A 72,089-nucleotide genomic window follows, 5' to 3' on the forward strand; every position below is an offset into this window, starting at 1 on the left:
AATATATTTGTTTTTTATTTCAAGTCCGATTTTGATGAGTTTTTTTACATTAAATTCCTGATAAAAAGCCATGCCTGCCGGGCATTTTTCACATTGCACGTTCCGCAAAGTACCACTGAATTGGTCTGAGGAATTGGTATTTAACGGAATCGAACGGAAACAGACATCTACAAATGTAATAAAATCAGTATGATAAAAAAAGGCTGACACTTCTTTTTTTGAATGAGTGGTAATTGTTTTCTATAGCATTCTCGACCTGATCATTAATAAATAATTTAACACAAATGCAGGTTACACAAAATCCATCCATTCCTTATTATATTTTAAAATTTTCGGGAAAAAAAATAATGAAATGGGCAAAAAAAAGTTGTCGTTATTTATTAAAGTTCGGAATGAGTTGCTACATTTGTATGTCTAAAGTAATGTTGATCCTCTTGGAATTCATTTGAATGTAAGTTTTAAATTGTGCTAATGAATATCATGCATGTGTATTTAAGTTAAAAAAAAATGAAAAAAATGTCTTGAATAAAAACAAAGCTTCGTCAATTATACCCGGCGTCATTACAGTGGTTACAAATGAAAATATCAAAATCAACCTTTTATTAAATTAGAAGTCCGCAACTTTGACAATATACAGTGCGAATGACATAAGCTTTTGATGTAGAAATACAAGTGTACTTAAACTAAGACAGTGTCAATTTTTTAATTACTGTAACGGTTATTGGGTTCGGGATTGTGTACTTGTTTTTATGTTGTTCGTTCTATAAATAAAGTTTGAGTACTGCAGACGTCTTTTTGTCACAGCCAAGCTTTTTGTAGATCTCTGCTATTTGTGGTGCCAAATAGGACCCACGTTGCTTGAGAAATGTTTCAGGCATCACACTGGTGTCAGAAGTGTCGACTATTGTGAATTTATTCGACTGAGAAGTTTGGAAATTCATCGGAAAGTTGCCAGTTTGGAAAACCACGTGAGTCGACGATTGGGCGATCCAGAAGCGGATCCCCGTCAATCACAACCCAAACATAATTATTCCGGTGAGATCGTATGATTTTTATACTTAAAATACTGAAAATTGTTTTAATTTTACAAAAAATTTAGCTGACGAAAATTTGCATTTGAAAAAAAATAATTCCGGTGGCTCCGACCTCGTCACCAAATTACCGGACATACAAAAACATTTTTATTTTTTAATTTTAATTTTATTTTAGTCAAGATTTGCATTTTGTATCATAATAATTTGCATATTTTTAGACTGTTTCATGTAATACGTGTTTTTTTAAGTATTACAGATCGAATTTAGAAAATAATGGACTTATGAGTGAAATTGTTCTACACGTGACTATCTCAGTTCTATTCCACTCGTCATCACACAACAGACAAAATATTAATTTTCACCTGCTAAGAGACGGGCTTCATCCTAAAAGAATATTGGCACAAAAGTGGTTTAGAAGATTACCACTTGACATATGCCAAGAGTATTGGTTAGATAGGGAATCATTTTCAGTACACGTCGATCCACAGGATTGAAAATTACAATCTTTTATAAATTGCAATTTAATAATAAACATGAATGACGATACAGTAGTAGAGACGGGTTCTGATCGAAAAGTCAGTGAAGATTCCCCGCCAAATGGTGATCAGTTGGGCATAAAAATGCTTAACGTGTTAGAAAGAATGGGGAACGACATTGGAACCTTGGCTGACACCATGCCATATGTTTAGAAAACAGGATGAGGTTTCTGCCAATACAATGCAGCTACTCTACCAACAAAGTAGAAGTATAGAAGAATTGAACAATACGTTTTTGCAGAACCGGGAGACATCAAAATCCGACATTAAGAGCACAGGAACTAATACTTCCGGTTACACAGTTGACGATTTTTCTGGGTCTTCTATTTGTCCAAAGTATGGATTATATGATGGAAATAATGAACACCTAGACCCTAAGTTAGGCGAAAACAAACCAGTTGACAGTTTTCAGGTTGGCCAAGAGAACAGTCACAGACAATCTCTGTTCGGTCAAGATAGCAAGCCGAAATCGGATTTACAGTTCAGTCGTGGGAACAGTCCCAGACCACCTTCATTTAGTTTAGATAATCAACCAATAGAATATTTGCAGTTCGGTCGAGGGAACAGTCCCAGGCCATCGTCCCAGAATACAGATGATGACATACAGACCGGAAGTTTGCAGTTTGGTCGCGGAAACAGTCCCAGACCAAATGCAAATTCACACACACTATTGTCATCAACACAAAGGGATACAACAACACAGAATTTAGATGATGACAGACAGAACGGGATTTTGCAGTTTGGTCGCGGGAACAGTCCCAGACCAAATGCTAATTCACACACACCAATGTCATCAACACCAAGGGATACCACAACACTCCCCCCTTTTAAACCGTTGTTAAGCACTATAGAAAGATGGGAGTCTAGGTCGAGTTCTATGAACACAAATAATAGACAAGATTTGATAAGAAACATACAACCTTCGTTTTCCAGTGATATTGAAGCTATGCACAGTAGTAACAATACACAGCAGACAAGACAAAAAGTACCAAATAGTGACGTTCCCCACCAAAAACTTCCAACATTCGACGGGAAGGATGATTATGAGGGATTTATTATCCCATTCAACAGGGCAGCTAGGAGAAACGAATGGACAGAGGAGGAAAAGTTAGATAGGTACATTGAATGCCTGCGAGGACAGGCGAGTAAATTTATGACCGCAATTCCTCGACAGGAAAGAGATAGTTTTGAATCCATTTCGCGTCACATGGAAAACAGGTTCAACCGAAAAGAGCCCCCATCCACTGCACGAAAAAAACTATCTGATTTAAGACAACACAATGAAAAGAATGAAGAGTTTGCTGAAGAAGTAAGACGATTAGTTTCAAGAGCATACCCAACAAGTAGTATCGAGTTACAAGAGGAACTTGCAGCGGAACACTTTTTGAAGGGCCACAAGAACGCCAAAATAGCATATGAAGCTTTAAACAACCAACCTAAGACTGTATCTTCAGCACTAGATATTGTTGTACAACTACAACACAATTATCATGCTACGTTGGGCAGGGATGTTGATTATAATACAAAACAAAGGACCAGACGCGTTACGTGGAAAGATGAAGAGGAAAAGAGTACTGACCAATATGAAGGGATGGACAGCGTTAGGCAGTTGGTAAATTCATTTCGGAAACCAGATAATCAAACATTACAGAATGAAATCAAAGCACTAAGAGATCTTTTAGAAAGGGCCATGCTGCATGATTCAAAACCAGCTAACTTGACAGCACAGTCAACGGGATGTTATTTTTGTGGCGATAAAAGCCATTTCAAACGTGATTGTCCAAAAAGATCACGATCCCCCAGCCCTATGAGAAGACAAGATACTGGTGCTGATTGTGAAAGGAGATATATTATCAAATTGGCAGAGGACAAGATTTACTCATTCCAATTCAAGTCAATGGCAATAAGGTCGATGCTATTGTTGATACAGGAGCAGATGTAACGGTACTTTCAAGATCCTTTGCAAATTGTATTGGTTTGAGCGGTACTACCGGTATAAAAGCTTGCTTATTGAATGCAGAAAATGGGAAAGAAATGGAGGCTGACATGAATATTGTTGCAAAGCTTCAACTGGGTAAAAAGGAGATAATTTGGAAAGTATGTATTGCCCCCATAAGAGATGATATTTTGATTGGAATAGACTTACTGAAAGAAGTAGATGGTATCATAATGGCCAAACAAGGTGATCTGCTGATAAATAATGAGCTGATATTAGGACGGTATCGAACAGAAAATGATTGCCAAATATCAAGAGTGACGGCTGAAATGGAACCCACTTTAGATACTTTAAAGCCCATGGACGAGACAGATGTATATGGAGGAGTTGAAAGTCTAAAAGAAAGTATTGTTGATGTTTTAGACCCAGCTTCCTTACAAGACAATAACAACACTGGGTCGGTTTTGGTGGAAACTCGCCTACAGGATAATCTTGAAAAAGATAATGTTTCAGACATGGACGAGGTAAGTGCGATTGGTTCAAATGTGCCACATGAGCCGAGGACACAGGCTCCAGACTCAGGTGGGTTTGAGAACAAGAATATTAAGCTATCGCAAGAATTTGTTGTCGAAATTTCAGATGCTTATGATGCGGCTAACGACGATAAATCTGATAGTTCAAAGAAAGAGAATTCACTATTTGAAGACTATATCATATGTTCATTAGAACAGACGATACAAAGTTTAGATTCGGGCAAGAATTCAACCAAACAAGATGATGAATCAGAACAGAAGGAGATTATATCACGTGATTCGGGGACACTGAGTCCAGTCTCAAGTGGTAGTAAGACCCATGCAAACGTAACCAAGAAGATAGGGTCTCTCAATGATGCCTTAAATCCAAAGATTTCACCCAAGATGGATGACAGTTCAGATTCCAGTGAGTCGAGGACACAGGCTCCAGACTTACCTGGGAATCATCAGATGACAAAAGAAAAGCACCCACCTAAAATCAGTCGATATGGACGCAAAATAAACCAACCCTTACGTTTCAAAGATTGACAAAAACATTTGTGCAAAAAAATAAGAGATATTCTTATTGAGAACTGTCTGTTTATAAAGAAAAGGGGGGATAGTGTAACGGTTATTAGGTTCGGGATTGTGTACTTGTTTTTATGTTGTTCGTTCTATAAATAAAGTTTGAGAACTGCAGACGTCTCTTTGTCACAGCCAAGCTTTTTGTAGATCTCTGCTATTTGTGGTGCCAAATAGGACCCACGTTGCTTGAGAAGTGTTTCAGGCATCACATTACATTGTGTAAAACTCGCACGTCAATCTTTTGTCTGTCAAGTTTTGATCACTGTTTCTAATCATCTTCGGAAGGCCCCTTTTTTAATTTATAATTACCAATGGAAGTAGAAAGACCTTTTGTCTAACCTGTTTTTGTGTTATTTTTTATACGTCCGTCAATTTTGACGGGACGTATTATGGTATACAAATGTCCAGTGTCCGTCCGTCCGTCCGTCCGCCCGTCTGTCCGTCTGTCCGGTGTAAACATGTCGCACCGTAACTTGAGAACGACTTATCCAAATTTCATGAAACTTAACATAGTTGTTTCTTATGATGTGCAAATGATCTGTATACTTTTTTGTGAAAATAAGATTACAACTTTTTGAGTTACGGCACTTTGTAACTAAATCAGGGGTGTGTTTTTTTTCACATGTCGCACCGTATCTCAAAAACGATTCTTGATTATGGCTTAAAACTTTAAATACTTCTTAGTTATATTAATCTTAATATCTGTATACTTTTTGGTGATGATTCAAAATTTAATTTTTGAGTTATTGAGTATTTTGTAAAAAAGGGGGAGGGTTTTTTGTGAAAATAAGATTACAACTTTTTGAGTTACGGCACTTTGTAACTAAAACAGGGGTGTGTTTTTTTCACATGTCGCACCATATCTCAAAAACGATTTATGATTATTACTTAAAACTTTACACATGTCTTTGTTATATTAATCTTAAGATCTGTATACGTTTTGGTGATGATTCAAAATTTCATTTTTGAGTTATTGAGTATTTTGTAAAAAAAAAAAGGGGGGGTTTACATGTCGCACCATATCTCAAAAACGATTTATGATTATTGCTTAAAACTTTACACATGTCTTTGTTATATTAATCTTAAGATCTGTATACGTTTTGGTTATGATTCAAAATTTCATTTTTGAGTAATGGAGTATTTTGTAAAAAAAAAAAAAGGGAGGGTTTACATGTCGCACCATATCTCAAAAACGATTTATGATTATTGCTTAAAACTTTAAACACTTCTTTGTTATATTAATCTTAAGATCTGTATACTTTTTGGTGATGATTCATTTTTATATTTTCGAGTTATTGAGTTTTTTGTAAAAAAAAAAGAGGTTTTTTTTCACATGTTGCGCTGTATCTCTATTGCTTAAAACTTAACAGGCTAATGTTGCGTCGGGTTTCCAAATACATCTTGTAAAATCTTCCTATTGAGCGGGAATAAGGAAGGAGTCAGGATATACTAAGCATGACATCCTGTACAACCCTGTGTTATTCAAAAAAGATTTCTGTTTTTTCACAAGACGACGGGCGTATCATGCGCTCATGGCGCAGCTGTTTATTTAAATATTGATCAAGTCGAAATGCTATCTAAAACACTTACCACTCATTCAAAAAAGAAGGGTCTGACTTGTTTTTATCATACTGCTTTTATTACATTATAGATGTCGGTTTCCGTTCGATTCCGTTAAATACCAATTCCTCAGAGCAATTGGTACTTTGCGGAACGGAACGGAACGGAATAATAAATTAAAAAGTTTAAATCAGATTCAACTTGATTACTGTTTCTAATCCTCGTCGGCACGAGAGGTGGAATGCCTCTTTTAAAAAATATAATTACCAATGGAAGGAGTAAGATTTTTTGTTTTTGTCTAAGCTGCCTTTGTTTTAAATTCTTAATTATTTATCTGGTCGGGAATGCTATCTAAAACACTTATTTCTTCTGCAAAAAGGGGTGTCAGACACATTTTTTTTTTATCATACTGCTTTTATTACATTATAAATGTCTGGTTCCGTTCGATTCCGTTAAATACCAATTCCTCAGAGCAATTGGTACTTTGCGGAACGGAACGGAACGGAATAATAAATTAAAAAGTTTAAATCAGATTCAACTTGATTACTGTTTCTAATCCTCGTCGGCACGAGAGGTGGAAGGCCTCTTTTAAAAAATATAATTACCAATGGAAGGAGTAAGACTTTTCGTCTAAGCTGCCTTTGTTTTAAATTCTTAATTATTTATCAGGTCGGGAATGCTATCTAAAACACTTATTTCTCGTGCAAAAAGGGGTGTCAGACACATTTTCTTTTATCATACTGCTTTTATTTATACATTATAAATGTCTGGTTCCGTTCGATTCCGTTAAATACCAATTCCTCAGAGCAATTGGTACTTTGCGGAACGGAAAGGAACGGAATAATAAATAAAAAAGTTTAAATCAGATTCAACTTGATTACTGTTTCTAATCCTCGTCGGCACGAGAGGTGGAAGGCCTCTTTTAAAAAATATAATTACCAATGGAAGGAGTAAGATTTTTTGTTTTTGTCTAAGCTGCCTTTGTTTAAAATTCTTAATTATTTATCTGGTCGGGAATGCTATCTAAAACACTTATTTATTCTGCAAAAAGGGGTGTCAGACACATTTTTTTTTATCATACTGCTTTTATTACATTATAAATGTCTGGTTCCGTTCGATTCCGTTAAATACCAATTCCTCAGAGCAATTGGTACTTTGCGGAACGGAACGGAACGGAATAATAAATTAAAAAGTTTAAATCAGATTCAACTTGATTACTGTTTCTAATCCTCGTCGGCACGAGAGGTGGAAGGCCTCTTTTAAAAAATATAATTACCAATGGAAGGAGTAAGATTTTTTGTTTTTGTCTAAGCTGCCTTTGTTTAAAATTCTTAATTATTTATCTGGTCGGGAATGCTATCTAAAACACTTATTTCTTCTGCAAAAAGGGGTGTCAGACACATTTTTTTTTATCATACTGCTTTTATTACATTATAAATGTCTGGTTCCGTTCGATTCCGTTAAATACCAATTCCTCAGAGCAATAGACCACTTTCGAGTTCATCCGTCACCGGCAAAAACTCGTCAATTATGCACGCCTTTATGACGTCATTTACCAGATAGAGGGGCTCGCCTGTATCCCTGCACTATTTACGTTCATCAAGCGTCTTAGTGATTGTTTTTGTGCAGGATAAACTAGAAATAATGGTTGCTCTGTAGGTACTTACTGACAATTCCCTAATGACAGCAGTGTTGATTGTCTATTTTTAGAATTCAATTTGCCGAATAATTCGTACAATATAGAATTATAATTTTCCAACCACTCGCTCAACCTTGTAAGGAAGTGACGACGCCCCTAAACGCACAGATGACTGCGATAAAGGCGCGTATAATTGACGAGTTTTTTCCGGTGACGGATGAACTCGAAAGTTGTCTATTGGTACTTTGCGGAACGGAACGGAACGGAATAATAAATTAAAAAGTTTAAATCAGATTCAACTTGATTACTGTTTCTAATCCTCGTCGGCACGAGAGGTGGAAGGCCTCTTTTAAAAAATATAATTACCAATGGAAGGAGTAAGACTTTTTGTCTAAGCTGCCTTTGTTTTAAATTCTTAATTATTTATCAGGTCGGGAATGCTATCTGAAACACTTATTTCTCGTGCAAAAAGGGGTGTCAGACACATTTTTTTTATCATACTGCTTTTATTACATTATAAATGTCTGGTTCCGTTCGATTCCGTTAAATACCAATTCCTCAGAGCAATTGGTACTTTGCGGAACGGAACGGAACGGAATAATAAATTAAAAAGTTTAAATCAGATTCAACTTGATTACTGTTTCTAATCCTCGTCGGCACGAGAGGTGGAAGGCCTCTTTTTAAAAAATATAATTACCAATGGAAGGAGTAAGACTTTTTGTCTAAGCTGCCTTTGTTTTAAATTCTTAATTATTTATCAGGTCGGGAATGCTATCTAAAACACTTATTTCTCGTGCAAAAAGGGGTGTCAGACACATTTTTTTTGATCATTCTGCTTTTATTACATTATAAATGTCTGGTTCCGTTCGATTCCGTTAAATACCAATTCCTCAGAGCAATTGGTACTTTGCGGAACGGAACGGAACGGAATAATAAATTAAAAAGTTTAAATCAGATTCAACTTGATTACTGTTTCTAATCCTCGTCGGCACGAGAGGTGGAAGGCCTCTTTTAAAAAATATAATTACCAATGGAAGGAGTAAGATTTTTTGTCTAAGCTGCCTTTGTTTTAAATTCTTAATTATTTATCAGGTCGGGAATGCTATCTGAAACACTTATTTCTCGTGCAAAAAGGGGTGTCAGACACATTTTTTTTGATCATTCTGCTTTTATTACATTATAAATGTCTGGTTCCGTTCGATTCCGTTAAATACCAATTCCTCAGAGCAATTGGTACTTTGCGGAACGGAACGGAACGGAATAATAAATTAAAAAGTTTAAATCAGATTCAACTTGATTACTGTTTCTAATCCTCGTCGGCACGAGAGGTGGAAGGCCTCTTTTAAAAAATATAATTACCAATGGAAGGAGTAAGATTTTTTGTTTTTGTCTAAGCTGCCTTTGTTTTAAATTCTTAATTATTTATCAGGTCGGGAATGCTATCTAAAACACTTATTTCTCGTGCAAAAAGGGGTGTCAGACACATTTTTTTTATCATACTGCTTTTATTACATTATAAATGTCTGGTTCCGTTCGATTCCGTTAAATACCAATTCCTCAGAGCAATTGGTACTTTGCGGAACGGAACGGAACGGAATAATAAATTAAAAAGTTTAAATCAGATTCAACTTGATTACTGTTTCTAATCCTCGTCGGCACGAGAGGTGGAAGGCCTCTTTTAAAAAATATAATTACCAATGGAAGGAGTAAGATTTTTTGTTTTTGTCTAAGCTGCCTTTGTTTTAAATTCTTAATTATTTATCAGGTCGGGAATGCTATCTAAAACACTTATTTCTCGTGCAAAAAGGGGTGTCAGACACATTTTTTTTTATCATACTGCTTTTATTACATTATAAATGTCTGGTTCCGTTCGATTCCGTTAAATACCAATTCCTCAGAGCAATTGGTACTTTGCGGAACGGAACGGAACGGAATAATAAATTAAAAAGTTTAAATCAGATTCAACTTGATTACTGTTTCTAATCCTCGTCGGCACGAGAGGTGGAAGGCCTCTTTTAAAAAATATAATTACCAATGGAAGGAGTAAGATTTTTTGTTTTTGTCTAAGCTGCCTTTGTTTTAAATTCTTAATTATTTATCTGGTCGGGAATGCTATCTAAAACACTTATTTCTTCTGCAAAAAGGGGTGTCAGACACATTTTTTTTTTATCATACTGCTTTTATTACATTATAAATGTCTGGTTCCGTTCGATTCCGTTAAATACCAATTCCTCAGAGCAATTGGTACTTTGCGGAACGGAACGGAACGGAATAATAAATTAAAAAGTTTAAATCAGATTCAACTTGATTACTGTTTCTAATCCTCGTCGGCACGAGAGGTGGAAGGCCTCTTTTAAAAAATATAATTACCAATGGAAGGAGTAAGATTTTTTGTTTTTGTCTAAGCTGCCTTTGTTTTAAATTCTTAATTATTTATCTGGTCGGGAATGCTATCTAAAACACTTATTTCTTCTGCAAAAAGGGGTGTCAGACACATTTTTTTTTTATCATACTGCTTTTATTACATTATAAATGTCTGGTTCCGTTCGATTCCGTTAAATACCAATTCCTCAGAGCAATTGGTACTTTGCGGAACGGAACGGAACGGAATAATAAATTTAAAAAGTTAAAATCAGAACCAATGTTTCTAATCATCGTCGGAAAGGACGACGTGAGGTCAGTCTAGATATCATAATGCATGACTTGCAAATGCGTTAATTTCATGATAATTTATCAGGACAATCCGACATATTCATCTACAGAATAGTTCCCGATGTTATACATTATTGCACATTTCACCTGTGAAGATGAGATTAAGTATACTTTGTGTTATTTGTATATGGAAAACCGTAAAACACAGAAATTTCAAAGTTTGTTTTGTTTTAAAGATTTTTCGAAATTTTGATAAATGCCCCTTTTGGATACCTTAAATGAAATTCTGTTCCGTTCCGTTCCGTTCCGTAAAGTACCAATAGCCGTCATTATCAGGCAGAAGCAGAAGCAGAAACCAGAAATTCATAGGAAAGCCCGACAAGAAAACGTGACATCATAATCGACTTTTGACCAATGAATAACTGAGAACAAACGAACCACACGTTGATTAAATAAAAATAAACAATAATTCATCGAATTGTTTAACACTTTTCATTTCAGGGCCTTTAATTGATGACTTTGTGGTATGAGCTAAGCAATTATTGTTGAAGGCCGTAAGCTGACCTATTGTTGTTGATTGCCAATGAGACAACTATCAACCTCGCTAAAGTTTTTGTTTATTTGTTATATTTTTTCTGGCCAGACTTTGGAACTAAGTCACAAATATTTGTAAATGCCATTGGGGAATTTGACCTATTTTGAAATTATGTCCAGTTATTTAGACGATTGACCTTTTCAAAATAGTGTATCCTTTAAAATGTTAAAGTTAAAAAACCCCACCAAAAACAATTTAGTATATTTTCTTTATTTTTGAATATGATGATCATCTTAGTTAGGATTCATTTATAAACAGCCTCTTCATTGTAATGTCTCTATATAGTTTTAGCTCACCTGGCCCAAAGGGCCAAGTGAGCTTTTCCCATCACTTGGCGTCCGGCGTCCGTCGTCGTCGTGAGCTTTTAGAAAAATCTTCTCCTCTGAAACTACTGAGCCAAATTAAACCAAACTTGGCAACAATCATCATTGGGGTATCTAGTTTAAAAATGTGTGGCGTGACCCGGTCAACCATCTAAGATGGCCGCCACGGCTAAAAATAGAACAAAGGGGTAAAATGCAGTTTTTGGCTTATAACTCAAAAACCAAAGCATTTAGAGCAAATCTGACATGGGGTAAAATTGTTTTTAAGGTCAAGATCTATCTGCCCCGAAATTTTCAGACGAATCAAACAATCCGTTGTTGGGTTGCTGCCCCTGAATTTGTAATTTTAAGGAAATTTTTATGTTTTTGGTTATTATCTTGAATATTATTGTAGATAGAGATAAACTGTAAACAGCAATATTGTTCAGCAAAGTAAGATTTACAAATAAGTCAACATGTCCAAAATGGTCAGTTGACCCCTTCAGGAGTTATTGCCCTTTATAGTCAATTTTAATCTATTTTTCGTAAATCTTATTTATCTTTTACAAAAATCTTCTCCTCTGAAACTACTGGGCCAAATTAAACCAAACTTAGCCACAATCATCATTGGGGTATCTAGTTTAAAAAATGTGTGGTGTGACCCAGTCAACCAACCAAGATGGCCGCCATGGCTAAAAATAGAACATAGGGGTAAAATGCAGTTTTCGGCTTATAACTCAAAAACCAAAGCATTTAGAGCAAATCTGTCGAAGGGTAAAATTGTTCATAAGGTAAGGATCAATCTGTCCTGAAATTTTCAGATGAATCAAACAACTCGTTGTTGGGTTGCTGCCCCTGAATTTGTAATTTTAAGGAAATTTTGATGTTTTTGGTTATTATCTTGAATATTATTATAGATAGAGATAAACTGTAAACAGCAATTATAATGTTCATCAAAGTAAGATTTACAAATAAGTCGACATGACCGAAATGGTCAGTTGCCTCCTTCAGGAGTTATTGCCCTTAAATTGTTTATCAGATGAAGATCTATCTGCCCTGAATTTTTCAGACAAATCAGACAACCTGTTGTTGGGTTGCTGCCCCTAAATTGGTAATTTTAAGGAAATTTTGCTGTTTTTGGTTATTTTGAATATTATTATAGATAAAGATAATCTTTAAACAGCAAAAATGTTCAGCAAAGTAAGATTTACAAATAAGTCAACATGAACGAAATGGTCAATTGACCCCCTAAGGAGTTATTGTCCTTTATAGTCAATTTTTAACAATTTTCATAAAATTTGTAAATTTTTATTAACATATTCCACTGAAACTACTGGGCCAAGTTCATAATAGATAGAGATAATTGTAAGCAGCAAGACTGTTAAGTAAAGTAAAATGTACAAACACATCACCATCACCAAAACACAATTTTGTCATGAATCCATCTGCTTCCTTGTTTAATATTCACATAGACCAAGGTGAGCGACACAGGCTCTTTAGAGCCTCTATTTTTTTTAGATTGTACCTTTTATATAATACTGATATGTAAATCCATCTTTCATTGCTTTATAACATTGACAGTATTAATTTTATCTGCACCAGATGCGTATTTTGAAAATAAATAATGTTAATTAATGTTAAGTACGTAAGCAAAACGAAATGTTTACCTTGATGTCGAAATTTAAAATTATTATATTTACCAGATGAAAATTGAAACAGAAATGTTATTGATATTTTAGTCTTCAATACATTTTACAAATTTTGACTAAGATGGAGAGTTGTCTCATTGGTATTCATTATGACTCATACCACATCTTCTTATATTTATGAACGTTTTATTAGTTGTTTTGGGTTTAATGCCTTTATAGTGACTGTTAGTACTCTCAAATCTGCACTGTGTTTCTTTTGTGTTTTTCTTTGTTGTTTTGTGTTTTGTATCTATTTGACGAGCAAAGCCTCTTTCAATTGGTTTTTTTTTAGTTTGTTCTTTTGTGGTTCTGTTACACCACTGTCCCAAGTTAGCCAGCAAATATTTTCAACCCACCACAGTTTTATTTTTCTCGTTTTTAAACACTTACGCATTTGTCATTTTGGGGCCTTTAACATCTGGACGTATGCGGTATTGGTTTTGTTCATTGTCGAAGACCCCGGTCAGCGGTTAACTATAACAGTTACTGTTATCTTCTACGTTATTTGGTCTCCGGTGGACGGTTGACTCAATTATTTTTAAACAAAGATATTTTTTTGTCTTTGCAGTGATGTAATCTCCTTATTACACACAAATAATTAAACGATTTATTGTTTGTCGTTAATCGTTAATTGAGGGAAAAGGGGGTGGGGTTGGGGTGGCGACTGTATCCTCTGCATGGACGGGCAATGTCAAGGACTAGTACTGTTGCTGTATTAAAACGGCTGAGGAACAAATTTTGCAATGACTATTTGTTCCACGACAGTTTTAGGTTGCAATGAATTAAATTTTTGTTAATCTATGTTTTTCGTTAGTTTTTTTTCCGGGTTTCCTGTCTATTTGTATTACACTATTAACATATCAAAAGTTAGCATTTTTTTTTAAAGAAATGAATAGCTAACTATCCATATCCGTATACTGAACTTCTCCATCATATGATTTATTTCTGGCTAGGAATGAAGTAAAACTACACAATGCAATTGTAATTGTAACATTAAGATTAAATTTCACTGAATTTCAAGTTACCAGACAACAGTTAAACAAACACCAGGCTGAAGTACGTCCATTATTCATAGTTCATTATTCAATAATGAATAATGGAAAAGTTCATTATTCACTATTCAATATTAAAAAATGAATAATGAATAATGAAATGGTTTATGTTTCATTATTCAAAACGAAGCGGTGAATAGTGAAAGAAATATAAAAAAAATTGATCGTGACACTATAGCTATATTTTGATTCGCAATGACCATAAGAGGGTTTACGGAGGACCTAAATGCCACAATATGCATAAAAAATGAGGAAATATAAAAAAGAAGATGTGGTATTATTGCCAATGAGACAAACATCCACAAAAGACCAAAATGACTCAGACATCAACAACTATAGCTCACCATACAGCCTACAACAATGAGCAAAGCCCATACGGCATAGTAAGCTATAAAAGGCCCAAATAAGACAATGTAAACCAATTTAACTAAGACAACTATCGGCCTTATTTATTTAAAAAATGAACGAAAAACAAATACGTAACACATATACAAAAGACAACCACTAAATTACAGACTCCTGACTTAGGACAGACACATACATAAATAATGTGACGGGGTTAAACATGTTAGCCAATTTTGAATAATGAAATGGATATTTTGAATAATGGAATAAATTGCTGCGACCCTTTAGCCCATAATTATAGATAAACCTTATACCTCATTCGAAAGCTAATTACGGGAGGAACAAAATGTATATAGGCAACATGTTCCGCAACGCATATTAGAGGACTTAAATGTCAAAATACGCTTGAAAGTTAAGAAATAGCCAATTTTTAATAATGAAATGGATATTTTGAATAATGGAATGGACTGCTGCGACCCATGGGAGTTCTCCTTGTTGTTAGGGGACGACCATTTGATATTCTGGGGGGGGGGGGGGGGGGGGGAGACAGGAGGATTTTGAAAATAAATAACTCAGCCTTGATAATCACAAAAATAAATGGTTTGTTCTTTGGTAGTTTGAAAATAAATTACCTGACTTGCAATGTATTGAAAATAAATAACTCAGCAGGCATATAGCTTCTTGGGCCTTCAGCTGTTCCAAAACCCTTCAAATTTTTTTCGCTCCGCTCAGCGAATATGTTTGACAAAACTTTTGAAAGAGGCTAGGTAAAACCAAACTTTAATAGTACTATGTATGTATGTATGCAATACATGTACATATGTATATTGGTTGGTAATATATATGATTCATTTCGTGAAGAAAAGTATAAACTACTTTATCTAATTATACCAATTGTCTTTTATAATATACTATGTATTTGTGTTTCGTTTGTCCTGTCTTGCTATGTATTATCTTAATATGATTGTATATATATTGTCCTCTTTACACAAGTATGTGTCGGAGGTTATGAATAAAATTTTGAATCTTAAAATTTCTTCAGGGGATAATGATTAGTTCTGATTAAATGGTACACAATAACTTGACTATACATGTACATGTATTATTCATAATTAACAAATATTTTAAAAATTGTATGTTTTCGAATATCATAAAAATGAAAAATCTTGCTTCAATAGTGCAAAAAATGAATAATCTGTCCTCTCAGTTTGCATAAATAAATAACCGATCAAAAACAAATCATCCTGCCCCCTCCCCCCTCCCCCGTCCCCTTATGTTCATTATGTTGCATTTGTCTGGGTGGAAAGACATGAGCCAGTCTTTCTCCCATTGTATGGCGGTTTCTAGATCTTCTTGAAGCTTGAGGCAGTCGTTTTGAAAATTAATTTGCCTGTAAATTATACTGTTATCTGCGAAGAGTCTGATTTGGCTATGTTTGATGTTTTCTAGAAGGTCATGTATGTAAATAAGGGAGAGTATAGGTCCTAGCACTGCACCCTGTGGCATACCTGAAGTGATTGATTTGTTTGAAGATGACATGTTTTCTAAAAGTACTTTTTGAGTTCTGTTTGAAAGAAAGGATTCGACCAAGTTTATGATTTGATCTAATATGCCAAAGTATTTCATTTTATAGTAATCTTTTGTGTGGTACCTTGTCAAAAGCTTAAGCAAAATCCACAATTATGAGATCTGTTTGTATGTTTTTGTCATTGTCTTCGAATAATTCATGCATCAGTGAGATTACTTGAGACTCACATGATCGCTTAGCCCTAAATCCATGTTGTAAATCATACAGTGTGTTATTGGTTTAGAGATGTTGCATCATGCTGCTTGCAAAGATGTGTTCCAGTAATTTTCAAGCTATGCATGTTAAGAACATAGGTCTGTAGTTACTAGTACCTGGGTTATGTTTATCTCCTTTTTTTAATACAGGTGTGACGTTTGCTTGGTTCCAATCAAATGGTACTCTTCCTGTTTCTTAAGATATGGTGAATGTTAATGTGAGGATGTCTGTACATATCTCAATGTTTTGTTTGAGTATACTTTGCCTGCGATGGTATCAGGACCAGTGGCTTTATTAGGGTTTATGTTTTTGATAAGTTTATAAATTCCTAGATATTGTTATGGTTGTCATTTTAGGATGAATAATATGACCTTTATCAGGAATGTCAGTATTTGCTTCAGATGTAAAAGCTGACTGAAATTGTTCGTTTTCTCAGATGGATTTGAGTGCAGTGTACCTTCACTTCTCAGAGGATTTTCATTTTCTGGCTTTTAATATAAAAATATAGCTTTTTGGTGTATTTTAGAAGCATTGTTGGTCTGGTTCCTTTATTTCATATCAAAGATCATATTTTTTATTTAATCATTTTTTTCAGTTCGTTATTTACCTAAGGTAGTTTTGATTTATCACTATTGAATGCTTTTTGAGGAATATTCTTTAAAATATCAATAGACTTTTGGATGTTTGTCTTGAAAATATTCCATAGTTCATCGAGACTCATGTTATTTTGATCTTGTTTTAGCTGATTGTATGTTTCAGTGAGGTCTGTTTCTATTTGGTCCCAATTTGTAGTTTAACATTTTGTGAGCCTGTTGTTTATTTTGCGGCAGTGTTAAATTTATTTCACTGTAAACGATGTCATGGTCGCTCGCACCAATTGGTGGTAATGTTTCGACTCGATTGACAAATGATAGGTTGGTCATACACAGCAGGTCTAGTATTGTGTCGTTTCTGGTGTTCTTGTTTACTACTGTGTTAAGTTGTTGTCATTTACTATGCCAAGGAGTTGTTGGTGTAGAGAAGCGTCAGGTTTACAAGGTATGCCTGCTGGTGTCTTCCAGTCTATGTGGCCAATATTGAAATCGCCACTTACCCAGATATTTGGGTTCGTTTTCTTGCATAAGACTCTATTTAGTGAGATACCATGTTGGTCTAAGGATTCTTCTCTATCTGATGGTGGTCGATAGTAGGAACATAGGTATAGTGATTTGTTTCCTTCATATGATATTTTCGCCCACACATTTTCACAATTTGTATCGTGGTCTAGGTCGATACTCGTATTTGTGATTTGTGTAGATGTGAGCTGGTTTGAGATAGCCACTTAGACTCTCCCACAGCCATCTGTTCTGTTTGTTTGTATATATGTTGTATTTGGAGGCTGGAATATATTCATACGAAGAGGTGTCATTGGAGATCCATGTTTCAGTTCCAAATATGATGCTTGGTTTACAAGAGTCTTCAGGTTTTTGTTTTTTATTGATAATTTATAGTAAGTACTCTTAGTGGTTCTGAGTTTTTGGCTATACGATTTCCTTTTTTCTTTTTGATTTGATTTTTATGGATTGATGATGAAGAATGTGTTGGTAATCCAATATCAATAATTTCATTGTCAGAATCAATGCTTGTTTCTAATTCTAAGTAAGTATTTGACAATTCAGGTAAAGTACTATTGAAGAATGTGGTGGAGAAGTTTCGTATACCACAGTTTAAACATTCCCATGATAAATTGCTTTTGTCAAGTATTTTGTACATTTTATTGTCGATATCTTGACAATTTATATGGTACCATTGATCACAGCTGTCACAGCATACAGCTTTATGTTTCCAAGTGCATGCTTTATTGCATGATCTACATGGGTATTTTGGTGGGCCAGGGTTTGGCTCTGGTGCATACGAGTTAGTTAGGAGAATGTTACATAGATATGTCAATACCAGTCTATCATATCTGATGGTCTTAGTTTTTCTTGTAAGTACAGTCATAGATGTTGTGTATATGTTACAGTAAATAGGTGAAATTAGGAATTACATGTAATTACTAAAATTCAGGAATTACATGTAATCCCCAATGCACTTAGTAAATACAAGTAATTCCTGAAACGGCCCAGTTATTACCAGTAATTACTAATTTTAAAATGAATTTTTACACCTATTTACTAACTGTTAAAACAATGTTGTAATATGGTCAGCTGATCAAAAGTTATGGAAATACCAACTATAGAACATCAGTGAGTACTTTCATTAAACAGTGATTAGCCTAAAATGTACCTTTTTGTTATAGGAGCATTAGCTACGAGATATATACAAAAAAATAAGATATGATTTTTATTTTGTTAAATAATTAATGAAAATGATATAGTGAAATAATATTTTAGCAGTCAATCTGGTACTGGTGCACTTGCAAGTGAATAAGTGGACCTAAATGAATACATAAGCATGTGACCTCAAATTCAACCCGTAGCTGGAGATATATTACTGATGTATTCAGATTTAAAATTGTAAGGTTTCGCGGAACCAATATCTTGCCTACTTCAGCTGTTAGTTGCAGGCTCAACAAAAATGGGAAAAAAAATTTCCTCCAGAAACTATCTTTTAACAAGTACTGTAAGAAACTTCTGTCCAAATTTGGTTAAAATCCAGGATGGTTTATGAAATCTTATAAATGTTTAAAAAAAACCTGCAGAGTGTATATTAACTGGGGAAAACGAAGTACATTTATAAGAAATATATGAAAAAGGATTTTTTTTTACTTATGGGTATTATCTTATGATCATATACAGCTTCTGTCCAAGCTTGGTAGAAATCCAGGATAGTTTGAGAAATTATTAAAATTTTAAAAGCTTTAACCACAGTGTGAATGTAATGTTCACTGACATAAAAACTGGGTCCATTTATAAGTAAAATACGGAAAAATAAATTTTACTTTTACAAAATTTACTTCTTGAAAATTATCTTCGGATCATAAACAAGCTTCTGTTCAGGTTAAGTAGAACTTTAACCACATAGTGAATATGTGTGGACGCTACTGACGACAGAATTGTTTGCTATGTCTCGTTTTTGCGACAATAGTCGCAGTTTCGACAATAAGAAACAGAAAGACAACATTGAAAGTAAAACAAAAGGGATGAACAAGTTAGTTGATTTATACATTCCACAAAAAGATGATTCTTAAACAAGTTAAAACGATGATAAAATTTTGTTGCAGGTTTATAAGCTTAAGTTTGGAGGTCTTGAAAAACTCATAAAAAAGAGAAACACAGAAATATGAAATGTGACTCTTAACACCATCAAAGTGTATAAATTTGTTTGTGAAGAATGCCAGCTTTATCGCAACAGTCTGACAAAAGAAGTCTTAAATAAACCTATTTTGTAAAGGAATTTAACTTGTGTCATTGGGCAAGTATGCCTGATGGAGATTTTGATTTAAAGAAATTCTGAGAATTTAAAAGAACTGTCTGGAGTATTCAACAAAATTTGGCATTATGGAATATGGAGGTTACAAAGTTGCCTATAAAATTCTCACAATTTAATGCATTTCTTAATAGTGGATTGATATCATTGTCTTGCATGTTGAAAATGAATTTTAGGGAGTTACAAAACTGTTAAAACAACCATTTTCCAGTTTCAGTTCACAAACACTAAATAGTATACACTTTTGATGTGTGTTATATTCCTTAACCCTTAATTAAGTAAGCCCTAAAATACCTACCCTTTTACTTTATTATTTGGTTTCTTGAATTATATCTTTAATTTTATAACAAATATATCAAGTTAGTAAATAGCTGTAAAAATGACAAAAACAATCAGTGAATACCAGTAATCACTGAGACAACCAGTAAATACATGTAATTACTAAATTGGCTAGTAATTACAGGTATTTACTGAAATGTTTAGTAATTACGTGTAATTCCTAATTTCACCTATTTACTGTAACATATATATTAGACTTGCATGTCTCTTGGTTTGATATTGTTATTGACCAAGATTTATCTGGTGCTTTCTTATTTGTATCAAAGATACACAAAAAGGCATATAGACAAAGTTCATTAGCAAAAATGAAAGACAAATGTACAAAATGTTTTGCAATAGCACACTATTGAATCACACAATGCCAGGATGTGTAAGCACAGAGCCACGTCATATGTATCAAAGAATAACATAAAGGCATATAGACAAAGCACACTAGCAAAAACGAAAAACAAGAGTGAAAAATGTTTTAGATTTACTAGTTTAGTACAATAACACAATGTCGGGATGAATTAGTGCAGAGCCACGTTACATGTATCAAAGAAACACAAAAAGGCATATACAGACAGAGAACATTAGCAAAAATGAAAGACAAGGATACCAAACTTATCACAGAACAATAACACAATGACAGGTTGTATAAGTACACAGTCACGTCATATGTATCAAACAGACTAAACAGTAAAAGTAATATTCATAAAAAAACAAATAAAGGAATACTATAACACGTTATTACGATGATAAACAACGCCAGAAACTAGTCTATACTAGAAGACCATCGTGTATCATTTATGAAGTTGATACGGATTATTTATGAACAAGGTCTTGTTACCTTCCGATTGACTTTTATTTAAAAAGGACGAGACGTTCCTTGGCTTACCCCTGGTTATCTGTTTACAAAATTTTAAATTTTTGAAAGACTAAGGTTTTTCTACCTCAGGCATAGATTACCTTAGCTGTATTTGGCAAAACTTGTAGGAATTTTGGTCCTCAATGCTCTTCAACTTCGTACTTTGTTTGGCCTTTTTAACTTTTTTTCGATTCGAGCGTCACTGATGAGTCTTTTGTAGACGAAACGCGCGTCTGGCGTATATACAAAATTTAGTCCTGGTATCTATGATGAGTATATTTATCAACTTTCTGCCCTGACACTGGTGACGTCTTGCAAAGTCTGAGTAGGAGATGCAAGCTCTTGAAAACTGAAGAAGTTGGAAATGTATATCTCATATGCAGGTGAAGTTGGTATATTACTTCTTAGGTGGGGGAAATTGATAATTTCAAAATTGAAATCGTCTTGTTTGTCATAGATCTTTTTACTGAGATGACCGTTAAAATCTACTGACGATTTTTGCTAAATCTACGTATTTGTAGATCTTCACTTGCTGATCCTTGTTGCTATTTAAAATGTCTTTGGCCTATTTTAAATAATTTCAAGATATTGGCAAATACAGTTTTAATCAGAAGGTGAGCTACATACATTAAAAAGATGTGGTATGATTGCTAATAAGGTTTATGTCCCCTTCTGTAACCATGTGAAATACGTAATTTTCAGACTGCAATTGTATCAAAGCATTAATTTTCAGACTGCAATTGTATCAAAACAATAAAGATAATGAATAATAGTGATGCGCCATTTTGTACATATACCAAGTGCAAACTTCCTGCAAAGCGTTAGCATTCATTGTTTCATTCCATTTAATACAAAAATGGGATTTTGTGGCAAATAAAACCAAGATTTTTGTAGAGTATATCCACATACTGAAAAAACAGGGAATTTAATTATAAAATTGAAAACAAAGATTACCATTTGTTTTTCTATGATGTGCTAGCGTTTATTGTTTGCAAAAAATCTAAACAATCTTTAAATTCCAAAACCTCGTGCTGAGTCATGAAAGTCGAGCGCACCCATAAGGTGTACTTTAATTGGTTCATATTTATATTTGTTTTCACCTATAACTAAATTTATAAACTTATTTAAAGGAAATCATTGCAAGCACTACATGCAATAAGCCTCTATCTATCAAGCATCGAATTGCCAAACACTAGAGTACAAATTAGAAGCATATCTGCCAGATTAGAAAGAAATTATATATCTTAGGGCCAACTTAAACCCTTCGTAAACCTACTCCATTGTCTTTGCCTCATCAAAAAATTTTGCTTTCTTATTTGATATAGATAATCATTAATAAAGCAAATAAAATAAATGCTATATCTTTTTATTGGATATTGTCTCTGGTTTGTCGCTACGCATTCTACCCATTGCTATAGATATGTCTTCAGCTCTACTTCCTCTTTCAATTCATCTCTCACTTTGGTCAATGCTTTTCCAAGTAAATTTTGCCCTTTCCATGTTTTGCAATCCCATGCGAAGGGGTCATTTTCTTCCAGTCCAATACCTAAAATTGAGTCGTATGGACTTGCTTGTACAATAGTTTTGGGATAGGTTTCCAGAATTGTTGCCTTAAGGCTTTCATCTTGAGAAAACTAAAAATAAAAATAGGATGGAATATAAAATGTATTTTTAGTAATTCGCTGATTTATTTGTTTAAAGCATACACTATCTTTTTAGGCTAAACGATTGAATAAAGTGGCACATTACATTAGAGGTTTCCAGATTTGCTACGTATCAGGTACGGTTGGTACGTAACACAACCGTTGGTGCTGTTTGGGAGGTTTCATTTAATGCATGATATTATTGTATGTATCATGATAAAAATAGAGAAACAAAATTGCATATCAGTGATAAAAACCGTTATCTTTTATTTTATTACGATTTCACTGCTTCAAGAAAACTTTGCACGTGATATTATAAGATAAAATTTATTTTGTGCACAAGAGAATGAATCAAACAGTCCTTACTGGAACTGAGTTGCCTCGACCTTTATATTCTAAATATAGATTTGCGTTTCTGTATGGCTATATTTCTGTTTTTTGTATATTAAGAAAAGGATTAGAATAAAGAATGTTTTCTAATACTTAAATATCAATTGGAATAATTAGAAATTACTTATTAATAATATCTTACTTGTACCTTACTGGTGTCGTTAATGACTACATAGACGGATCCAGGGGAAGGGGGGCTTGGGGACCGCCCCCCCCCCCCCTTTTTCGTGGCAAAAATTTGGTTGATTATATAGGGAATCACTGAAGCATGGATGGAGCGCCCCCCTCTTTATGAAAAGTTCTGGATGCGTCACTGAGCTAGTACACGTGCTAATGGCAAAAATTAGTTCAAAATTGTATTGATTTCTCATTTAATAAATTTTTATTAATTAAGCTATCTTTTCGATCATTTGAGCAACATTTTTTCATAAAACGCAACACACATTGGAAAACTATCGATCTATCTCTTTCCTTATATTTTGTCACTGAACTTTTAATAAAATTGTTGTTTATTTTAATTACTTAAAGAATGAATAAAAATTTTATGACACTAACGAAAACCAATTTTTGGGTAGAAATATTTATCATCACGATGTTACTTCATCGTGTTAGCTTATTATTGTTATGTCACTAGATATTGTTATTACATTAATATTTGTAAATATTGTCGCGAGTAAAATTGCACATGCCTGCGAGTAGTATAATACAATCTACGAGGGGTAATATTAAACCAATATCCATCCATTAATCCTTTTGTCGTACAGCATTGCCAGAAAAACTTCATACAACATGTAGCGTATTTTGTTCACTGATAACGGTAATAATTTGACGCTATATTTACACTTAGTCTAATGCAATATGAATATGTCTTTCTAACTCTTCGTAATGTTCTACGGAAAATACTGTGTTGCTATATAATGTCTTTTGCACCATTTACAACTGATTTATGGACTCAAAATTAAGGATAATTTTCATCGGTTGGTAAATGATTCTTTGTAATTTGGTTCAGGTTTGTTTTGTACTAGTATCATGAAAACGATATTACTTAAAATAGTTTAACTCCAGTTTTTCTGAGTTTTCTCTCTCGGCTTACTGCGAAAAAGATATTAAAAAAAGGCATGTTTCTAAAATTTATAGAGCATATTGATATTATGAGGGTTTTTTTTATAAAGAAAAACTTTAAGCCCGACGGTAAAGATAATTGTCCAAAAAGGAAGAATGCCAAGTAAATACGATATCAGCCATATCTCTATGCATAATTGGTCAAATTGAAGATGTAAACGACCTTGTATTTTTTATAACTTCATTCCGGATGTCTTTTTTTTTTCTTATCTTTATTCAATTTTTCAACATATATATACAACAGATATATTACCTATTACACAAAATTATCACAAGGTAATGTTATTAAGTAAAATGACATACTTAATTCAGTACAGTAATCAGAAATCACGTGTTTAGACACCTTCGGTTTCTTGTAACAGAGAATTAATTTTTAAAAGGTATGTTTGATGATGTCGCCCTGGACTTTTTTTTTTTATCTTATTAACAAGTGTAATAGACCTATCGCGCACTGGATAAAAAAATTTGGTTTTATATTAATTTTGTCATTTTTCTTTTGTTATTAAGGTCAATTAATTTTGTTCAACTACATTTTATTTGATCATGTTTTCTAAAAACTAACCAAAATAAATACAAAACTTTAACATTTTATTATGATACATAAAGTCATTACAAACAAAATTCATAAAGTTTTAAATTTGTTTTGTAATTTAGCTTCTTTGTATCTATGTAGTTTCACGGGGAAATAACTCTTAACTATAAACCTTTCGTACCGACGGTTAATTGCAACGGTTGCTTGAAAGCATAATCGAGTGCACACACTATTGTTTTCTACGAATACAAGAAGAAACCACATGAAATTAGTCCCAAATTACAGCTAAAAATTCTCTAAACAGTTATGCATATGATTCCTAAAACATTTGTTGATATAAAGTGTATACATCAATAATGTTCAAAAGTTAAATGACGGCTCCCACTTCGTACTACGGTTGGTACGGTGGCAAATCTGGAAACCTCTATTAGTGCGGATTGCCATTGCTTATTCGACTAAAAATCGAATATGTTTTGCTTTTGATTCGTTTTGCGCGTATCAATTTACACGTAAAACTAGATAACACATATACAATTTTTCTACCCCTTAGGTAAGTCCGTGCTCACCAATGAGGAGATGGAGTTTAGCTATACATATTCAGTAAAATAAGAAAACAATGCTATATTCACTCTTCAATATTTGCAAGTTACATTTATGACTTTAAACGCTTACTGGATTTCTCATGAGTCAATGTTGTTTGTTTTTAGATTTTACCAGTGTGACCTGTAAAATGAATGCGCGCGAATGCAATGAAAAAAGTTGCACGAAAACGTACTTAATTAATCCCCAAATACGCATACAAATAATGCATAATACCAATAAACAACAACAACATATGAAAACATATTGCGATGTGTCGTACTAAATCGTTTTATGTTAATTGAAAAAGAAAAGACAAACAATTCAAATGAGTAATGCATTAACCAGAGAAACTGGATTGAAATATATATTCTTTAAATTCCAATAGAATTTTCACGTAAAGTTACCTTTTTTTTGATTCCACGTTCAACAATTGGTAAAACATTTGCATCCCATAACTCTTGATCGAAGTTTCTTGCAAGCCTCCCGAATTTCTTTTGTTCGAGAGGATCAAGTTCCACTAGTACTTCATACGCAATATCTTCATCTTCAAATAGCACTGCAAAAAGAAATGCAACATTGTCTTTAGTTATCAAAGGTACCAGGATTATAATTTAGTACGCCAGACGCGCGATTCGTCTACATAAGACTCATCAGTGACGCTCATATCAAAATATTTAATAAGCCAAATAAGTAAAAAGTTGAAGAGCATTGAGGATCCAAAATTCCAAAAAGTTGTGCCAAATACGGCTAAGGTAATCTATGCCTGGGATAAGAAAATCCTTAGTTTTTCGAACAATTCAAAGTTTTGTAAACAGGAAATTTGTAAAAATGACCACATTATTGATATTCATGTCAACACCGAAGTGTTGACTACTGGGCTGGTGATACCCTCGGGGACGAAACGTCCACCAGCAGTGGCATCGACCCAGTGGTGTAAATAGTTATCAAAGGTACCAGGATTATAATTTAGTACGCCAGACGCGCGATTCGTCTACATAAGACTCATCAGTGACGCTCATATCAAAATATTTAATAAGCCAAATAAGTAAAAAGTTGAAGAGCATTGAGGATCCAAAATTCCAAAAAGTTGTGCCAAATACGGCTAAGGTAATCTATGCCTGGGATAAGAAAATCCTTAGTTTTTCGAACAATTCAAAGTTTTGTAAACAGGAAATTTGTAAAAATGACCACATTATTGATATTCATGTCAACACCGAAGTGTTGACTACTGGGCTGGTGATACCCTCGGGGACGAAACGTCCACCAGCAGTGGCATCGACCCAGTGGTGTAAATAGTTATCAAAGGTACCAGGATTATAATTTAGTACGCCAGACGCGCGATTCGTCTACATAAGACTCATCAGTGACGCTCATATCAAAATATTTAATAAGCCAAATAAGTAAAAAGTTGAAGAGCATTGAGGATCCAAAATTCCAAAAAGTTGTGCCAAATACGGCTAAGGTAATCTATGCCTGGGATAAGAAAATCCTTAGTTTTTCGAACAATTCAAAGTTTTGTAAACAGGAAATTTGTAAAAATGACCACATTATTGATATTCATGTCAACACCGAAGTGTTGACTACTGGGCTGGTGATACCCTCGGGGACGAAACGTCCACCAGCAGTGGCATCGACCCAGTGGTGTAAATAGTTATCAAAGGTACCAGGATTATAATTTAGTACGCCAGACGCGCGATTCGTCTACATAAGACTCATCAGTGACGCTCATATCAAAATATTTAATAAGCCAAATAAGTAAAAAGTTGAAGAGCATTGAGGATCCAAAATTCCAAAAAGTTGTGCCAAATACGGCTAAGGTAATCTATGCCTGGGATAAGAAAATCCTTAGTTTTTCGAACAATTCAAAGTTTTGTAAACAGGAAATTTGTAAAAATGACCACATTATTGATATTCATGTCAACACCGAAGTGTTGACTACTGGGCTGGTGATACCCTCGGGGACGAAACGTCCACCAGCAGTGGCATCGACCCAGTGGTGTAAATAGTTATCAAAGGTACCAGGATTATAATTTAGTACGCCAGACGCGCGATTCGTCTACATAAGACTCATCAGTGACGCTCATATCAAAATATTTAATAAGCCAAATAAGTAAAAAGTTGAAGAGCATTGAGGATCCAAAATTCCAAAAAGTTGTGCCAAATACGGCTAAGGTAATCTATGCCTGGGATAAGAAAATCCTTAGTTTTTCGAACAATTCAAAGTTTTGTAAACAGGAAATTTGTAAAAATGACCACATTATTGATATTCATGTCAACACCGAAGTGTTGACTACTGGGCTGGTGATACCCTCGGGGACGAAACGTCCACCAGCAGTGGCATCGACCCAGTGGTGTAAATAGTTATCAAAGGTACCAGGATTATAATTTAGTACGCCAGACGCGCGATTCGTCTACATAAGACTCATCAGTGACGCTCATATCAAAATATTTAATAAGCCAAATAAGTAAAAAGTTGAAGAGCATTGAGGATCCAAAATTCCAAAAAGTTGTGCCAAATACGGCTAAGGTAATCTATGCCTGGGATAAGAAAATCCTTAGTTTTTCGAACAATTCAAAGTTTTGTAAACAGGAAATTTGTAAAAATGACCACATTATTGATATTCATGTCAACACCGAAGTGTTGACTACTGGGCTGGTGATACCCTCGGGGACGAAACGTCCACCAGCAGTGGCATCGACCCAGTGGTGTAAATAGTTATCAAAGGTACCAGGATTATAATTTAGTACGCCAGACGCGCGATTCGTCTACATAAGACTCATCAGTGACGCTCATATCAAAATATTTAATAAGCCAAATAAGTAAAAAGTTGAAGAGCATTGAGGATCCAAAATTCCAAAAAGTTGTGCCAAATACGGCTAAGGTAATCTATGCCTGGGATAAGAAAATCCTTAGTTTTTCGAACAATTCAAAGTTTTGTAAACAGGAAATTTGTAAAAATGACCACATTATTGATATTCATGTCAACACCGAAGTGTTGACTACTGGGCTAGTGATACCCTCGGGGACGAAACGTCCACCAGCAGTGGCATCGACCCAGTGGTGTAAATAGTTATCAAAGGTACCAGGATTATAATTTAGTACGCCAGACGCGCGATTCGTTTACATAAGACTCATCAGTGACGCTCATATCAAAATATTTAATAAGCCAAATAAGTAAAAAGTTGAAGAGCATTGAGGATCCAAAATTCCAAAAAGTTGTGCCAAATACGGCTAAGGTAATCTATGCCTGGGATAAGAAAATCCTTAGTTTTTCGAACAATTCAAAGTTTTGTAAACAGGAAATTTGTAAAAATGACCACATTATTGATATTCATGTCAACACCGAAGTGTTGACTACTGGGCTGGTGATACCCTCGGGGACGAAACGTCCACCAGCAGTGGCATCGACCCAGTGGTGTAAATAGTTATCAAAGGTACCAGGATTATAATTTAGTACGCCAGACGCGCGTTTCGTCTACATAAGACACATCAGTGACGCTCATATCAAAATATTTAATAAGCCAAATAAGTAAAAAGTTGAAGAGCATCGAGGATCCAAAATTTTAAAAAGTTGTGCCAAATACGGCTAAGGTAATCTATGCCTGGGATAAGAAAATCCTTAGTTTTTCGAACAATTCAAAGTTTTGTAAACAGAAAATTTGTAAAAATGACCACATTATTGATATTCATGTCAACATTGTTTATATCTGATACGTACATGGAGAATACAACATGGTAAAATTCGTATCAACGTGATTCAGGGAATGACACCGAGTTCTTGATTTTTCATCTTTATCAAATATTCGAATTCGCAGTAAATATGTACTGAATATATAATATATGATATATCTTGACTTACTTGCTTTGCTGTACATGACGAACTGTTCTGCACAATTAAATGTGAGCCCATCAACAGTGAACTCGCTTAAGTATAACTGACTGTAAGGAGAATCTGGTTTCGAAAAGAATACAAATTGTTCTAAAGCCTTTTGCTTTAATTCGTGACAATTGTTCTCTGATAAAACGTTGTTGTCATCCACCTGTACAAAGTCATTATTCGAAACATTCTCTTTAAATCTATTTCTTCTGTCTATCATAGGATTTAAGACATTATAGTCATCCATCTGTACAAAGTCATTCGAAGCATTCTCTTTAAATCTATTTCTTCTGTCTATCATAGGATTTAACACATTATAGTCATCCACCTGTACAAAGTCATTATTCGAGGCATTCTTTTTAAATCTATTTCTTCTGTCTATTTTAGGTTTGTTGTTTTTGTCATCTACTTTATGTTTCCCTGACAAGTCATTGTGATCTTTTTCTGATAAACTTGAATCATCCATGGATCAGAAGTTGTCTCCTTTTTAATCTATTTTTTCTATGTTCTATATATGTTTCAATCCCTCTGTTGTTATCTGATAAAGATAATGTTTTATCAATGTTTAAACAATAAGGAAGTAGTTTATGAACTGCAAATAATATATGTACATATTAAGTATTCTGCCCTAAGTCAGGAACCGAATGTTCAGTGGTTGTAGATAGTTGATGTGATTCATAAGTGTTTCTCGTTTTTTTATATATAGGTTAGACCGTTGGTTTTTCTGTTTTAATGGTTTTACTTTTGGGCACCTGGCCTTTATAGCATGCTGTACGGTGTTAGCAAAGACTCCGCGAAGAAGACCGTCATTTGACCTATAATGGGTTTTATGCATATATTTTCTTACTGGCATACTATTATACAAGAACCGGACATCTGCTTAAACGTATTATCCCTATCGTAAAATATTAGAGACAAAAGGCCGATAAAAGTATTTGTTTTCAGATAAAGTTAACTTACAGCCCAGAGACTTACAGTTTGCATGTGTTCTCAGGATCAAGGAAGTAAATCGTCGAATACAAAACTTATCTACCAAACAAAATCTTCGAACCTGCATAACAATGGAAAGGAAAGAAACGAAATTTGCCAAAACGAAATGAAACAAAACTAGATATAACAAGAAGAAAGGGAATGAACAAATCATAAAAAGTAAACATAATAAAAAAATAATCACGAGGCTAAATTGTTAGTTCGTCATAGTGGAGCGGCAAATGTTGAAAAAGTCGCTTGGTTAACGATTTTATATTACCTAAATACCTCCTGGAATTTTAAGGTCTTGAATTGTCTATCGATTATTCAGCTTTAGCAAAATGTTTGTCGTAAATATCAAATGATGTGGTACAAATGACGTTAAAAATAGCCTAACTGACGTTACATAATTTGCATCGAGTACCCCACTGCTGATTTGCATTTGGTAGACAAATTTCATAACAAACTCGTCCTAAAAAGAATTTGAGAACGAAATTGGTAATTACAGTTATCCTTGAACTTCATACAATATAAGGGCATTTCCAAAAATTCCTAAATGTAAAGCACAATGCATCTGAAAATGGTTGAAAATAACACTGAAAAATCGTCGTTTTCACCTAGCATTATTTGCACGTGCAGTGTATGTGTATTTTCAAGGCACAACAGTAAAGCCGCCTTATAATACGTCAAACGACCCGATTTACTTTTTGAAGTTAATTCCTAAAAAGATAGATATTTTGCCAAATATCTGCTTTTTATCCATATTTCAAGTCCGAATATTTGTCACAGATTTACCGACACTTTTGTGGTTTGTAGTACAGGTCGGTCATCTAAAAACGTACCAACCGTATCGTTTACGTTGGCGTATCCGCATCTGCAGATTTATCAAAAAGCAGTATGTGATCTCGAGCTTTAATTTTTAATAATCCAAATGAGCAACTGATTAATTTCTAATGCAAAAAATAACAAAACAATCAGGAAATATCGAGTTTTTGTGGAACATGTAATCCGACTTTAAAGATACTCCGGATAGTTGGGACAGTTTACAGGCATGATAGGAGTGACTACGGTAAACTCGTTTATTTGTGTGCTAACTTGTGCTCACGTAGAAACAAATTGTTATTTGACATATAGAGTGACACTCAGTACTGTTTTATTAAATGTACATTAAGTAGTAAATTTGTTTTTTTGTGTGTGTTTATTCATGTAAGATCTTGAAATATTATTTAACTAGATTATTAAAGGATTGTATACGATATTCGTGTACCTGCCTTACATTGACTCCCTTTTAAGGGCATGTAAAAGTATAATAATAATAATATTATTATGTTTACAAAAGACTAACGTAAAGTGTTCTTAAGCTCGGTATCACATAATATTTTTTGATAAATCTGCAGATGCGGCGTCAACGTATACGATACGGTTGATACGTTTTCAAATGACCGACCTCTAGTTTAATATAGTCCCTTATTCAGCGATTTAGTGAAGGTCATGTGTAGTCATTTTCAAGCATATTTCTTGCTCATTTTATAATTTCCGAAGCCTTGTGATTAATTTATGTTGTTTGGTATTGTTGTTTATTCGTTTTTGTTGAATTGAACTGTTCGATTTGTTTTAATCAAATGGACAATTTAACAGTCTCGTTGAAACTGGCCCCGCCAGATGCCAAAACAAAGAGAGTGAATGTTGGTATTATCTGCGATTCTGTTAAAGAAATTTTAATTAAATCAACAGAATCTGGAAATAAAAGTATGATAAATGCTGCAACAAAGAGACTTGATCATTTTTTTTTCTCGGTTACTTGAATGATTCCTGCAATGAAACAGCAAGCGAATTACCCGTATTTAGGTTTCATAGGTCATGTTATAAAAGCTACACAAGTAAGCAGAATTTAAAATCAGGATCATGTTTTTCAGCTGAAAAGGAAACACCAGATATAAATTCCGATTTATCTAATTATTTGGTGTCTGAAAATATTGATCACAATACATCAAAGTGTATTATTTGCCAAAAAAAATGTCTCTTAAAAGGGGGAAAAAAATACATACAATTTCATCTGCTGAAAGGTTAGTCAATCTTAAAGATGACGCTGTTAGAGCATGCGACGCTGAAATGATTAATCGAATAGAGCAAGATAATTTGCTCAATAATGCAGTGTATCATGCAGCATGTCTGACCACATACTTGGCATATAGACCAAAATACACTGATAAATCTGCGTATTTGGCATTTACAAGAGTAGTTGAAATTATAGACAGAGACCTTATTCGTGACAAAAAGTCTCTTGTATTGTCATCACTTTTTACCTTTTTTTATCTGATAAAGTAAATTAGACATACTGTAATTCCTCTAAACTTAAGGCTTAATTTGAGAAGCACTACAGGGATGCCATTGTATTTTTTGCTCAATAAGGACAAGGTAAATCTAGCATTGTATTTGCTAGCGATATGTCCATTGGAGACGCTGTTAAAGGAGTGAATAACATCTAAGCAGAATTAGAAATGCTTGAGACAAAAGCCTACTTTAAAAGTACATGTATAGCTCCACCAAAACCAACGAACGAACATATATACATGTACTTTATGAAGCAACCTCAATATTAAGCTAAAAAATGAAAAATCTTCATATATCTTATTATTATCCTGCAAATGAGGAAGTATATTAACGGTTGTAAATGTCAGAAGCAATGGTACCACCCTGTTTGATAAGTTTTGTTACTTGGCTTCTTGACAAAAAGTCTTTTGAAACATTTTCTTCAGTATCAATGGATATTTCGCATGAAATTCGAAGAAAATGTGCTGCTCTCGCAGAGTGCCTGGTGTCAAATTGTAATTACATAATTACTCCATTTAGTCTAATTTTGCAGTACAGTTGTATCATGAGTTCGGATCGCGATCTTTGATTGAAAATGAAATGCACATGGTTTCTGTGTCAAGTATCACGAGGTTCGGAGGTTTTTGACTAGTGTAGCGAATGCTGAAATAACAAAAATACAAGGTGGTTGTCATGTCCCATTCGGTAAAGCTAACTGTGGTTCCTTAAACCAAGAAGGTGTGGACAATATTGACATTAATACAGAAACGATTGACGGTAAAACACATTTCACTCGATGGCGCGTGCTATATTCCGAAATTCAGTTCTACATGGAACACTCGTATTTAGTATCATGAATTGTCTAGTTATTGTACCGAATAACTTGTTCCATTTTGACTAATTTAGACAACCCAAAATAATATAGCTCCCCATGTGCTTTTGGTTGGAAAACTGCGCAAAATGACAAGTTAAAGTCAGTTTTCTTTGAGGGACAAATTTCATCAGACTTTCTACAACATCTAATTTGTTCGTGTAAGGGTGAAAAAGCATGTCAGGCAGCATGTGTTTGCAAGGACCAGGGCCTTCCTTGTACTGATTTATGTTTTTGTTAAAATTTAGGTAGTTGTAACATTGACCAGGCAGAATCAGCTGACATAGCTGATGACACAGATGAAATAACATGAAAATAGTTCTTGTTGTAATAATTGGTAACTTTATTTATATTTTCTATATTTTATTCGACATTTCATTTGGTATGAAACTAAACTCATCATGATACCAAAACGGTCATGTCGCAATTTTGACTTTGTTCTTCGGCACGCTTGCACACATTGAGTAATATATCACTCCAATAACTATATTATATGAAAAGGTATCTTGTATTGAGATAGTTGGAATTCATTTTAAGAAATCTCAGTGACATGTCGAATCCTTGAAAACTGAAAGGAAATTTAACATGACTGCACAATGTCATTTTGTTTGATTTATCAACTATGCATTTCAGATACTCTTTGGAAAATTTTATAATAAAGTATTCAAGAAATGCTATTTGTCAAGATCAAATATCAAGGTTATTCTGTTACTGTTTTTTTATTAGGCTTTATAATTTGTATAACACGGACTACCTTAAAAAAAGTTAAATAAAACGTTGTTTTGACGTCATGTGCAAATAATACTACTCATATAATTTTTTTGAATTAATATATATTAATGGTAATGGTTCTCCAGATGAAATTAGGAATTTTCTAAGTGATGACTTTTGACCTTGATTTTCGGTATAATTGTACCAGATTTTATATTTACGACACATATTTTCAAAATCTACACGATCTGATCTTTCCAATGAGCTATTAAAATCCCATGAGGTATTTAGGTAATTTAAATTCCAAAATTGTCCTCTTCGCCGCTCCACTATCAGAGAGGGGGGGAGGGGACAGAAATATTAGGTCCGAGACCACAATTGTCGTCCCTTATGGATATAGTCCCTAGTGTTGACAGTTGGGTACTTGCCATTAATTTTTATACCCCTTCTTAATTTATTTCTCCATGTTTAAATGCCTCAAATTGCATATCAGAGAGGGGGGGAGGGGACAGAAATATTAGGTCCGAGACCACAATTGTCGTCCCTTATGGATATAGTCCCTAGTGTTGACAGTGGGGTACTTGCCATTAATTTTTATACCCCTTCTTAATTTATTTCTCCATGTTTAAATGCCTCAAATTGCAAGTAGGGGGAGGGGGGGGGGGGAGGGCTGTGAAATTACACTTTAAAAAAATTTTGGTCCAGAATTTTAAAGGAAAGTAGTGATTTGGTCCAGCTGAAAAAGGTTAAAAATTAGCACTTCGGAAGCTGTCAAAAGATTTCAAGACGCACTTAACATAAAATTGTCTACATTTTGAGTTAGAGCCGATGAAGTTTTCTATAATTTTGAAATAGTTTGTCCCAAAAGTAGTACAACACACTGTAAAAATTTCATTGAGAAAGCGAAGGTGGGATTTTTTTTAAATTTTCCTTTATCTTCTAAAACAAATGCACTACGAAATAATTGTGGTCTCGGACCATATTTCTTTCAATCTGAAAATCGATTATGACACACTTTGAGTATCTAAATTAATCATATGCGTCAAAAATGAAAATAAGGATACAAGATATTCGCTTTCAGTATGAGGGGATAGTTCAGTTTTAGTTATTTGACTTTAAATTTGTGGGCATAACACGAAAATTATCTATAAAGAAAAGGCAAATCATAAATTAGATAACTCGACATGATAAAAAAGAGAAATCGAATGAATATACCATGCCATCTCATTGTAAGGGCATACGACGCACTCGAGGCACGCATTATTTTTACTTAAAGCTACAAATTGTTGGTCTAATTTTCTTATGCTGCATTGATAGCGGTTGGTCAATCTGAAGCAGATTCCAATATCAAGTGATTTGATCTAACGAATGGAATCCCATAACTCCAACATTCGAGGCGAACAGAACATTGCGGTGCCATTGCTTCAGTTTTTCACCTACCAACCAATGCTTACACTTGCAACTAACAATAAAAGGCAATAAATGATCGTCATACAATCGATAAAAGACTAAATTGATTGTTTAAATGTACGGTTAGAAAATTCTATTTGCCGACATGATTCAGATACTGTAATTTTTTAACCTGTACATACAGGTTATAAATGCATATATTCACGAAAAGACCACAGTTCTTGAGTGTACATGTGACACGAGAAGACCGATGTGGTCGATAACATAGGTGTAAAAAAATAAGCATACGTTTGGAAATTGTAACATGCTTAGCACTTATTTTAACACTCAGAAAATTGATGACCCGAAAGAGCTTTTGATTTTGTATGTTCATGATACTTCCAATTTTTAAAATTAATAAAGATTAATAATAAAGATTGGGAGTTTTTAAATGTCAGTTGCACAGGTATCTACAGCATTTATCTCGATAAATACTGATAAAAAACATCGTGTATTTTCATGTTTATTTCTAATAACACATTTTAACCAAAAAAAGTTACAATCATTATTTTTAGAAATAGTTTTTGATCAGTATCGTCACCGGTATTGTTTTATTATTGATTTTTTCGACTCTTTCATAAGAAGAGTGAATTTTCCTGCGTGTTAGTTCACTGGATATCCCACTGATGTTATGTTCGGTATTTATACCATTCTCTGTTTTCTATAAAGTCTGAAAAAGCAAGATTTTGAATTTGATTAACAATTCACTTGTAACGACCATTTCAATTATTTTATATTTTTGCAACACAGGAACAGCATACCATGTACGTGAGATAAAATGTAAAGCAATCGTTATCATATATTAGTTCAAATTGATTTTCTCATCTGGCAGCTAATAACTAGCTGAACATATAGACAAAAGTTGCATAATATTCACGTTTTGTTTGTATTATACTCTGAAACATTTAAAAGTTAAAAGAATAAATGCTTTTATACTTGTTTTGGATTTCCTTAATTTGAATTGAAATAAAAAAATTATTCGGTCACCAATTTTTGATATGTTTACCTATTGTGTCTGTTTGTTCTATTCATACATCATGGTCAATAAAATGAAATGTTTAGACTGTCATACAAGTGAGTGGTTTAGCTAGATATAAAATTAGGTTTAAACACTATTATCTACATAACAAAATGGTGTACCAAGTCAGGGATTTGACAGTTGTTATTTATTCGTTTACTGTGTCTGAGCTTTTGATTTTGCCATTTGATAACGGAATTCTCGTTTTGAATTTTCCTCGGAGTCCGGAATGATTGATATTTTACTTTTCCCAGAAACTTGACAGTGATTTTCCTTACGCGTATTAGCAATATATACCAAAAGTTCTAATACCTGCTCTTGGTGTATCTTCGAAGAAAGAAGCCAATGATGACAATTAAAAATGTCAAGGAACTAGTTACTGCTACAACTATAACTGCAGGATTTATCGGTCGTTCTGTAAACAAAACCATACTCATAGTTAAGACAAGAACTGAAAATTGAACTTCAAACTTACTTTTTACTTTTCTAGGAAATTAAAATACTGTGACAGTATCTATGATGAGTTTATTTAAAACCAAAGAAAAGATACGTTGCATAAAGGTTCAAACAAGACACAAACAATCTGGGTACTATTAATTAACGTAGGTAAAATACTGAGGTACCAAAACAAAGATTTCAAATTTAAGTTTTTTCTTATGCCCAGTCTTTTTTTATGTTGTGTTTTTTTATACTCTTGGTCATTTTTTCTTTTTTGACATGGAGTTGTCAGTTTATTTTTGACAGGTGAGTTTGAATGTCTTTTTGATATCTTCCACTACTAAATACCATATGGCAAAACGTACCGTTTCAATGACGATTGAACTGAAAGCTAATATTTAAATTACCACTAAACTATATCTAGGGTTATAAGTAGTATTAACAACCACTTGAAAATAAATGTATGAAATTCAATCGGGTTGTTATTTTATATGTTTAAAGTCTTTACAATACCGTTTTAGTAACACAACTTATAAAACAACGATTTGACAGCCATAGACAACATATAGACGTAACACTTGGTGTCTACTCACAATTTGGAAATTTCGCAAGAAAGCCCCCACCAAAAAATTCCGCCGTTAATTTCTTCCCTTTGTTTATGTAAATATACTGAACGGCTTTAAAAACGCAACACTCATTTTGTTGATTTATTTTACCAAATCTTGTTTGATTCTTTAACAACTACTTTTTATGCTTATCATACTTCTTTCTCTTTACCAAAAGTAAAATCTGACTAACCTGTGGTTATTGAACATACCGAATTTTTGAAGTCGCACGAATTTTTTAAATTTTGGACCCATGAATGATTGTTTAAGTTTTTGCTTTGTGAAACAATTCGTTCAATCCTTTGCCTCACTTTAATCAGTTAAAAAATGTTGCATCTTCATATTGCCAAGATTGAGAAATAAAAAAAAACTGAATTAGCCCTTAAGAATACTGCACAGATGAAACATACACGTGCTGCAACCATATTGAAAGACTTCAGAAACTCGTCTTACTGTCCTTCCGACAACGATACAAGTAGACAAGATTTGTTGCTGGCCAGCAATATCCAGTGTAGTGGCAAGGAAACGTCAACAGAATTACGCAACGTCATTTGCCAGACATGTTTACGGCCACAACGTCAACTGCTTATCAAATTGCAGAGTGCCATTGCGTACATATTCATGCCATAAATGTTTCCCATTAACTGATTTGCCAAAGAATCGATTGAAAGGAAACATTTAAAGCCCTCAAATTCCAACCGCATAATTGCCAAAACCAATTAATATGTTGAACAAACGCAAAATCAGAAGGTGTAAAACAAAACACAAAATATGTTGACCTTTCTGACAATCATTTTGGCGTTTGTTACCGACATTCATCACCTTTGACGGTGACACATTCATTCAAAATTAACAGAAAAATAATCTATTGTTGCGTTTCTAAAGTCGGTCAGTATATGTTTAGCAGTATTTCCTATATAAAAAGTTGTCTATTGCAAAGAGTTTAACCTGGTTAACTCTTTTAATTTGGTAACAGTATTTGTTAATACTTTAATATAACCAAACATTATCTTCGTTATTGGTGTTTTCTCAAAAGATAAAAACTCAAAACCATATACCAGACTCAATCATTTGTACGCAAGAAATGCGTTTTGTCTACAATAGTCTTATCAGTTACGCTAAAAGAAAATGTAGCCAAAATAAGGAACGAAGTAGAATATCAATAAGCACTCAAAATACCGAATAATTTCAAATTGCTTTTTTTGCCTAGTAATATCAATTACCAGATAGAAAATTGTCATTTAATCATGAAAACTTAGAAGCCCATACAAAACTAGCCTGTGAATTCGACTCTCGAGAATCATATATGATTGCGATTAATAAAATAAATAACTTGAAGTTGCCGTTAAAGAATTTCGCTGCACATTTAATATCATAGATACCACCAATTAGTTTGCATTAACAATAACAAACAGCTGACTCCTGGTTCAACTATTTTTGACGTAATGAAGTCGTTATTACCTTTTGTTTTTTTCGTTGTTAGCGTCGTTTGAGAAATATTTCGATGAACTGAAATAGTTGATAAATTTTCTGTTGTGACCAAACTTGTCTCTTTCGTTGTAGCCGGAACAAGCAAGGATGTTTTTATCTCTTTTGTTGTCCTCTTTACATCAGTTGCGTGGGGTGCTTTCTTGGTGTTGTCTGAGTTTATTGACGTTTCTACAGATGTAAATGTCACTGCATCAAATGTAGACTTTTTAGTTGTAATGATTGATTCAGTAGAAAAAAACTCTGATGGTGAAATATTTTCGCTCGAAACTTTGACCTTTATTCCTGTTGTAGCTAAAGAAATAAAAAAAAGAAGAACATAAAAGAACCATTTCAATAAGTTTGAGTTTAATTTCATATGATTAAATATCTATGACAATAAACACAAATAGATTTTTACGAAAGCGAAGGTGCCCTTTATCTAAAGTAGCCAATATAGCATATTACTCTAAGTTCGAACCGTATTAGTGGCGAAGTTTGTTCGACTCTGTTCACAAGAAATTACAGTTTAGCTTACGAATGTCAGACGTTCTCTGCAGGAACCTCGCTTCCTCCATCAATACCACTGGCATCCATGTTATCAAATATAACCGCTGAACATACTGATAATACACAAAATACGAAAACCAACATGCTTCTTTTTGTTTTTTTCGAACTTTATTCGGAATATTTTGTCGTATGGGTTCGTGCAGATTCGTATGAAGTGTTTTTAAATGTTGGTGGCGGTGTAAACTGACATGGTTGGACATATCACTTTCGACTGAACCATTTGTGTCTCCTGTCTGGTTTTGTATAGGATAGAAAGTACAGCATTTGTTAAAAAAAATGACCAACCTGTCATTTTGCTAAAATACAATTCAATTTTTATGATTAATACAAATACTGATTTCCTTTTTACAATGTACTGATGAGTTAAAAAGAAAGTACATATACAACATGTAAAAACTATCGCTTTGAAGTATGAAAATATTTACCTGAATGAATGCTGAAAGGACACAAAAACAGCACAAAAAGTGCCAAGTTTGTAATGCCACATTTGAAAAAGGTTCCCATTTCAAGTTAAGCCTTTGCAGTCGCAATTGGTAAATAAGATGTATAACAAACACAGGATCCTTTAAAGGATGATTTAGATATTTTATATTCACTAACATATTTATTTTCTTTTTATTTAAGGTTATCTCGGGACATATTATCCTGACCTAATATCTACTATGACTCTATTTACAGTAATAGTCAACCAATTACGTGTCGATATCTTTTATTGATATGTGGAAATCGTTTGTAAAATGTGGAAATCACTTTAAATTTTACGGACGCCATCACGAGTTGGTTGACCGTTATGGAATAACCGTTTCACAAATGATATCGGATATGTTCCTTACGTCGTAACTACAATCCCCTTCCCTTTCATGAATTTGACCTACCGAATTAGACTATTTACCGGATTTGTAATCACATAAGCAACACGACGGGTGCCGCATGTGGAGCAGGATCTGCTTACCCTTCCGGAGCACCTGAGATCACCCCTAGTTTTTGGTGGGGTTCGTGTTGTTTATTCTTTAGTTTTCTATGTTGTGTCATGTGTACTATTGTTTTTCTGTTTGTCTTTTTCATTTTTAGCCATGACGTTGTCAGTTTGTTTTAGATTTACGAGTTTGACTGTCCCTTTGGTGTCTTTCGTCCCTCTTTTAAAAAAGAACACATGTAAAACCATAGGTGTTTCGTCACTACTGTAGGTGGTAAAAACTGTCACATGACAGATAACGAAAATTGCAAATGTTAAATGTGATTCTAATATTACACACAAATTGATCAATACTAAACAAAACAGTGAAAACTAGATTACCTGTTTATAAATTTAAAACATGTCTTATATGTAATACATTTATTGTTCCGTCACTACTGTGGTTAAAATTGTCACATGACAGATAATGAATATTGACACTATTGATTGTGATTCTATTATTACACATTTATTGATTGATGGCCCCTAAAAATATGCATAATAGTACAGTGATAATGGACGTCATACTAAACTCCGAATTATACACAAGAAACTAAAATTTAAAATCATACAAGACTAACAAAGGCCAGAGGCTCCTGACTTGGGACAGGCGCAAAATTGCGGCGGGATTAAACATGTTTATGAGATCTCAACCCTCCCCCCTATACCTCTAGCCAATGTAGAAAAGTAAAAGAATAACAATACGCACATTAAAATTCAGTTCAAGAGAAGTCCGAGTCCGATGTCAAAAGATGTAACAAAAGAAAATAAATAAAATGACAATAATACATAAATAACAACAGAATACTAGCAGTTAACTGACATGCCAGCACCAGACCTCAATTAAACTGATTGAAAGATTATGTCTTCATCATATGAATATCAGGCACAATCCCTTCCATTAGGGGTTTAGTATCATACTATCATAAAATATATGAGAAGAACATAACCCGTGTCATGCCAACAACTGTTTTTTAGAAATAAATGTGTTTAGTTCCGATGCAAAGACCCTATCAGTGAATCAATATTAAAGCCAAAATATGCAATCTTTAATGACCTGACAACAGTGTCGTAACTATATCCCCTTCTAATAAGTCTATTTAAAGGTTTTGTTAGTTTCTGAGGAGAATACTGACATTTTTGTGCTTTATAAAGAATATTTCCATAAAAATTGGATGTGAAATACCTGAACGTATAAGATGTCTGCATGTTGAGTTATATTTACGAATTATTTCCTTATACCGGTGATAAAATTTAGTAAATGTTTTGACCAGTTTGTGATATCGAAAACCCTGGTGTAATAATTTTTCAGTAATACATAAATTTCTCTCGCTAAAATCTAATACGTTGTTACATACACGATCGAATCGTACAAGTTGAGATATATAAACACCATAAGATGGTGACAAGGGAACGTCACCATCTTAAAATGGATAATTAACAATAGGGAATGAAAAATCAACTCTTTTATCATAAATTTTTGTATTAAGCTTCCCGTTTATGTTTCTGCACCAGAACATGTAAGATCTTTATCTTTCAACCAAAATGACGAGAATTTTCATCACAATTTAGATAGATATAGGAAGATGTGGTGTGAGTACCAATGAGCAACTCTCTATCCAAATAACAATTTAAAAAAAAAGTTAAACCATTACAGGTCAATGTACGGCCTTCAACACGGAGCCTTGACTCACACCGAAAAACAAGTTATAAAGGGCCTCAAAATTACTAGTGTAAAACCATTCAAACGGGATTTATCTTTTCTTGTAAGTGTTTATGAAAAATGGATATGATGGGACACACCGGTTATTGAAAAAGTAAACTAAGTCATTGGACATCTCTGAGTTAGGCATACAACAGATCAACCTTATTTTATGTTGCATACCCACAATTATCAATTTACTCTAAGTTGTCTTCATTTTGTTTGTCTGTTAAAAGTAAGAAGTGTTGATCTTTGTGCTTTTTCGTATAGCAATATTGGTGTTGTGTTGACCGTTTACAGTCTCGTCTATCTTTTCTTTAAAAAAAAAACCATGGATAAATCAACACGAACACTACCAAAAATATTGTGGTCTATATATGTCCTACGGATGTTAAAGCAGATCATACTCCATATGTTGCACCCGTCTAGTTGCCAATTAAAAGAAATAAAATATCACATAGACAATGCTTTTGGTGTCAAAATCATGGATAAGCGGACAAGAGTAGAATTAGGACAATTAGACATTTTCGTGGTAATTTGTGACACTTAGAGCAGCAACCTATGAGTTACACATATCAAAGTCAAGCTTCGACTTCATACATCAGAAGTTTCATTAATTTAACCAAGTTATGACAACCAACTATATTCCAGTGCATCGAAAATCAGCTCGTTTTATTTTTACATGGCCATGAAATGTTTAAATCTTGTATCGACCTTGCATATCGATGACGTTATCGCTAACTCATTGACACAGAAGAGATCGGGGCACATAGCTTTTTACATTATCTGCAATTTAGTAAAATTATAATGTAATGAATCTTTTTCAATTCTTGTCCCGAATGCAGCAATCATATGATTCCCTTTTGAAAAATTTCCAGCTAGTTTATAATGTTTTCCAGACATCGTCACCGACTATGTGTTTCTTCCATCCTGTTTGTACCAACGCACCTCGTGGTGAAACATTTGATAACATGTTATTTCGATTAAACTCCGGTTTAAAAAACAGATGTCTTTACTTTTTACTCTGCTGATCCGGTTCTAGTAACTAAAATATACACATTTCTACACAATTGTATACATAGTAACCAAACATCTGTTATTGCATGTCTCTATATATAGATATTATATATATGTTTTGCCGTTATAGTTTTATTCATTTACAATATTAAAGTAAGAATATGTGGTAGGATTGCAAATGAGATAACTAATGAATTGGATGTAATGAATCTTAGGCTATTTTTTGCCTTCAACAATTAGATAACCTATATCGTATATTCGGTGTTTTAAGTTCCGACATGAAAATGCGAAACATTGAATTGAGAAAAATTTATAACGGCAAAATCCATAACAAAAAACAATTTACGAAAAACGCTTATGACAGGCATGAACCAAGTATTATATATACCACGCTATTTACGAGTTAACATATTTAAACGACGAATCCGCAGGATGAGTTCGTTTAAATGTGTTCACGAGTAAGGCTTGGTGTATATGTTTTGTAACATCATTCAAAAGTGGCCTGTTGATTTTTAATCAATTAAAAAACCAGTGGGAGTGTCGTTCTATCTCCCTGCTTAGGACGTGCACGAGAAAATCTATCCAGTCAATTTTTTGAAAATAAGTCAGTCAGTCACATAGAGTCGTAACAAATATGCGGAGTTTAAATAATGGTTTAACATGAAAATTATCAGATTAAACCATAGTTTAAGCTCCGCCTAGCTACATGAATTTGCGAGCACAAAGTACGTCATGATTTTTTAATGGAATAACATTTCAAACTTTATATTAAACCATGGTCTTTGACATGATAAAAGGTCTTGCTTTTCCAGACTTTCTATGATTTTTTTATGACAATGTACAAAAAACAAGGTGTAGTATGATTGCCAATGAGACAACACTTCAAAAGAGACAAAATGACACAGAAAACTATACGCCACCGTACGCCTTTCAACAATGAGCATAGCCTAGCACATGTATACCGCAAAGTCAACTATAAGAGGTCACACAATGGCAAATGTAAAAAACTAAAACGAGAAAATTAACGGCCAAATTAATGTTAAAAAAATGAACGAATACACAACAACAAACGATACGCACTGACAACAGGCTCCCGACTTGAGACGGACGCATTTATACTTAGACCATGGTGTAAACGTACGACATGATTGATCAATATTATAAACTGGATACTGTAAACCATCTAATATTCATGAGCGATTTCTTTTCGTGAATTTCGAGAGGAAAAAAAAACCGCGGATGATGTAAAAATTGGATCTTTCCTACATCCTATAAATTTGAAAATTTAAATAGCCGCAAAGTGGACTAGAAAGGGTAAAACGCGAAATGAAGTATCCGCGAAAACAAGTTTGGTTTATATTGATAATTCTTTATTCATTAGTTGTAGTTGTTTTTAAGATAGTGTGAAACTATCAGACCAGTACATGGAGTTTATTTGGAAATACTAGAAATATCTGTTTTATGCTTCGTTTCAGTCTTACGAGTCATTCCTTTTCTTACTGTTTTTTATTGATCATTTAATAAACATACTTCTATGATCTCTATTTGCTTTAACTTGGATATTTATAAAAAAAACTATGTAGAATAGAGATGCATTCGTAAAAATGCAACAAGTATGTAAATTAGCATTCTCATCCACTTTTAATCAGAGATACTTGGGGACAGGTTTTTGTTTTAGCAAATTACCATGTTCTATGAATTGATAGTTTACTATCCACAATGTTCAATGTTTATGTGCAGATTATCAGTCATCAGTTGCTAATCAAGTACACATTCCAAATTACAATATATATAACGAATTGGTGTACACATTTATTTTCATACATTATAATAAATTACAATATATACATTTTTTTTAATGTTCATTGAATTTCATTCGAAAGAAAAGTGTATCTTAACTATCAAGATTAAAAGAAGTACAAGACCTGTATCTTTTTTAAATATACTCTTCCCGTTGACGTACGTTTTCCCTGTTGAAAAAAAAAGATAGAAAAACTGCAGAAGAAGAGAACGTTTGAAATGATGCTGAATAAAAAAGGACGCAATCCCAGTTGCCAACTTTAACAGAGACCCATTCTGATTAACACTTTGAGTTCATTTTTGTTTTCTGAAATTGCTTAAATAATCTATATTATAATACATACCCACGGAATTGAATACTATAAAACATTTAAAAAAAAGATGAAGGTACACCAATCTGATAACGATAAACAAAAGCAATACAAATAACAAATAATAAAAGGTTCATTAAATTATACAAAGTATATCGGAAAAACAAAGCCATGGACAAAACCATGAAAGACTTCTCAAATGAATCGTATGAGAGGTAAATTTACGTATATATACGTGGTCTTCTGACAGTGAGGTTAAGACGGGAACCTCAATAATCACGTGATATTTAAAAATCATGATTTCTTTCGTTTTTCATCATCTTAGAAATACTTGATATCGATTAAATTTATTATGAATGGGTTTCATAGTTTATGAATACTTAGTCAAAACTTGAGGTACGCATTTAACAAAATTAATTTGTTAGCAATAACTGGTCCCGTTACGTGCGTACGTCGAGTTAAGTACGTATGTCATTTTATTGGAAATCTCTATTAGTACTTGTAGCTATCATTTCGCAAATATAAGCATACGTTGATGCCGTATAATCTTCAATGGTTTTGCCTTACTTTTGTGTCTCCTGTTACATTGATACCAATTGCATGAATTATTGTTTTAAAAGACCACAATGCATTGCCGTTTTTTCTTACCAAAAGATAAAGTAACACAGACAACGTTATGGTTTAAATTATTGTACTCTATCGATCTGCTAATGACACGTAGAAGGTCAAATCAGTAAATGTAATCGGTCTCCCTGTTGGACCCGTAGTTTCACGTTTTGGCAGACAATTGTTCCTTGTGATTTGTTTGTATATTCTTGCATTTCCACCATTTTCCCACCAAGAAATAATCAATCGAATTTGAACAAAACACAGTTAATTTACAAAAAAATAGGAGAAACATTATAATAAGATAACAAAGAACTTCACAGAGTCATTAAGCTTACACATAAGAAATCACTGCCCCTTACTCCAAGGCAAACGATGTAAGTTATCAAATTGCGTCATCCTTGCACACATGATGCACGTTTTGTTTTATATTTACACCAGTCTCTTTTTTGTCTAGTTGTATCTCTTCTTGATTAGTATTGCAATGTTTTCTATGAAGTCTGAAAAACATGAAATGCACATTTTATTTACAACTAACTATGTTACATAACTATTCTACATAAGCAAATGCCTGTACTAAGACCGGAAAATGGCAGTTGTTATCCATTTGTACGATGTGTTTGATCTTTTGATTTTGCCATTTGGTTATGGACTTTCCGTTTTGAATTAAAATCCTCGGAGCTCGGTAATTTTGTTATTTTAAGACATCATTTATTTGTCAATTGGATTATGTTTGAAATCAAACGGTACAAACACGTGTCTTGTGGAAGTTATGATTATTTGTAAACCAATGGAAGAAGATATATTCAGAAAGAAATCATCCATATATGGGAAAATGTAAATGAGGAAGAATTCAATAAAGTATTTAACTACTCATATCAAAAGATATACTGTATATCTTATTGTAAGAAGTCTGCTTCTAAGACTTTACACTTTTATACCATCAAATGTGATTAAATACCCTGCATTCATCATAACATCATTAAGTTAATTTGGTCTCTTGAAGACTATTTGTTAATAAAATTGAGAATGGAAATGGGGAATGTGTCAAAGAGACAACAACCCGACCAAATAAAAAAACAACAGCAGAAGGTCACCAACAGGTCTTCAATGTAGCGAAAAATTACCGCACCCGGAGGCGTCCTTCAATTGGCCCCTAAACACATATATACTAGTTCAGTGATAATGAACGCCATACTAATTTCCAAATTGTACACAAGAAACTAAAATTAAAATAATACAAGACTAACAAAGGCCACGTTAAGTTTGGTAAATACTATTAAAGTGTAATTATTTCGATTAGTCTCTAATTCCTTAGCAATTAAACCCTTTCTGAACCTTTTTTTCTGGGTACATCGTATATTGTGTAAACCCTTTATCAGCTTTCAATATGAATCAAAAAGTTATAAAAGGTGTTAGAGAAATTGATAACAGTTAGGTGATATTTCTATAACATAGAAATATGGAATGTTGAAAGCCCTCGAAAGGGATTTTTGTTTATCCAAAATGAAATATTTTAGATCATAAGATAAACTTGTTCTTGTATAGTTACTAGTAAATTATCGGATTTATCCAATCTCGATACTGTAACTATCTCGAATTGACGAATCCGAAAATACACTGGTACAAATGTAATATATATTTTATATTTTGCAACAGGAAAGAGTATCATGCAAGTAAAGTAAATACCAGGAAATATAATTTAAAGAATTATAAATCATATATATACTAGTAGTTACACATTCGAATTAGATTTTCTAATCTGACAAATAATTACTAACTGATGATCTAAAGTGACATTGAATGATATTCACGTTTGCATTATCAAGTGAAACATAAAATAATTAAACGGATTAAAATTATTGTAATAGCATATATTTATTTCCTTAATTGGAGTTTATCTAAATTCGTTCATACAAACTTGACAATGGATGTATTGATACGTTTTATCATCATAAATTATCATTATAAAAAATGAGTTTTTTCATACCTGCTCTTGACATATCTGGATCTGCCAATAACAAAGCCAATGACGACAAGGACAAATGTCAAGAAACTTGTAAGTGCTAGAACTATAATTGCTGGATCTATCGGTTGATCTATAATCAAAATCATACTCAATGTTAATACAAAAACGAAACATAGCAAATCATAAATCAATCTCAAACCTACAGTATACCTTTCTAGGGAATTTACCTCTACCATGAAGCAATTTGTGAAAGCTCTAACATCTGACAAAGAAAACGATTAAAACAGTACAAGGTAAACAAAATTGCCTGTTTTATATAGACTTGTCTGATCCTTATGCGTTAATTTATTCTAGGATAATTATCAATAACTATACTATGTCGGAATACGATTTACTGTGCGTTAATGCTAATCTAGACATTTGACGTTGGTACGTACTGTACTGAGATACTAACAAATATATCGAATTTGTTTTTCAATGTTTTTAGTCGGGTTTTTGAAGCTCAAACGTTAGTTTTTCAAGTTATGTTTTGTTAACTGTTGTTTGTCTTTGTTGTTTTGTTTGAAGGCGTTTTAAGTTTATTTTCGACTTAGGTCCCTCTGGTATATTTTTACTCTTTTCTTTAACAAGGAGAACACTTAGTGGAAATTCACATTTCATTGAAAATTTAACGGGATATATCACTGTTCTCCTACAATGAAATCGCGAAAAAAACCCTACAACTTGGGTAATAAAAATATTTAGGACCATTCAATAATTTTTATATAAACTTAATGCAGTTTTTACTACATCTAGTCCATTCGTTTTTTTATGTGTTTTGTCAATTGATGTTGCCATGTGATTATTTCTAATTGGATTTTCCTCAGAGTTCCGTATTTTTATGATTTTACTTTTTTCTGTTACAGTTGTCACAGTACCCTTTTAGTAATACCACTTATAAAAGCACCGATATTTCATTCATAGCTGATATAGAGACTGTACGTTTTGTTTTAATAATCTAGTTCCATCACATCACACGTTAATGCTGTCTCGCTCCAGTGTTCATGTTTGATTTTTTTTCTTGTATACTAGTATGTAAATATATGAAAGTTGCATATTGGAAATGTTTATTGTATTGTTATACTTAATAATCTTTTTCAACATTATATCTAAATTATTTTTTTCTCAAATTAATTTTCATCCCATTAACGTCAATATTACCTGTCGTTTTTTTGTCTGGCAGCGTTTTTTGTGGATTGACTGAAATGGTTGATAAATGTTTTTTTGACTGCGCTGAAGTCAAACGTGTTTCTAACGTTGGTCCCTTCGTTTTTTCTGCATTCTTTGACGATATCAAAGGTTTAGATGTCATTACACCAAAGGAAGATTTTTCAGTTGACATTCTTGCTTTATAAATGATAAATCAGTTTTTCAATAAAATTAAATGCATATACATCATGTACATATTTACACGAAATCAAAGTACTCGCTAACCTGTTACTTTAATGTTCAAATTCTGATTTCGAACCGCGTTCGTGGCGGAGTTTATTCGACCATTATCTTTATTCACTAGAATTGTGAGTTTTGAAAAAATCTCATCCTAGCATTTAAAGTTCATATGTACTACATTTTTTTTCAAAGATCAAAATATAGGGCTGTGGGGCATAATTTTCAACGTGTATATGCCCTGACCGTTTCAGAGTTTAAACTAAAACTAATTTTCTTAACTACACCTACCTCGAATGAAGGGTTACCAAAGACTTCAATGTAAACAATATGCACATGTATATTTACTGGTAATATTCCCAAGTTATGTATCTATGAGATGGAACCCAGAGAGCATAACACGGAACCACTATGTAAACTAAATTAATTTTCTATGAATATTCTAGATCTCCCAAAAAAGAGACTTGGTTTGAGATCAGCTATATTTAAGTGCAACCGAGAGGCGAAATACTTTTCAAATAACCTTATTTTCAAAATGTTATAGATCTGGAATTTAATATATATAATTGAAATAAGTATTTGATAAAAGACGTATCAAAGATACGCGTTTTTCGTCTACAAAAGACTCATAAGTGACGTTTGAATCAAAGAAATCCAAAATCTGAAGTCCATACTAAGTTAAGGATGTTTGCTTGTCATGTTTTGGAGTTTTTGTCAGATTTTCGAAATCCTCTGGTTTTATCCATTTCAATGCCTTAATTTTTTTTCCCCATGAACCCCCATATTTCTTTTTATAAATCTTTTCCATGTATAATTATAAGCCATTTGTAAAAGTTTTATAAATTTTTATTAATTTTTTGTTAGTTTTTTAGAACTTTAACTGGTCAATGATAAATCTATGAAAAGTCAAGAGAGAACATTTTCCCGCCAAAATTTCAACGGCTAATAACTCAAAAACAAGCACATTGACCCCTAATTTTTGTTGGCTTTTTTTAATCTTTAATTAATCCCCTATCAATGTATACTAGTTTCATGGAAAGTTATTTATTGTGAAACTGAGCAGCAGACTTTCTTAAGGAGCAGTCAGGACTCAACAATCTGAAAGGTTTTAAAATGCTTCTTCGTGTTGCTAAACCTCATATTAACAACCAGTCTGAAAGTTATCATTTCATAAAAATAAAAAGATGTGGTATGAGTTTTTATGAGTCAAGTCACAATGTATAAAAAGTTAACAATCAAGTTAAAAAAATAACATTCAACAAGGAACATTGGCTCAAAACAAACAGCAAACAATGAAGGGCACCAAAATGACTACTGTGACTAGTATGGGTACGAAAAAAAACTATAAATATCAACTAGCAACACAATTCAACTCTAGAGAATCATATATGAATTTGATTAATACGACAACCATCTACGAGTCGGATTTAAAGATTTTTAATGCACATTTAATTCCATAGCTATCACCAATGAATTTACATTTACACTTGCAAACTGATTTTTCGACAGCATTTAGACGATATTACCTTTTGTGTTTTTCTCTTGCAGCTTGTTTTGTGAAACAGGAGGAATAACTGAAATATTAGATGAATGTTCTGTTGAATGCGCTGAGGTCAAATGTGTCACCGTTGCTGTGACCATTCCAATGGATGGTGTTTTCATTACTCTTGCTGTCCTTTCATCAGTTGTGTAGAGTGGTTTCTTTGTTATTTCTTGATTCTTTGTCAATTTTACAGATATAGATGTCTCTACATCAAAGGTAGTATATTCACTTGAAATGATTGCTTCAGTAGAAAAAAACTCTGTTGGTGGAATGTTTTCGCACGAAATATTGACCTTTGTTCCTGTTGTGGCTTAGAAGTAGGATAAAAAAGAATGTTAATGATAACAAGTTAAAGTTTATATATATAAATTTTTATATTTTGCAGTTCAAATATTGTACAATATAGGTGGATGGAATCATATTCATAGCTCTATAGAACAATATTTCAAAATTTAGCCTTTGTACAATTTATGAAAATATCATCTTTTTTGGCAATTTTGGTGTTTTTTTAAAAAGTTTTTTCAGCTTCTGATGTCTGTTTCAATCAGATTCTTAAAATGTTGCTATAAAGCCATAGGAATATACAATATTCAAATTGAATCACTTATGCATTATTGTACAAAATAACCTTATTAACGGAAACGATAAAGGAAGCCCTTAACAAGATAATCATTTTGTTTGGTGCTACTACAGCCGAGTGTGCATAAACTATTTGCAAGTGCATGGTACATAATTAATGACAATCATTCAAATTATAGTTTTAGATGATATAATTCAAATTCAATGCAATACATTTCAAGTGTGATTGTAAATGATAACACAAAATATAATTACCTGTAATACCAATCCAGACAGACTGTGGTTCTCCGTCTAAATGAAGCAGAATGTCCACGTTTTGATTAGAGGTGTTATATATGTTAGTATAACCACCAATTAGTTGCCTGTCATGACACTTTATGGTCTGATTTCCTGAATCAAACTGTAAATATGATTTTTGATTTATTCCACATATGCCTGTGTAATCCATTGGAAAACGAATATCTAACGCATGTATTTCTAAACCTCCCGATGATGTGGAAGCAGAGCAGTGGCAATCTCTTTTCTTGTGCCTGTTTCCAGAAGGAGTAAATTGCAAGTAGACAGATTCTGCTTCTGTTTGCATAGACATTGCACAAAAATCTATAATTTTGTCTTCTGTAAAGATACGAGATATATTAATTGAGAATATTAGCTTAACCTGACTGTATCATGAATTGTATTACTACAAGGTAATGAAAAAAGATATGCAGATCTCATCCCAAAATTTAATTGCAATATTTTTACCAGTGCAAAAATAGAATGCATTTTAAGAGATTCTTTCATTTTGATGTTTTCATGTTTGATACGGAAAAATGTAGTCGACATGCAGTTAATTGAAATGTCAGTTCAAGTGTAAGGCTATTATTGCGTATAACATTTAACTCACCAATAATGCATTCATATCTAAAATGCACTTGGTTGGTGTATATCATTCCTGCTCCACTGTTCGGACAAGGTGTTCTCCGAGTTGTAAATTGGCTTGATTGTGTACCAGAAACTGCATTGTAATAATAATAATTTTCCCATGAACCAGGTAACGTGAATTGTTCACAAATTGAGTTGACATTGTTAGCACAAAAACAACTTGTACAATTTCTTTCATACTGCAAATTATATATTGATATTCTCTCGTTGTCGTTACACAAAATTATTTCCGTTTTTCCACTGTAACATGAATGCTTGTCAGTTATATTCCCTAGTAAGGAAAGTAAACAAAATTTCATTTCTACAAATATGGAAATGGTTGGGTTTAAAAAGATATACATAAGCTAATAAATTTTATTTATCAACATGGTTCATAATTCCTTACATACTATATCAAAACAATAGTGTATCTCTTTTTTTGTCATTGTATAAATCTATTTAAATCTTGTGGCCAATATATTCATCTAAAATATTGTTGTTACTGACTAGTATCATACCTAATTCTAAATTTTAATGTTGTACGAAAATGAATGGGACAGACCTTGCTATATCAAAGCTCTCTCACTTAATTTAGGTGATAACTTGTCAAAATGATGTTTTATCATGCTTTCTTCAAAAATATAGTATATATTAAAATGTATGGGTCAACGGACTTTTTTGCACTCTACAGGTTGTGCAAAATTGTCAAATTTGTATAGATTATTCATGGAAACTCAAATTTTGTGTGATAAATAGAAAACCTGTTCATAGTGTGATAATTTTCTTTTCATTGAGTTAAGCCTTCGAATTGATATTTTATGGTGTGTTTTTCTATGTTGAATGAATGAATGAATGAATACTTTATTTGCAAGAAGCATATACATGCTATGGCAAACGAAAATATATACAATATATGACAAACAAAAGACAGCAGAGAACAGTAGATACAGAGTATACAATAATATTATGACAATATATGCGATCTAATTTTCCAAGCTGCATTTAAATAGTTACATAGTTTTATTGTCAGAGATTTAGAATGAGCTTGTAATAAATTATCTAACTTGTGCCGATTTGGCCAAGAACAGTAGAATAAAGGTAAAAATTCTATACGCACAGATCAATACGCTGGACATGATAAAACAAAATGATACTCGTCCTCTAAAACATTCATATTACAACACATACAAATTCTGTTTTCTCTTTGAGTATTTAGATAACGACCAACTTCAACATTTAATTTAAGTGTGCCGCTACGTAGTTTTGTTAATATAGATACATTACAATGAAAATCTAAGTATTTTTCAAAACCAAATTCTAGTTTATATCGTTTATAAATAGAAAGTTTACTACATTCTTCTAAAGCTGTATTCCAGCTTTGTAAAAATTGATCTTTAATACGTGTTTTTATACAATCAAATGATAATTTACTACTATCATGTGAAATCCATACATCATAAAATCCAAGGTTACATAACAATTTTTTTACGTTATTTGCCATTATTTGCATTATTTTACCATTATTTGCATCTTTGTACAAAAGTTTATAAACTTCATATACAATATGAGGTTTATTAGTTACAATATGAATCCAACATTTCAGGATTTTATATTTTCTCAAAATATGCAATGGCAAGTGCCCAAGTTCACCATATAAAAAAATTGTAGGGACTTTTTTACCAAGTTTCAAAATAAATCTACAAAATCTATTATATACAAGCTCTATATCACCAGCACGATGAAAACCCCATATTTCAGACCCATAACTTAAAACGGATCCAACCATACTATCGAATAGGAAAATTTGGTGTTCAGTAGTCACATATATTTGTTTCAATGAATTTATTAGTGAAGATAAAGCTTTTGATCCTTGTTGAGATAAACGCTTTTGAGTTTGTAAAATTTTTCCATTATAGTGGAGCAATACACCAAGGTATACATAGGAGTTCACAATTTCTAATTCTCTGTCGTTGTAATAAAACGGTTTACCACAGGCCTCCATCCATTTCGGAAAACAACAACTTTTGTCTTCACCGTGTTTACTTCTATGTTCCATTTATTACAATATAGTAGTAATTTATTCAGTAAATGTTGCAACACATTCGTTGATTTTCCAAAAAGTACGGTATCATCAGCAAATAAGATCAAATATATTAAAAATCCATTTAGAGACACGATGTCTTTATCTGTTTCAACGGAAATATCTTGAATAATGTCGTTAATAAAAAACAAAAACAGCAAAGGCGATAAAGGTTCCCCTTGTTTTACACCAAGAAAATTGTCAAACGCATCTGACAGCACTCCTCCAGATCGTACACGAAGACGCACTGATGAATATAAAGTTTTAATAATAGAAACAAATTTGTTACTAATGCCATTCTTTAGCAGTTTGTATATCAAAATTCTTCTGTGTAGTTTATCAAAAGCCTTGCGAAAGTCCACGAAGGCACAAAAAAGCTGAAGCTTTTGTACTAAAACATGTGATATAATTCCATGCAGTGTGAAAATGGCGTCAACAGTTGATCGACCAGGACGAAATCCAAACTGATTGTCTATTAATTTCTCTTCGTCTTCCGACCACGACAGCAAACGTTCCATTAATATGCTAGTAAATATCTTAGAAAGAATGCTCACCAATACAATCGGCCTGAAATTGTTAGGGTCCGACAAATCACCGCTTTTGGGTACAGAGATAACTATGCATTCGGTCCAATTATCTGGATATATTCCATTGTCAAACATAGAGTTGAAAAGAATTTTAAAAATAGGCGCAAAGAAAAGAGGATTCGCAGCTAACATTTCACCAATTATATCATCGTTTCCCGAACTTTTGCCAGTTTTGAGTTTCTGTATAGCTTTTATAATTTCATCTTCTGTAATTTCTGAATCGAGAATATCAATACTTATTTCACCAAAGTCGGTATTGTTTAATAAATGTAAAACTTCATCACAACGTTCTGGTGGGTTCGATCCCAAAATATTTTCGAAATAGCATCTCATTATTTTCAACTAAACATTTTGATCTGTTTTTCGGTTTTACAGCGGACCAAAACTTTCTAGGTTCCCTTTTTGCAATATTACAAAGTTCGATTCCTTTCCTTTTCTTGAAGTTAAACTGTGCATTACGTTTGACTTTATTAAATTTGTTTCTAGTCGTTATATATGAATGTCTATTTGTATCTGTCGGATGACGCATATAAAAATTTCTAGCAGTGTGAAATTCTATTCGTGAATTTGCGCATTTCTCGTTAAACCATTCGTTATTTGGTCGTTTAACATATATATCGTCTCGAGTTAAAACAGAGTGTCCAAAAACTTTATATGCACTTTCATACTGGTAGTTCGGGTTATCTCCCTCACTGCGTTATTAATATCAATTTCGGAAGATAGATCATTTACCAAACTCAAGAGGCTGCCACTATGAGACTGTAAAATTTTAATATACTCATCGCACTTATTGTTGTCCCATTTAATGAATGTTGTGATGTTATACTATTGTTTTATAAAAAAACAGTAGAAGGTTTGGTACCATTAAAACGTTTAATCCCGCTGCAAATGTTTGCATCTGTCCTAAGTCAGTAACCTGATGAACAGTAGTTTTCGTTAGTTTATGGAATTTATACGGGTTTCTCGTTTCATGTTTTTGATATAGACTAGACCGTTGGTTTTCCCGTTTGAATGGTTTTACACTAGTAATTTTGGGGCCCTTTATAGCTTGTTGTTCGGTGTGAGCCAAGGCTCCGTGTTGAAGGCCGTACATCAGCTTATAATGGTTTACTTTTACACACTGTTACTTGGATAGAGAGTTGTCTCATCATTGGCACTCACACCACATCTTCCTATATCTATATATTAGAACTTTAAGATAAAATGTGAGAATATTGGTCTTATAACATGCTTTCAGATAAAAAAAAGAAAAAATGGGGCCACCGAACTTGGTTTCTTGCTACATATCAAAGTAGTTAAATTCATAACACCTTCTCTTTAATAAAAAAAACTTTATCTGAGTTATCCCCCCTTATTTGGCAAAGTTTAAAAACATCTAATCAAACACAAACAAGGTGTTTTTGCGAAATTACAACTGTAATTATGACAAAACACACAATTTTCTATATTTATATCAATAATCTTTTACATAAATTACATACTACTTCAAGTATCTCAAAATTTGCACATTTCATCAAATATCACCAAATTTCACCTCATTGGAGGAAGACACCCGAGCTACCTTAATGTTGTATGGTTGTCTTGCGCCATCTTGAATTGTGAAAAAAATCAGAGAATCAAAGGCCTAGATCTTTAATCAGCATAGCAAACTTTGATGCATGAATGCAGATAACTAATGTGAAATTTCTTTTTAAAGAACAAATTTATAAGAGTATAATTTATAAACATTTATATTTTTACAAACATAGATTATTTTTGTAGGATTTTAAATGTTTTAAAATTGGTATTTTAAGGGGAGATAACTCTAAAAGACTGCATTTTCTGAAGGAATCTACATGGAATTTTCTTGTTTTGTATTTTATCCGGAAAAAATCTACGGTGATCCTATGTATGCTGACCTATCACTTTCATTATATTTTTGATTTTTTTTTCAATATATACTACGTCTGTTCAAAGAATAAACAAACTCTATCATTTTAATTTAGACACCTATACCACCTTAAGTAGTCTTTGGTTTTAATAATGCATTATATGATACAAAGGCGCCAGGCTTATTGAGGAATGTGACATATAAAATGAACTCTTCTTTTTCTTATAATAAAGTATCACATGTATGAAGTGTGTCTTATTTGCTATTTTCAAATAAGTTATATGGTTGGTTAAAGGTAGGTTTAGAAAATAATTAGGTAGAAACAGAATAGTCATATTTTCAAATATAATATGTTCCTTAAATTGTTAACATGATATATGGACCAACTTGGCCATCTTTGTACACGAAGCATTATTGCATTCTCTTTTGGAAATGAACGACGAATTTCTAATGTATTTAGAGAAAACAAATATTTAAAACTATTTTCAAACATAATTCATTAGGTCAAGAGCAAAATTCAAATAAAACGATATGCATTGTTTTTATTTTCTAAATAAGATCCCGACCTGATAGAAACGTAATATATTTTCGTTGTTGTATTGAAAAAATCAACCCTATTTGGCTATATTTTCTGATGAAAAGGAGGGTATCACCAGCCCAGTAACCAGTACCGAAGTACTGGCATGCAAATACGGATTTTTTTGTGTTATTAAAATTTGCTGTTACAAAATATTAGAAATTATTATAAATTCAGGAATGTATCTCCCTCATGCACAGCTCTGATTCCTTTCACGGATTTGGCTATACTTTTTAGATCTTTTGTATTATAGCTCTTCATCTTCTAAATAAGCTTTGGATTTCAAATATTTTGGCCACGAGCATCACTGAAGAGATATGTATTGTCGAAATGCGCATCTTGTGCAAGAAAATTGGTACCGTTAATTTTATTAATGTAAAATCATCACGAAAAAAACCCGAATTCTTTGTTGTCCATGAAGGAACAAATATATTGCAACGTTGTTTATCACAGCTAAATCCGTAGACCAGTTACAGTTTAACAAAATATGGGACCTGTGAAAAAAGCATGGACCTTATTTTATGTCGACTTAAATGTGTATGGAACATTGCTAATTCGGCACCGTTCAATATTTATCTGGGTTGGCAAATACTGTTAATTATGCTTGTTTGATTTTTAATATTTACGTATTTAGCAACAATTCTCATCTCTCTATGTTCAATACATACCAAATTTAATCAATGTTTTATATGACTATACATTTCCACTCTTGTTCTCGTACTATGAACAACAAAATTATTTATTTAGTAAAAAATATTCCCGTATTCTATTACTGTATACCTTACAAAAATCATACACCTGTATACATTATTTTATTTGGTGTCATGTTGTCCAACATAATTGTTGTTTCTCTTATAACGTTTAACATTTCACCCCTTATCTCATAGATTTTGTGTTTACATCGTGTCATAGATCAAATTGATTCCTTCAGTGTATAAAATAAAGAATGGAAATTGGGAATATGTCAAAGAGACAAACACCCGACGAAAGAGTTGATAACAGCCGAAGGCCATCGGTGGGTCTTCAGCGCAGCGAGAAAACCCCGCACCCGGAAGTAATCCTCCGCTGGCACCTAGATAAAATAATGTTCCAGTTCAGTGAAAATAGACGTCACACTAAACTCCAAATCATATAAATGAACTAAAAAAAAAAAAAACAAACAGACAAGAATAACAAAGGCCAGAGGCTCCTGACTTGGAACAGTTAACTTGTTTGTGTTAATATATCTTTTGATTGAGTTCAGCCATTTCAATTGATATTTATGGTTTGTATTTCTATGTAGTGATGTAACACTATTGTTTCAGATAAGGGTAAATGTTTGTAGCTATTAAAACGTTTGCACCTATTGCATTTGTGTTGCACCTGTCCTAAGTCAGTAGCTTTGTGTTCAGTGGTTGTCGTTTGTTGATGTGGTTCATAATATCTCTCGTTTTTATATTGATTAGATTGTTGGTTTTCCTGTTTGAATGATTTTACACGTCATTTTTAGGGCTGTTTATACATTGTTGTTTGGTGTGAGACAATGTTCTGTGTTGAAGTCCGTACTTTGACCTATAACGATTTACTTTTACTAATTATGACTTGGATGGAGAGTTGTCTCATTGGTACTCGTGCCACATCTTGTGAAATCGAACAACTCAACCTCAAAGTTAATTTGATTTGCATATTTTGTATTTTCCTTTAGTGTAAAGGGTAAGCTTTCTATGTATCATATTATAAAATTATTTTATCTAAATTACTACTCAATTTCAAAGCAATATAGCTTAAACATTCTGAAAAGATACATGCGCAGGTGGAAGTATTAGACAATGCATTGATTGATTGATTGTTTGTTGCTTAACGTCCAGTGGCAAATATTTCATGCATGTTCAGGACGAGAACAAGTTCACAATTTATACAATACGTAGGTTGATACGATAGAGGCCATCTGGGGTGATGGTCGGGGAAATTTGGACTGCCACTGGAAAATGAGGTATCTTGGATCAGGACAGAAATTTTGCCTTGCAACAGGCCACCTACGGACCCCTCAAAAGAGTTGTTGCATGGGTTCTTAACGTGCAAAGAGCGTGGCACTCTCTTTACACGAGACATCGGATTTAACGTCCCCCTTCTGACCGGACGTGACTGCGAACTTGATACATCCCGCGCAGCCAAACGGACGCCCCACTTCGGCCAGCGTTTTACTGCCGGTAGGGAGAAGACCAAGTGACCATATTTCTATACCCCAGTCACCCTTGGGGGAATTAGACAATGCAAATATATGTTTATCGATAAGGCAGAAAAAAACGACATCAAATTTATTGTCATTGGTGTCTGAATTAAAAAAAAATGACCGTCTTGCTTATTTTCAGAATTCCATTTTTAATAAAATAAGTCAGATGACCAGTCATGATTTATATGACCATCGTTTGTGTTTATTAAATACTCTTTTTCGAAAACTATCCTACTATAGGGTATAGTATGTACATAATATTGTAAAACAGACAAACTGAAAGATCTTATCTGAGAACTTTCCATTTAAAAATGTGCAGAATCAAACTGCAACATAGAAGAATTGTAACAATTCAAATGCAGACTGTTTTAGAATCATTTAAATCATTTTTGTGATCAATTCGTTTATCAAATTGCCATTTCTGATAAAAATGTGACCAAATTGTTTGAAGAATAAAAACTCTTTGCCAATGTATACGCGTATCGTTATTCGTTTTTGGCAATAAACTATTTCTCTGGACCTCGGAGTATATAAATATTTGACCCATATAAGACCTTCTTTATCATTACGTTTCATAAACTTTGGCTAAAACATTTGAGGTATTCGTGTAGCTTTATTCTATATTCTAAGGATTCATGTTACTCAGTTTTATAACTTCTATGTTATGTTTTGTTACCATACATGTTTTTTTTATCGTTTTATTTTCGGTCAAGGGATTTTTTCATGTTTTACTTTTATTGGCCTCTTGGTGTTTCTCTATCTTTCTATAAGATAAAAAAAAACACAATATACGTAGAAGGATGAAACGATAATATTTGTGATAAATTAAAATCTATTCTAATGAGAAATAGAAATAACGATTTATTTTGCCGAGAAATTTAACAGAAGTTTAAAAAAACAAGAAAAACGATACAATTTATCAGATAGAAATGTGACGATTTTCGATATGAGGAAATAACCCAATTTAACGCATAGGACACTTTAACAAGTATAAATTTTGGATAATAACACAACTTACCTGGGCGCATGCCGAAAGAACACAAACACATCATACATAGTAATAAGCCAGTAATACAACATTTGACAACAGTTTCCATCTCGCAATAGGCCTTATTTTAAGTTTTTATATGCGCTAAGATATTTACTTTTGTTATCATGTTAGGTTATCTCAGGACATAGTCTGTTTTATAGTGATAGTTTAACAAGAACGTGTCCCTATCATTAACTGATATGAGAAAATCACTTGAAAATCTGTTTTAAAGTAATAATGTATTACGTTCGTGTTTCTATCATTTAATGATATGAGAAAATCACTTAAAAAAACAAATTATAAAAAAAATAAATAATATACACTGGAATATACCGTCTATTTTGTTTTCTGTTAGTCCTCAGAAGAAGACCTTTCACAGACACAACAGATTATAAGCCATGGGGACATTTTAAATGATTTGGTACCTTGTTTTAACATTGCAAATATACCTTTGATTACTGGTGCTTAATGTTCGGAGTTAGAAATACGTTGATACATATGCATCTACTGTTAAGTGAAAAATCTTAATCAAATGATAATTCATATCAAACGAATGGACAACAACTGTCATATTCCTGACTTAATGCAGACATTTTCAAATGTAGAAAATCGTGGATTGAACCTGGTTTCACAGTGCTAAATCCCTCACTTGTATGACAGTGGCACCAATTTCCATTATATTTTCAACGATACGTGAACAAAACATATATAATAGGCAAATTTGTCAAATTAGGGATACAGCAGTCATCACAGTGTCACAACCTCAATTAGATAAAAAAAAAAAAAGCACACACATATTTAGCAAAGAAGCACAAAAAGCATCTATTAAATTTAACAACCACATTCATTGCTTACTTATATATGTATTAAAAATCAACCCAGAAAGGATTGAAGTCTTGTGACTGAATGGCAAGTTTTACATCAACTCAAGTGTAGAGTCGCGTGCAAAAGGCGTGTAACCGCCTCAATCGATTAAACAAAAAGATACATTGAAATTACAAATGTATACTTGCAACTCTTTATGAATATAAAAAGAAAATGTGGTAGGTTGCCAATGACTATAGATCAGCGTGCAATGAGCAACCAATACCACATAGTCAGCTATAAAAGGCACGAAATAAGAAATGTTAAATAATTCAAACGAAAAAAATAACGGACGGCCTAATCCATGTACAAAAAAGTAATAAAAATAAATATCTAACACTTCCACAAATGACAATCACTGAATTACAGGCTACTTGAATTTGCCTTAGAATTTGGTATTTATGTTTAACCATTTTTTTGCGAATGCAAGACAAAATGTCACAGGATAAAAAGTGGCCGACAAAGAGTCACAGACAAATAGGCACTGACAAAAAGTCACAGGACAAACTGTCAAAATTCAGTTTCACGTTAATTTTTCGTTGAACAAAATAATTTTTTTGAAAATTAATGTTTTTTTTTCTTTAAATATTATATAGGTAGCTTGTTTTTATAAAAATGCAATATAAAACATCTCCATAATGATAAAAAAATATGTTGTAAAAATAAAATGTCAAAGTGGCTTGGTTCTAAAATGGATTCATGGTGCCGAGAAATATACCCATTGCATGATTACAATTTTGTAAATTATTTTGATCAAGGGTTAAGAATAATTTCCAAAACATAAAAATATATATATGTAATGTAAAAAAGTATTTCAAGATCGTTCTCTTTTATATTCAAACAATTTAAAAAAAAATTGTGACGTTTTGTCCTATCAAGTTTGTCACTTTATGTCCTGTGACATTTTGTGACTATCCGTTTACCTTTTTGTTTGCCATACGTCCGTTTTGCTTATTAAAGACACCCGGAACAATTCAATGTATAGTTGAGTCAAATACGAAATCGAAAAACATCGAAAGGATTTTGACCATTACAAATATATCGAATAAGTTACAATTCTTTTTGCGTTTCCTCCATTGTAACATCTCCGAATGGGTCGAACAGTCAAATAAGAATTATTAAAAAATGTATACATACAATACGCAAAGCGACTGGTGTCACCTGCAGATCCGGATCTGCTTATCTTTTGATAACTCCTTACATACTTAACACGATTATATGTTTGTTCGTTAATGCTTCTATTTACTCTTATGTAGAATGTGTTTTGTTGTTTTATATGTGTATCAAATAGTTTTTTCCACTTTCAGTTTTGCATATCCCTATGGCATTTTTTTATCAATAATTTCACATGCGTTTACTGAAATATGTCAAGACATAACTTTACAATACAGCTGTTTGAATGTGCATTATAATTTTCAATTTGCATGTGTAGGTTGAATCGAATATGAATTTAAAGAAAGATTTCGTCTTTCATAAAAGTTTTATTTGAAGAATTAAACGCAATGTATTTTTGCTAGTACCAATAAGAAAATATAAAATAAGAAAGGAGAATCTTTGTGACAAAAGCTTTTCCAATAATGTAGCGGTTTATTCAAATTTCAAAACAAAACGAAAATTATATCAAACAAAGCACTATCGATAATCGCAGACGATAAAATCCACAAAGGAGCGAAGTTTAACGCATGCGCAAAAAATATTCAAATCCGCCCCAAATAGTTTGTTTTTTGAAATTTTATGAAGATATAGCCATAATCAGTTGTGGCTATATTGCCAATGAGATACTCTGCAGCCTATGTGACAACTGTCCATCATATACCAAATTAAGTTAATGTACGATCATGTAATGTCTTTAAGACATTACGTATATAAAGCAATTAAATCAATCTGAAATGACAAAATCAACATTAACTAAAACGAAAAAAAATATTGTCTGAATAATGTTCAACAACCACTAATGACATTCTCCTTACAATTATTAATATACAAGTAGAAATGGTAGTATACACTTACTTGATCTAGTATACCGTTGATGTAGACCATTTTGACCGGAAAATTGAGATGTCTGCTGTGTAAGCCCTGAAAAACTTAAGTTCAATTAATTAAACTTATGGTTCTTTCATGTCGTAGTTCCATCATGGTGAAAGCTCCAAATGTCACATTTCAGGGACAGATGTGTAAACGAAATCATTTGAATGCTCAAATAAAGATACTCCGGAATGAAAATGATTTGTTTCATGTTTCGAATGAAGAATATCACGTAGTTTTTACAAACAGAATGAGTAAAACTAAATTTACGGCTAACGACTGAAAATATTGATTAATTGATTGTTGTTTGCTTAACGTTCAGTGGCAAATATTTCATGCATATTAAGGACGAAAACAAGTTTACAATAAATACAATAGGTATGTTGTCATTATGGAGGCCATTTGGGATGATGATCGGGGAAATTTTGACTGCAACTGGAAAATGAGAGTATAATGGATAAGGACAGAAATTTTGCCTGGCAACTGGCCACCTACGGGCCCTCCAAGAGTACGGGCACTCTCTTTACTCGAGACATCGGATTTAACGTCCCTATTCTGACCGGACGTGACTGCCAACTTAATACATCCCGCATAGCCAAATGGACGCCCCACTTCGGCAAGCGTTAAACTGCTGGTCGGGAGAGGACCAAGTGACTAAATTTCTATTCCCCAGTCATCCTTGGGGTGGACTATAAACATAAAGCGATACTTGAAATATAAAATTGTTGATAATAATGTTCAACATATATACAAGCATATTTATTACAGAAAAAAAACTATTTGTTAAAAATAATCTACTACCGTTGTGTGTTATGGATATAGGACAAGCATGTATGACAAATGTTTCATTTGTCAAAAAAGTGAATAATATTTATTTTATAACTTAAAAGATATAGGCTGGACTGATAAAGTATTTTTTAGCAAACCAAAGGAAACGATACTACTAAAAGTTATGTCATTTTTTTTAACAATGATGGGTTCAACAAACTAACTTAACCAAATTAACGAAGGGTGAAACATTACACATATACAATAGTGTCTTAAATAAACGCTTCTACTTACCAACCAAATAATAATTAACATGAAAATCTATTGTTCGTGTTTTAACTGAAAGCATTTCGATGTACAGTAAAATATGTCGTACACGTACAGTCACTATCGAAAGATATGTCATGAACGCAATGGCATATGAAGATGAACTTTACATGAATCAATAAATGAATAAACATCTAAATCCAGACTACTAGTATTTTAAATGCATATACACAGTTTCTAAGAGATGGACTTACAATTATAAAATATGTGCAATTATATTTCGTAAAATCAATTAACATAGAAACAGCTGGCGGCAACCAAAATAAATAAGTTATCATTTACGATTAGAATGTTTATTGTATAGTAACTATTCATTTGAATTGTATTTTCTGATTTTCTTTTGTATCTAATTTTGGACAAAAAGATAACAACCCATTGATATCTAAACAGGATATTGCCTGAATGTTTGTAATGGAAAGATTTTTAAAGGGCAGTTTGCCTTTTTATGTTGCTTCTAATTATTTTTCCATGATTTCCACACATATAATTATTGCTATTTTTATAACATGTGTCGTCCACATTAGATGTCTGTACTTCATTGACATATTTAACATCAGTTATTCACTTGAAACACACAAGTAAACAAAGCACTACTCTCAATCATACGCAGTAATTTCACTATTAATCGTTTTTTGTAAATGTTTACAAAATTATAGGAAAACTGAAATTAAAAAAACAAAAATCATAGATCGGTATATTTAAAGTAGTCCTTTCGACCTTTTTTTTAATATTTTGGTTATTGAATAGGTTTAAAGATACTTTTCGGCATATTTTAAAGTAATAATGGTAACTGAAAGCTAGGGGAAAGGAAAACACAACTAACATATAAATCATGTTCTCCAAAACTAAAGTAGCAATCAGTACGCATCCAGTGGATTCAGAATAAAGTCTTTTTAAATCAGTTCGAAAAAAGCATGACATCGACAGGATAAAGGATCATTTGTGCTCATTAATGCAAAGCAATACATATTTAGTTACATTTTGATAAAAAACAAAAAATCAAGGCGAGTACTTACAACAACAATATTCAAAGATCTAAAAACGTTGTTACCATAATGATATTATTAAAAGATACTCAAAATATCAACTATTGTACATGCAACGTATTCAAATTAACCAACATTACCGTAAACATTATGATGTGTTCTTGCAGTTGAAACGACTGCTTCATATGTTGATCCTGATGATGGAGTATTTTCACACGAAACCTTCACTTTTTCTCCTGTTAATGCTTGGAAGAAAGAAAATGAAGAAAACAGTATAGCTTATAGTTCAATTTGTTATGTGTAAATTTCTATAACTTTTCACTTATTCATTTTTTAAATACCAGGATTAAAATTTGGTACGCCAGGTGCGCGTTTCGTCTATATAAGACTCATCAGTGGTGCTCATATCTTATATCAAAATATGTATAGATCTAGAGCCAAGTTGAAGAGCATTGAGGATCTAATATCCAAAAAATGTGCCAACAACGGCTAAGGTAATCTATGTCTGGAATAAGAAAGAAATGAGTTTTTCGAAAAATTCAAAATTTTGTAAGCAGGAAATTAAAATAAAAAAATGACCACATTATTGATATTCATGTCAACACCGAAGTGTTGACTACTGGGCTGGTGATACTATCGGGAACGGAACGTCAACCAGCAGTGGCATCAACCCAGTGGTGTAAATAGCTATCAAAGGTACCATGGTTCTAATTTAGTACGTCAGACGCGCATTTTGTCTACATAAGACTCACCAGTGACGCTCATATCTTATATCTAAATATTTATAAAGCCAAACAAGTAGAAGTTGAAGAGCATTGAGGATCCAACATTCCAATTTTTTTTTATGATTCACAGTGATAATATTTCTCAAAATGCTCAATGAAATTAATGAGTTAAGTTGATGAAAGACTGATTTAAAATTAAACGATTTACTGATGTGTCTGATGTTTAAAAGATATATTCTGGATATTAAGACAGGTATATGTGAGGACATACCAGCTACTGAAACTACTTAACCATTTATTTATGAACTGCTTCAATGAAGGAATATATTGATTAGAATGCGAATAATTCTTAACATTTACAACATTTATTAATGCGATTTTCCAACAATTGAAGTAAAAAATCAATTATTTACGATATAGGAAAACCTTCTAGTAATTTTAAGACAACATTATTTGTGAAAAAGATTTGTGTGCACCAATCTTTTGTACTTGGTAATATTCAAAGTGCATTTTATTAAAGTATTCGAGTCACCAAATTAAATTGAATAAACGGTACCGAGCGAAATAACGGCTTTAATTGTCTTGAAATTCTACAGACTGTCTTTTTCTCATCAAAAAATTATATGACGGTAGAAATACGAAATTATATGTGGTAAGTTCCGAGGTTAAAAAAAATTACCTTTTTCTTCAATTGGAAATGTCAAATTAAGGCGACAGTTTTTTGTCGATATTTATTTCTCACCAATTGATTAGAAAGAGACAACTAAAGATAATAAAAAAACACTGATGGAATTACATGAGCTAAAACTAATAAAATCAGGTGCGTCAAAAAGGTAAGCATCACCCGTGATGCATTCAGAACCAATCATACACATTCCCACTTAGTGATAATGTCGGAATCGTTTAAAGTATACATGCAGTAAAATTACAGCTTTGATAATTATACTGATATCTTAAGATGTAAATCGTTGAAACAACTTGTCGTTTGTGAGATGTGAAATCGACACATCAAATCGGCCAATTTGCAACTTATTTCATTTGTCATTGTGACTGTTTGACGTATAACGTGTCAATTGTAGTTGATTTTCCTAAATTTTCATTATTTTAAAATAGGTATATTTCATTTAACTAAATGCAAATTCGTTTGCTTTGCAAATTAATGTATGTCAATAAATTGAACATTTTTTTTTATTTTGATTTGTAGGTGTAAATAATTGCGTTTCTGCACTTTTGTTGTGTAGGTTATAATAAGAGAGTGCAATAAACATATAGATACATGTAATGCTAATCCAGACAGATTGTGGTTCTCCTTCTAAATGAAGTAGAATATCCATGTGTTTATTTGATGTGTTATATACGGCGGTATAACCACCCAATAGTTGCTTGTCAATACACTCTAGGGTCTGGTTTTGAGAATCAAATTGTAGATAGGAGTTTTGATTTTTACTGCATATGCCTGATGAATCATATGGAAAACGAATGTCTACAGCATGTACATCTAAACCTCCCGACGATGCGTACGCATAGCAGTGACAATCCCTTATATTATGCCTCTTTTCAGATGGAGTATATTGCAAATATACAGTTTCTCCTACTGTTTGCATAGACATTGCACAAAAATCTATAATTTTGTTTTCTGAAAATATATGAGATATATGGAAGGCATTTGTAAATTACAAAAACAACCCAAGAGACCTAATCAAATAAAAACAGAAGGAAGTCCATAAAACTTCAAGAAATCACACGCTTCACTTTTTAAATCACAAAAAATCAAATGAAGAACAAACTGTTATGTGAATGTTTGGTAAACCCAGTTTATAGCTAAAAAAATATTCAAAGTGTATGACGGTTGTTAAAAGTCCCGTTATAGTGACAACATTGAATAAGCTACTTAGTATACAAAGAGACATAATTGGTTAATATGAAAATATTAAGGAACCAACAGCCAAAATTGTGAAAACATGCATCGAGAACATACAGAGTAATTGATTTTAAAATTCAAACAAATATATAAATAAATCTAACAAAGATTTTGTAGATGATGGCAGGTGAGTAACGCTTAGCGAGATACACAGTTCTCGATAAAACTAGAATTAAGTCAAATATAAATACAATCATATACAAACGAATTAATAACAATTATTTACATACAGTAATGGTATCAGGAATTGCATAACTGCACTTAACTGTTAAACATGAGATCAAGCAGTTTAGTGTTTTTGTGGTTACGTTATTTTCTCTTATTGTTGATGCGTTTCCATAGATTCAAGTTTGTGACCAACGTCCGTTTTCGCGAAATCGATTTAAGACTATGCAACACTGAACAGCGGTATACTTTCGTTGTCTGTATACAGCATTGAAAATATAGAAAAACTTGTGTATTTTTTATTCCTGGTTTTGTAATTACAACTAGTGTGTTTAGTTACGCAAACTCCCAATACAAGTGTCCTGCTATAAGAAAATTCCGTAAAAAATAACTTACCAATGACGCATTCATATCTTAAATACACTTGGTTAGTGTATGTTGTTCTTTCTGTTCCATTATTTGGACAAAGTGTCCTAAGCGTTAGAAATTGGCATTCTTGTTTACCGGAAACTGCGTTGTAATAATAAGTATTTTCCCATGAACCATATAGTGTGAATTGTTCACAAGAAGAACCGACGTCGGAAAAACAGCGACAATTTGAACAATTATTCTCAAAATATATATCGTGTATCGCTATTCTTTCGTCGACATTACACTTAATTGATTCCGGTATTCCATTGTAACATGCTTGCTTTTCAGTTATATTCCCTATCAATAAAAGTAAAACAAAAATCAATACATTCCCACCTAATTTGAAACGTTTTGGTTAAAATAATATACAAGATATGCTAATGAATTCAATGATATAAAAAAATGTGGTCTCTATGATTCATTATTCTTAAAAGCTGTATGAATTAAACAGATGCTGTCTGTTACATTGAATCAATTTATTTAATATTTGTGGCCCATATCTGATGTCTAGAGTGAGTACATTTTGCTACTCACTAGTACAATTTATCATACTTAATTCGAGTTTCTCCGAGTGCAGGAATTTCTCGCTGCATTGAAGACTTGTTGGTGACCTTCTGCTGTTGTCTGCTCTATGGTCGGGTTGTTGTCTCTGTAACACATTCCCAATTTCCTTTCTCAATTTTATTTACATTTTTTTAGGGATGGTTCAGATTTATCGGAGGGATGGGGCGGGAAAAGTACTTTTTTGCAATATGCATTTACGGGATAAACTGATTTTTATCAAAATAATTGCGTCTGCGGAGTATGTAAATGTATGACTCAAATAGAACACTCTTAATCATTACAAATCATCAAAGTGGGCTTTAATCTTATGGTAAACGTTTAGCTTTATTCAAAGTAAGCTAATTATTACTTAGTTTTAAATTTTCTATGTAGTGTTTTGTTATTCATATTATCATCATGATCATAATACATGTTCCTTTCGTCGTTTTAAATATGTTCAATGGAATTGGTTAATTGTATTGGACTTTCAATTGGCCTCTTGGTGTTGTCTTTATCTTTGTCTATACGATAGAAAAAAACCATCTAAAATAAAAAATACGAAAAAAATTGATTAATTAAATTACATTTTAATGAGAAATGCAATACCGAATTCTTTTGCCATATGATGAGAAGCTTAACAGAAATTTATATATGAAAAAAATCAAACATGCAAACTGATAGAATTTTATCAGATAGCAATTGAGGAATTTCGATGGAATGGACTTATATAACTAAAGGAGCATTGAGGAGAAACTTTTGCGTATGCGAATAACTTACCTGAACACATGCCGAAAGGACACAGAAACAACCCAAACAGTGCTAAACCTATAATACCACATTTCCCAACAGTGTCCATGTCTCATCAAGCTTTATCTAAAGTCTTAATATGCGCTAAGATTTTTACTTGTGTCGTCATTTTAAGTTATGTCAGACTGTTTTATAGGGATAATTTAACAAGAACGTGTCCCTATCATTAATAGATATGAGAAAATCACTTGAAAAATGTATCATGTCTCTTAAAAGTCTGTTCTACAGTGATATTTTGACAAGTTCGTGTTTCTATCAATGACTGATATGAGAAAATCAATTGAAAATTAAATCTAGTTTTAAAATGAGTTGCATAATCTTGCCTCCTTATTAAGCGAAAGACAATTATATTAACAGATCTTATCACAGATACAAATGATTTAAGGTTGCACTTCTTTAAATATAGACAATGCAATTTCACAAAAGAACCCCCTTAAGTTTAATGCTTAAACTGCCATTGTTTCTATGAAGTTCCCTTAAATGATTTTATTTTAGAATGGAAAGTTGACATGCAGTTATATTTTATTACAAGGTCTTAATATAAAACTGTGTAGCATATTTTCATATTTTATATGTTTCGAACCTTTTTAAGAGTTTAAACTAAAACTATGCAATAATACTCTCGTCAATTTTGGTCTTCCAAAAATTGTATTTCACTGCTACCATGTGTAATTATACTGGTAACAATCCAAGATTATGTCTCTATGAGGTGCTAAATAGAGATTATATCATGGAACCACCATGTAAACAATACAGACTTTCTATGATTAGTGTGTTTTGTGAAACCGATGAATTTACAGTACAAACTATAACACAAAGGAAGTTTTAAATGTTTTGTTGCATAGTTAGAACGTTGAAATTATACTTTAACTCCTTGTGTTATATGTTCTTTTGTATTAATTGATACATACCTTTTCGGAAATAGATAAACAACTTTTAAAATGTTTAAAAAAAAAAAAAGATGCTTTGGTACATACAACATTTTGTAATTTTCTGATGAAATTAATCGATTATTACTACGTTATTACACGCCTACGTGACCTCAATTGATGCCACAAGATACATTGAAACTTCAGGTACATGTTTGCAACTTTTCACGAATCATTTTTTTCAAAGACGGGTTCTTCTTATTGACAAATTGATATTATAGAATTTTGCATTTCAGTAATTACTAAGATTGAATTTTAAACTGACGGTGATCATTTAACTGTATGCCAGCTCTGTTGGATTTTATGTTTCAGTAAGATTTGCCTCGAAGTTGGTTTACTGCTTTTGTTGAGTTTTACAGCCCTTAAGTGCTTCAAATTACCTTCTAATTTCATATACTGTTGAACATAACACACCATCACATAATGCTATTTACACTATGTGTTAGGCATCATTGCAACATACTATACTAAACTATGCATCTACTAGCGATATAACATCAATGTTTCCACTTTCTTTTCTTTTTTAATTCAATTATAAACGATTTACAAGCATACACTTTAATTATCAACAATGTATATGGTTTAATTAACTTGCATGTTTCTATAAATTTTTGATAAAACATACTTACATTTAAACATCACACAACTATCTTCATGAATCATACGCAATTCCCAGTCCACAATATTATTTGTTCACACCATACGAGAGCTGTTATCTTACTAAAACGAAGATCAATGATACCAGGTTTATAATTTTAAAAAACTGAACAAGTGTTCGGCTACAAAAGACTCAGAGCGCTCAAATAAACAAAGTAAAAAGGTCAAAGTAAAATGTGTAAGAGCTAAATTAGCTTATTACAATGATTGTCAAATGAAAAAAAGGTCCCGTAATATACGATAAAAATGTTTGGTAGGCATAAAAATTATTACACCAGGGTTTTCGTTATCACAAACTAGTCAAAACATTTACTAAATTTTATCATCTGTATAAAGACATCATTCGTAAATATAGCTCAACATGCAGACTTCTTATACGTTCAGGTATTTCACATCCATTTTTTTATAGAAATATTCTTTATAA

The 72,089-nt window shown here is 32.8% G+C and overlaps 2 protein-coding genes across 2 annotated transcripts; both read right to left on the reverse strand.

Annotated features, from left to right (window-relative positions):
- Positions 1 to 22,225: 22,225 nt before the first annotated feature.
- Positions 22,226 to 29,426, reverse strand: LOC134687837 (uncharacterized). Its single transcript, XM_063548296.1, has 3 exons — positions 28,943 to 29,426; positions 25,487 to 25,638; positions 22,226 to 22,447 (listed from the first exon to the last, which is right to left on the reverse strand). Exons 1-3 carry the CDS (start codon positions 29,424 to 29,426, stop codon positions 22,226 to 22,228), a joined length of 858 nt encoding a protein of 285 aa, XP_063404366.1.
- Positions 29,427 to 46,147: 16,721 nt separating this feature from the next.
- LOC134687838 (uncharacterized) lies at positions 46,148 to 51,867 on the reverse strand. Its single transcript, XM_063548297.1, has 5 exons — positions 51,534 to 51,867; positions 50,683 to 51,009; positions 48,932 to 49,117; positions 47,753 to 47,861; positions 46,148 to 46,262 (listed from the first exon to the last, which is right to left on the reverse strand). Exons 1-5 carry the CDS (start codon positions 51,865 to 51,867, stop codon positions 46,148 to 46,150), a joined length of 1,071 nt encoding a protein of 356 aa, XP_063404367.1.
- Between the last annotated feature and the right edge of the window lie 20,222 nt (positions 51,868 to 72,089).

This window comes from Mytilus trossulus, chromosome 10, assembly GCF_036588685.1.
Source record: "Mytilus trossulus isolate FHL-02 chromosome 10, PNRI_Mtr1.1.1.hap1, whole genome shotgun sequence".
Classification (NCBI taxonomy): domain Eukaryota; kingdom Metazoa; phylum Mollusca; class Bivalvia; order Mytilida; family Mytilidae; genus Mytilus; species Mytilus trossulus.

Excerpts from the sequence above, each read along its gene's own strand:
- LOC134687837 (XM_063548296.1), bottom strand. The coding sequence starts at position 29,426 with ATGGATGATTCAAGTTTATCAGAAAAAGATCACAATGACTTGTCAGGG. Across the intron at positions 25,639-28,942 it reads CGTCATGTACAGCAAAGCAA|TGCTATTTGAAGATGAAGAT; the intron begins GTAAGTCAAGAT and ends TTCTTTTTGCAG. Across the intron at positions 22,448-25,486 it reads AACGTGGAATCAAAAAAAAG|TTTTCTCAAGATGAAAGCCT; the intron begins GTAACTTTACGT and ends TTTTATTTTTAG.
- LOC134687838 (XM_063548297.1), bottom strand. The coding sequence starts at position 51,867 with ATGTCTATGCAAACAGAAGCAGAATCTGTCTACTTGCAATTTACTCCT. Across the intron at positions 51,010-51,533 it reads TGTCTGGATTGGTATTACAG|CCACAACAGGAACAAAGGTC; the intron begins GTAATTATATTT and ends CCTACTTCTAAG. Across the intron at positions 47,862-48,931 it reads GCCAGACAAAAAAACGACAG|ATCAACCGATAGATCCAGCA; the intron begins GTAATATTGACG and ends TTTTGATTATAG.